Source organism: Lathyrus oleraceus, chromosome 1, assembly GCF_024323335.1.
Source record: "Lathyrus oleraceus cultivar Zhongwan6 chromosome 1, CAAS_Psat_ZW6_1.0, whole genome shotgun sequence".
NCBI classification, from domain to species: domain Eukaryota; kingdom Viridiplantae; phylum Streptophyta; class Magnoliopsida; order Fabales; family Fabaceae; genus Lathyrus; species Lathyrus oleraceus.
This window is the reverse complement of record NC_066579.1, coordinates 425,715,214-425,787,302: the sequence shown is the minus strand read 5'-3', so window position 1 is coordinate 425,787,302 and position 72,089 is coordinate 425,715,214. Positions and strand designations below refer to the sequence as shown.

Below are 72,089 nucleotides of genomic sequence, written 5' to 3'. Positions count from 1 at the left end.
GCAACCTTGCAAGGTGTGGAGAAGAGAAGAGATCTTCAAGATCAGAAGAAATTGAAGATCAACTTTCATCAACAACAACTTGTAATGTCTTTAATTTGTAATATTTTGTCTTTGAATATTATGAGAGGCTAAACCCCCCAATGCTAGAGGGTGTCCCTGAATTGCTACTGTATGAATATTTTATCCATGTTCTTATAATCATTGATGTTTTCGTAATTCAAATTATTATACAACGTGCTTAATGCTTAATTTTATCAGACAAATGAAATTCTGATCTCTGGTTAAGGTTTAGGTCGGACAAACCGCCTTATCACTTGTTGTATAATAAAACCCGCGTTTAATCACTTAGGAATGAGGATCAAACTATGGTTATTGTAAATTCTTGATAAAATAAGTAATTCTTAACAGTAGTTTGAACGACTAAGAAATTAGGAGTGAAATTGCCTGTTAAATGGTTTTGGCTAGGGAATTAGAGAAAACTACTCTGGAGAAACTGTTTTGAATTATAATAACATCGATGTTATATGATATGGAAAAAGTGGAATACACAACAATTCATACACCGAGCCCTAGCATTATCTCTCATATCGGTTAAACTATTTTTACACGCTTTATATTTTTATTTCTTATCATTTGTGAAAACAATCATCAAACCCCATATGAACGTTTGTTCAATTGAATTATTCTAAAAATTGATACTTTATACGCAGTCCTCGAGATCGATACTCGGGATAACTCCCTTTTTATTACTACATTGGTGCAAATAGTACACTTGTTATTTTACCGATCACTCATCAAGGGGCACTAACCTCATCTCACATGCACATAACAGACCGTTAGAGCACGACCATATGGTGAAATAAAGATAAAAAGAATTTCCCCTTACTTAGGTACTCCCCTACTTCATGGTCGTCTTCACGGTCTTGAGCGATGAGGATGTTAAACTCCATGTGGTGTAAGTACTCTAGTACTTGAATCATTTCACGATCCAAAGGAGAAAGAATCTGCGAATCTACCCTCACGGTAAACTTAGGATTCGAGGTCCAAGATAGGGGGAACAAAGGCTTTCCTCTCACCCCTGTGATAATAGAAACATATTATTGCGCCCTCTTACATGAACGAATTTGTCTTTCCAATCCTTGTAAGGATTGGATAAGGGCTTCAAGAAACCCACCCCAAAGAAAGGGTGCAGCATTACCCAACCAGTGTTGGGAAGAAAATTTGTTATGTAGAAGTATAAAAGCACTCTGATGGAAGGATACACCCCTAGTTTGCAACATATCACTTGGAAGGTTCTAAGTATACTCAAAACATTTGGAGTAACCTGGGAAAAAGCCACATTGACGGTGGTCAAGAACTCTATTTCAAAAGAATAAAAAGGAACCAGAACCCCCAAATCATAGATAATAGAGAGGTGAATGTATAAGCAAATAACATATGGATAACCAGAAGTGCATGTGTCTACCCTCTCATTCTTAGAAAGCCCAAAGAAGTGGGCTCACACGTTACCTAATAGGTTGACGCCAGAAGCGGGAAAGTTTCCATGCCTGGATGCCACGTGTGAATATGGGAAATAGATTTATCTTCTCGAGAAATATCATTATGGGGTGTAATAAATGCTACCCATGCTTCTTCCTCCCAAACACTCAATCTAGCTGAAATGACTGACATTTGAGTATCTTGATACCTCACCTTAAAACATACATGTTTCCCCCACGAGCTTGGATGCCTTTTGGCTGAGGGACTATTCTATCATTTTACTCTCCCTTCCACTGAGGTACTAGCCTATACATGGAGATCCATCTAGACAAACCATTAAGGGAATCACCGATAAGGCTAGGACACATTTTGAAAAGGAAAGTGGTTTTAAACACTTTGCCCTTTAGAAGAAAAGTCCTTGTGTTTGAGGTACTATGTAGTGTTATATTTGGTAAAGCTCTAGACTAGGACACCCTTACCTAAACAATGGAATCACCTATACGAAATAAAAGAGAGTCGCCCAAAAGGTCTCAACGTGGGAGTCAAGAGAGAAAAATTCTCTGCCAACTCTGAGAAGATAAGAAGTCAATAACTTCCCCTAATAAGAGGGGAGCGGTTAAGACCAAGTCTATGAGGTAAAAACCCTAGACGATGAGGACTCATATAAATATTATACCTCTCAAGAGGATAAGTAGATTATAAAATTGAACACATTTACTACTACTCAGAGAGCACCACGCTCCTAGTAGCCTTAACATACTATCGACTTAACCGTCCGCCTGCAATCCAGCAGCGCTGGTCGCAAACACGTCCTTTCGAATCATGTGAGATGGTCCCTTAAACGCCATAAAAAATTAACATACAATACTTCTCGCCACCATGAGCAATCCCTCACAACCCAAATTGTAATACACATACAAAGGCCTTTAGTCCCCATACCCTTGCATAACGAACAAGCATGCCCTATATTTTTTGACAGGTATAATATATTAGGTTTTAACACACACACACACACACGTTCACACACACACACGCACACACACACACACACACATGCCCTTATAATTCATGGTTTTAATAAGAAAGTTGTATTTGACTTAGTTGTGTTTGACGAAGTCGAAGTACCAGTATTCGGTAGAGCCAAAACATCATATAGTTATTGAAGTATGTAAGCATGTATTTGAGATAGTCGAATACTACAGTTAACAAATAATGTGTTTGGTTGCTTATATATACAAGTGACATTGTAAATCAGATACACAACAACTTCATGATAAAATCTACTTTTTCACAATATAGTTTCTGTCTCTCTCATTCTCTTATTTATTCTTCATTATTATTGAAACCCCTAATTATTCCAACAAATTGGTATCAATGAGCCCGATTGAGATTCTATCAATCGGTAATGGAAAACGACAACACAACATCAATGCAATTTTCTACAAATATAACAGTTTTCAAAGGTGAGAAATACAAGAGGTGGGTTGCAGAAATAAAAGTCATATTTAGATTTCAAGATGTGGCTAAAACCGTGAGTGATGGAGTTCATGCATTAGAAGCAAATGCAAATGATGCTTATAAGGTTGCACACAATGAACAAAGGAAGAAAGATGGAATATCTCTTTTCTTGATTCAACAATGTATGGATCATAATGTGTTTGAGAAGATTATTGAAGAAGAGACGTCTAAGGAGGTGTGAGACAAGTTATAAAACTTGTATGGTGGAGATGAAAAATTGAAGAGGGTGAAGTTGCAGACGCTGAGAAAGCAGTTGGAGATAACACAAATGAAAGCATATGAATCAGTTATTGATTTCTTCTCAAGATTAGTGTTATGCACCAACTAAATAAAGGTGGGTGATGAATCAATAGATGATTTGTAGAAGATCGATAAGGTGTTGAGATCTCTGACTGCAAGCTTTTATTACATTATAGTGTCTATCGAAGAGTCCAAGAACCTAGCTGAGATGAAGTTGGAAGAACTTCAAGCTTCGTTATAGGCTCATGAGATGAGATTGAAGTAGAGAAATTCATAAAGGGATGAAGTGGCGAAACAGGCACTGCAAGAAATATTCACAAAGAAGTCTATAAAAGAAAAGTCGGAGTAAAGAAAGAATCTTGCTAATAATGAGAATTCAAGCAAGAATTCAAAGAATCACTATAATTAGATCAACAAATACATGACCAATAAGTATTTGAGGAAGAAAGTTGATATGAAGTAGGTGTAGTGTTACAACTGTCAAGGATTTGGTCATTATGTTCGGTATTATCGGAGAAAGAAGGAATCAATGGAAAAAGATAATGAAGAAGTAAAATATGCACATGCTAGAGAAAACGACATTGATGATATACTACTCATGGCCAATACTTAGTCGAAGAGTGAACGAACCAATGTGTGGTATCTGGATTCGGGATACAACAACCACATGACTAGTAATAAAAATTGGTTCATCAAGTTAGATGAATCGATTAAGAAAATGATCATGTTATAAATGGAAGGCACATCACATCAAGTGGAAAAGGAAACATAGTTATGGTTATAAGAGATGGTCAAAGGGCCAGTGTTACTAATGTATTATATATGTACCTTCGAAGACAAGTAATTTGATAAGTATAGATTAATTATTTGTAAAAGGGTATAACATAAAGTTGGAAGAAAATCGTATGAAGTTGTATAATGGGGAAGGAAAGATGATCTTGAAATCACCATTGGCAGATAACAAAACCTTCAAGATTAAGATCAACATGGTTATTCATCAATGTATTGCTTTGACTGCTATAGAAGATAAGAACTGGTTATGGAATCACATGTATGGACATCTAAACTTCAAAGGTCTATGTATGATCAACCTGGAGAAGATGGTGTATGGCTTACCTTGAGTGAAAGAACCAAGTCAGGCCTGTGAGGAATGATGCAAAGCAAAGTAGGATATGAAAGAATTCAAATATGTTTTGTCTATGAAGTCGAAACAAAAGCTAGAGCTTATTCACTCTAATCAGTGTGAACCTTTTGAAGTAAGATCAAATGGAGGGAATTACTATTTCTAACCTTCATAGGTGAATTCACCAAATATATATGGATTTATCTTATTGAAAGAAAGAGCGAGGTATTCACACAGTTCAAGAATTTTAAATTGCATGTTGAGAAACAAAGTGAATGCAAGTTAAAGAGACTGAGAATTGATGGCGGAGGTGAACACATCTCTATGGAATTTGCATGATTTTGCAACGAGGAAGGTATATAGCATAAGGGAATTCCAACCTATACACCTTAGCATAATGGTATAACTGAGAGAAGAAATAAAAGTATACTAAACATGACTAGGAGAATGTTGAAAGCCAAAGAAATGCCAAAGAGATTTTGGGATGAAACAAATTTGACACCAATATACATTCTAAATAGATATCCAATCTAGAAGATAATCGACAAGACACCTTATGAGGCTTTGGCTTAACTAAAGCCAAATGTTAGTCATCTTAGAGTATTTGGATCAATGTGTTTCAGGCATGTACCTGAGAAATTGAGGAAGAAGCTAGATGATCAAAGTTAGGCCATGATACTCATAGGTCATCATTCGACTAGTGCATACAATTTATATTCACCGATGATGATAAACTAGTGATAAGTAAAGATGTTCTGGTGGACGAAAGCAAATGGTGGAATTGGACTTAAGGGTAAGTTCGACTTAATTAACATACATTCATGATTGTGCATAAAGAAGACCATCAAACTGATTCCACAACACTCGAAATGAATAACCACTTGATCAGAATGTTAAAGGATATGCTAGAACAAGAATTTAATTGACAAGGCTAGTTGGATATGAGAGATTCCCATATTAAGCAATAGATCAATGCAGATGGTGACTTCATAGGATAAGGGATGATGTTGGATGAATCATAACCAATTGATTATGATAAATCCATCAATGATTCAAATTGGTTGGCAACCATGCAAGAAGAACTCGGAACAATCAAGAAGATCAAAACATGAGAGCTTGTCGAAAATTCAATCAAGAAGCCAATTGATGTGAAGTGAGTCTACAAGTTAAAACTAATGCTAGATGGTGAAATTTCCAAGAATAAGGACATACTAGTGGCAAAAGGTTTTCTACAAAAACCTAATATTGACTTCGAAGAAGTTTATACACCTATTGTAATGCTGTAAACCATCAGAATTATTGTTTTGACTACAACATACAAAGGATGGAAGATACATCAATTAGATGTAAAGTCATCATTTATGAATAGACCATTGGAAGAAGAGGTATATGTCAATCAACCATAAAGATTTGAAATCAAAAGGTAGGAGCAGAAGGTGTACAGATTAAGGAAGACACTATATGGCTTAAAGCAAGCCCTGATGGCTTGGAATAAAAGGATAGATAACTTCCTAATCGAGGAAGGTTTCACAAAATGTGTATTGAAACATGGAGTGTATGTCAACAATGCAAGTAGGCCCAATCGAGTCATCTTATGCTTGTATGTGGATAACTTTTTGATTACCGGTGCAGATGAAGCATAAATAAAAGGAGTTAAAACTAAACTTATTCAGGAAAATGTATGGCCTAGGTAATTTGTCACATTGATTAGGGATGGAGTTTAAAGACACAAGTGAATGAGTGTTCTTGCACTAGAATAAGTATGCTTAAGACATCTTAAAAGGTTCAAGATGAGCAGTTGTAATGCAATTGTCATGCCATTGAAGACATGAGCAAAGTTGAAAAGATAAATAAATGATGAGTTTGTAAATGTCACATTGTACAAAGAAATCATTAGATCTCTAAGGTACTTATGCAATACCATACCTAACATTTGTCAAAATGTTGGATTATTGAGCAAATTGATGGAGAAGCCACAAGAATATCATCTCACTGCAGTAAAGAGAGTGTTGAGATACATAAAGGGAGCAATCGACCATGGTGTGTTAATGCTAGGACATAATAATACAAGCACATATGCAAAGATACATGGCTACACTAACTCAGATTTCAGTGGAAACCAAGATGAAAAGAAAAGTACAATAGGCTACATATTTGTGATTGGGGGAACGACAATCTCTTGGAGCTCAAGAAAGAAAATCATTGTGGCATTAGCCTCTTGTGAAGTTGAGTATGTAGATGCATCTTATGCAACATGGATAAAGATATTTCTCGAAGAGCTCATGATCTTGGAACCTAAGAAAATGAAGTTGTTCGTAGATAGTAAGTTAACTATCAACCTGGCAAATCATTTTGTGTGTCATTGTATAAGTAAGAACATATAGATGAGGTATCATTTCCTTAAGGAACAAGTAAATAAATGAAAGCTTGACCTTGAGCATTACAAGTCAGAATGGCAACTAGTTAATATACTCACCATGCCTTTGAAGAAAGTCAGGTTTGATGACTTAAAGAGAAGCATTGGAATAAGAAGCCTAAAAAATGAATTAGGAGGCTTGTTGGATGCTAGTAATTCATGGTTTTAATAGGAAAGTTGTATTCAACTTAGTTGTGTTCAACAGACTCAAAGTAGTTGTATTCGACAAAGTCGAATAAAACATATAGTTGTTGAAGTATGTAAGCATGTATTCGATAACATCAAATACTGCAGTTAGCAAATAATGTGTTTGGTTCTTTCTATATATAGTGACATTGTAAATCATATACACATCAACTTCATAATAAAGTTCCATTTTTCACAATATAGTTTCTCTTTATCATTCTCTTATTTATTCTCCATTCTTCTTAAAAACCCTAATTGTTCCAACAATATATATATATATATATATATATATATATATATGATCAATTTACTCAAAGAGTAAGTTTTTCTATCTTACTCCAAACCATAGCCTTTGAATTAAATCTAATCTAATGGTTAATTAAGTAAAAAAAGTTAATTTAATCATTAGATTATATTCAATTCAAAGGTTATGATTTGGAGTAAGTTAAAAAAACTTATTCTTGGAATAAGTTGATCCCCACTCGTGTGTGTGTGTGTGTGTGTGTGTGTGTGTATATATATATATATATATATATATATATATATATATATATATATATGTGTGTGTGTGTGTGTGTGTGTGTGTGTGTGTGTGTGTGACTCTTCTAGTGAGTCTAGTGATGAAGAGGTGTCAGTAGAAGATCTTGCTGAAGCTTATAAAGAGTTGCTCACTAAATGGAAGGAATCATGCTTGAGAGAAGAGAAACAAGATAAGACCATAAGTATTATGCTCCTAGAAAATGAGAAGATTGGTTCAACCATTGCAAGACTGGAAGAAGAAGTCACATTGTTAAAATCCAAACTTGACAACGTGACAAAATCTGTTTATATGTTGAACAGTGGTTTGTTAAATAAGATATTGTAGATTGGGGAAAAGAAGACTACATGGTTTGACTATAGTATTGTGAAAAACAGTTGAATTCCCCACTAAGTAGAAGATTGAGTTTCAGATGTTGGACCACATGTCTCAGCATCGTGCTCGACATATTTACCCTTAACACATGGATTTCGAGAACTCTGCAAAGAGATGTCACCATTGTGGTAGATGTAGTCATATAATACCCTTTTGCTATAAACTTTATGGATATCCTTGGTATTATAGTCAACCAAAGTCCAAAAGAAATAAAGGTAAGAAAACTCAAGCTAAGAAAGTAGGGAAACTCAAGGAAAATGTCAAATGTCTCTTAGCATATGTTCCTCTATAAAGGATTAGTATTTTGATAGTGGATGTTCACAATATATAACCGGTGAAAGGAGATATATGTAAGAACAAAAATTGTTCTACAACAGATTCCTTGATTTTGATGATAACAAAGGATGAAACCAAAAATGGCACCCTAACGAAAAGTTTCTAAGTGTGCAGGGTTCTAAAGAAAGAAGGAAGAAATCTGATGATGTCATCAGATACAGAACCAGATCGGATACAAATTATCAGAAGATAAGAAGCATCTGAAGTTGAAACACGTTCAAGAAAGTCTAACTCTGAGCAAAACAGCAAAGTATCAGAAGCATCTAAACAAGAAGTAAGCTCTAGAAGTTCTGACTCTGAACAACGGTATGTCTAACTCTAGAAACTCTCAGCGCTATCTGAAGAATCCATCAGAACTCAAAAGAGATCAACATCAGAAGCAAGATTCCAAGATCTCCAGAAACATGAAGACTCTGATCATGGAATTGCTAATTATGAAAGAGTAACGTTAAAGTCAAGTAAAGGTTTGCAAATGGATTTCCTAATACAAAAAGAGACGTTAATCTCCAATTTCAATAAAGAAGATACTATATGTGGTAAGTAGTCATTTCAAGGAGAGAAAGTTATCCTGCAGAAGCTATTTAAGTGATGGCGTAAATTCATTTTAATATCCACCAGTTTCAACCACTACCTCACTTATCTATATAAAGGACTGCAAATCAACATTCAGTATACAACACATACAAAGAAAAATTATACTGAAACATCAACGCTCAAGAAAACACTCTTGCTCTCTAAATCTTCACGAAGCTTTTGCTTATAACGTGAATCACTTTGTTCTTACTATTGTAATACTTGCTTATCTTAGAAGCACTCTAGATTACATAAATCTTTTATCTATTGTTTGTTTATTTCCTCAAGTGACTCTGTGTAGTCTGTATACTTGAGAGGACTAAGAGATCTTTCTCTTAGACGTTGTCTGTAATCAATCTTTCAAGATTAGTGGATTAAGTCCTTGTTGAAGGCGAAATCACCTTGGCCGGGTGGACTGGAGTAGCTTTGTGTTATAAGCGAACCAGTATAAAATCATTGTGTGATTTTCATTTTGAAAAAGCGCTTATTTTCCAAACAATTCAAACCCCCCCTTTCTTGTTTTTCTCACCTTCAATATATTGAAGAGTTAAAGCCTTATTCTAATAGGTATGTCACATTTAGTGATGGAACTATAGTAAGAATCAATGGGACAAGCAAGTTGATAAGTCAAAATTTACCATGTCTCGATGGTGTGCTGCTAGTAAAAGGATTGACTGCTAACTTGATCAACATAAGTCAATTATGTGATCAAGGTCTGAATATTAGTTACAACAAATCAGAATGTATTTTTTCTAGCAAGGATCAAGTTGTATTAATGAAGGGCTTAAGATCCAAAGACAATTGTTATATATGGATTTCGCAACCTTCATCCAAGGTTAAGAGCATGACAAATATCATATCTGAAGATGATGTCGAAGGGTTACCAAAACTCGAGATTTAAGAAGAATGACTACTTATAGGATTTATGAGACTCATGCAAGGAGTTTTCATTAAATGGAAGGTTGTAACTCCTTCCAACATTGAAGAACCAGTCGTGATTCAGAAGAAGGAGTTAGAAGAGAAGAGGAATTTTGGAATTCCTTCTCATATGATTGAAGTTCTAATTATCCAAAATCATGATAGTGAGTTTGGTCAAGTAGAAATTGGTGTTTCTCATAGTATCTTAGAGTCTAGTCTCAGGTTTTATATAAAGAATTATGTTTCAGATATTGCTCTCCATAACATTCCACTTGTTGAAAATATGATATAACTGCTGGTGGAATTATGATTAATGTCCCTCACATGTACGGGCCTGTGGAGAATCATCATCTTATTCAGATGTCTTTTGGTGAAGAAACCCATTAATCCAATATGGGGATTCAGAATAATGATAACGATGTGTCAGAGATCGTGTACGACATGTTGACATAGTCTCAAATACATAAGGAGAATGATGATCATGAAGCTGTTGAGGTTGATACTATTCTATCCAATGAAGATGTTGTTAATAATCATGGGCATGCAATAAAATATATGAATACATTAGGTGAAAAAGTGAGAAGTAATAATGAAAGTATACTCTTGGTTTATGATATTAACAATAAGGGGTATGTATTGTTTACCAGTGGCACTCAATTTGTAAATGATATGTCTCCCCATAACAGTGAAGATGTTGATCTAAGTGGTCTTGATATGAAGCAAGTTGTTACTGACAAATAAGGTAACCCAATTCTACCTGGTGGAAAAGATGGGAGTATATGTGATGTTAATACTTTTGGAGACATCAGTTTGAGACCCGGAATGTCATGTATCTTGAAGCTCAAACTTAACCAGGTGGATGATCAAAGTACCTTTCTTAATAGGAACTTAAATTTGAAAGTTGAAGACTTAACTTTTTTCATCATGGTGAAAGAGATCATGAAGATCTTATCCAAGTATTATGATGAGGCTACTCGTGAAAGGAATCATAAAGGGAATGGCCACATTGATGATGTTGTCAATATGAACAAGGAAGTTCATGATGGGTCTGAACATGTCAATGAAGGTGTTGATCTCTATAACTTGCCTTTCTTTTATGAGGATATTACGTTGAAGTGGAAGCATTGAGCCCTTTATAGAATGTTGCCAATAGAAGCTTTGAAATTTAAAAAGGAGGTTCAGCTACTGAAGGAAGTCATTATGGAAGACAATGAGAGTCTTGAGAGAGATCTCATGTTTGTTGATGTCTTATCAGACAACATGGTGGAACATGTGGTTCATCAGATGCATTCTGACCTTGAGTTGAGCTTGGAAGAAGATGTAAGTTGCTTTCTTGTTTCTAAAGTGAAGATTTACTCATATGGTTCTCAAGGTACATATGCTTAAAGAAGTTGTACTCCACTATTTCGGAGCAACCAAATGATCAATAATGAAAATGTCAACATGGATGGGCCAGGTAACTTGTATGACATGTTGTTAACTGAGGAGCAACGTGCACTCGTTAAGTCTAAAGTGGATAGTAAGTTTGTTTAAATAAAGGATTCTGAGGGAAATGTTGAAGCAAAGGTCCAAGAAATTGTTTCGACCTTAAGGATAAAGGTTGAAGAGAAGATATTTCATGTGGATTTCTACTTTTCTCACATGGATAATGTGTTGTTCCATCCTTAAATAATTTTTTAGAAGTGGAAATATGTTCTTCAAAGAAATACTGATGTTGAAGGGAAGTTGGGAGAAGAAGCTCTTGATTGGAAAGAAAGCATGAAAGTTATTGTACTAATGAATATTATTACTGATGATAGTCGTGTTAATGACAAGTTGATCAAGGAATTTAGAAACGTGCACGATAGAAGAAAGTTTGTGAAACTTTTATCTGTAACTCTTAATTGACTAGGAAGAATCAAGGTTCCATCTATTGATAAAGGAAATGAGAACCGAGAAAGAATAAGGATATGCAAATAAGAATGCAAGAGATTTCATTTGAAACACTGATGCATAATGAGCTTTTAGTAAGTTGTTGAAGATAATTATTCTTTCCATGCCTTTGCAAAATTATGGAAAAAAGGGGGAGTAATGGGTGTTTCTTAGGCAAGGAAGTTTTTGTTTAGTACTACCTATATGTGAAAGTGATAATGTTGTTCTCCATGCTGGAGCATCGGGCATGACATCTAGTCTTGGTCCTTGTATTTGTGAAAACAAATATATATGTGCTAGTAGTATTTATTGCATATTTTGATATCAACTACTAACTTATTTTGTGTGCATGACTAAGTATGTGGGTGATTTCATACTGATATATGTTAGTTAGTAGGATTGTATGCTACTAACTATGTGATACTAGATTCATGCATGACTAAGTTTGTGAATGATTGCATGATTGTCTGTTTGGTTTGGAGCAATTGAATGGATTATATATAAGCATTTGAACGTTGATGTTTCTGACTTCTATTACAATTGGTGCCTAACTCTGATAGATGGAAGTTGTTGCTACTTAAATGTTATGTGTAGTTGCATGTCCCAACTTCACTTAGGGGGATCATCTATATCTGATTACTTTGTTGCTTATCTTGTCACTTTTATCTTTGATTTAATTTCGATTTGTTGAGTCTCCTTCATGATTTCACTTCTCGGAATCAAATTACAAATGTTTTTAGCATGCATAAAACTTTGCTTCCATCGTGGCCCGGCCATCCGGTGCAGTTCGCCGCAACGACGCTGATCACTACTGGTCGCCATCTCTCGGATCGGCCTGATAACCGCCTTTTGGTGTGACCCGTTCGCTATGGAACCCACAACACGACTTCCTTGCGCCGATATTCCCCCCCGAAACTCGATTTTTTATTTTTCAAAAAAATCTCGATTTTTTTTCATGAAAAAGTTTCATTTTTGAAAAAATTAAGTTATATTGAATCTGGGAAATTGATGGGAAAACAGATTAAGGTTTTGGAAAAATAGTGAATACATATCATAAGGTTTCTGCATAAAATTTTGAGAAAAACACAACCAAATAGGGTCGCTCCAAACTACATACAAATCCCAAAACTCTAAAATATGAGTGCAACAATATACGTTCAATTCCATAGTCATGATATCACAATCAACAACAAGCAGTGTTAAACCAATAAACAATACCATTTTAGTGGTCGTAGGTAATTTATCCCAAATTCCTTTTGGTTTTTAGAGCAACTTAGACAAAACAAACAAAATTCATCGATCGTTCTCAATAAGATTTTGCCCAAAACTTATTTGGTCAAACTATTCATAGATCCTAAAAAATAAAGGAAAACACTACACTACCCATGACGTTGATGGGGGGGGGGGGGGGGGGGGGGTAAGGAGCCCTCACCATCCAGGTTGTCCAAATCCACCAATCAATAAGGAAATTTTCCTTTTACCTTAGAATTGCATAGCTTTACACTTTTTCTAAGGCTTCTCCTTCATACAACTATTTAGGTTTTCCGCCTCTTCTCACTCTTCTCCAATTTAACTTATCAATCAAAATTCCTCAAAACCCTTAATTTTTCTATTTAAATAACCTAAGGGATTTTCTGAAAATTCCCAACTTTCCCCCAATTCTCGGGCTTATACTTCTTGCCCCATAATTTTCACTAAAATTATAATTTCACCTCAAACTCTCAATTCTCATGTTTTTATTATTTTAATCAAATAAATAATTCATTTAAATAAATATTTCATACAAAATCTCTAAATTTATATTTTCTCAATTTATTAACAAATAACTAAAATTATCTAATTATTCATAATAAGTATAGTAAATTTCATTTTATTTTCCTGCTTTCAAATCCTATAATCTCGATAACTATTAAATGACCAAAATACCCTTAAGCACCAAATAAATAAATAAATAAATTCAAATATATCGAATAAAACACGCTAATAATTAAAAATCAGGGTGTTACGCGCGTCATTGAAACTAATCATTCTTGAAGATCTTGTTAAGTGTTTCAGGTTGTTAGCAAGATTGAGGTGATTGTCAATGGTGGTGACAAATTCCATTGAAAAGAAGTAGGTTCTTCTCTCGAGAATTGCCTTAGTAGTGACTGTGTGGGAAGCTGCGGACAAAGCAGAGTTCTTCTCAGATCTTCAAACAATTTCACCGCTTAAGGAATCAGTAGGATCAAGGAGTTGATGGCTACACACGATGGCTTGAAGCAGATTGGTAATATTGGAAAATTCAAGAAACATAACGAGTAAAGATTGTGTATAAGAGATTGTAAAATATGTTGTATACAAGTCAACATCCAAATAAGAGAATTATTTTCTCAATTGTATTATGGATTGATGATTGTATGAACTCTTGGAAATATTTGTCAAATGATAAGGAACTATGCAAGCTCCAATAGGAAACCATTGAAGAGTGCATGTAGGCAAAGCGAGTACGAACACTAAAGCACTATAAATCTCAGTGTCATCTCTCTCTCTCTCTCTCTCTCTCTCTCTCTCTCTCTCTCTGTGTGTGTGTCTGTGTGTGTGTGTGTGTGTGTGTGTGTCTTACTCTTGCATTTAATTTCATAGTAATTGCATGCTTAGGTTTTTTAATTTCGTCATATTATATCATTTGTTCTTTGATAGCGATTTATTATGTAAGCATTAGGTTTTATTGGAATTGGATAACTGGTTAAGCTAATTATATGATTAATATTATGAAAATAAATTGAACTTAGAACTCGATTGATTGAATCATTGGGTAGACATTTCTCGTGCATTACGCAATTGGATCAATCCATACCAAGCGTTTCATCATTATAAATTTTGATATATGTGAAATGATCCTTGTTGACTTGATCAATATTAAAACTGTATAATTTTCATTTTCGAATCAAACCTTCCGCTCGCGGCTCATTTTTGAAAACATTCTGATTTTAGAAAACGACAGTTGAATTTAATTTGGGTCGATTCACCCTCCTCTAGATTGTTTTTATACTTCCATATTCACACCTAACAATTGGAATAAAGAGTTGGTCTTTTAATTGTGTCTAATCAAAATCCAAAAGTTTATAAATATGTCGGGAGAATAAGATCCTAATGGAGCGTATAATAGAGCACCAGTTTTCAAAGGCGGAAATTATACTTATTGGAAATCGATCATGTATGTAAACTTGTTATCGATTGACAAAATTCTATGGTGTATCGTCACTGAGGGACCATATATTCCCAAGGGTGTTGACGACATTGTTAAACATCCAAAAGATTAAGATGATGCTGAAACCAAAAAGACTTCATATGATTTGAAAGTGATGAACATACTTATTTCCGAGCTTAGTGCTAAAGTGTTCTATTCAATTTCACACTACACAAGTGCTAAAGGTATATGGGATGCTCTCCAAACTCTTTATGAGGGGACGAAGGATGTCAAGAATTCTAAAATCAACATGTTTATAGAGGAGTTAGAACTATTTTGTATGGAATTCAGAGAATTAGTGGATTCCATGCAAACTAGATTCCTCCATTTAATCAACAGACTGCAAGACTTGGGTAAAACCTTTTCCAACAAATATTGCACTAACAAAATATTGAGATCCATGTGCATTGAGTGGCAACCAAAAGTCACGGCTATAAAATAAGTAAATGATCTTAGTACTTCTGATATTACAAAATTGTTTGGAAATTTATTTGAACATGAGAATGAGCCAAAACGACTCACCGATAGTGAAGTAAAGTCGAAAAATAAAGAGAAAGGTAAAGAAGAGAAACATGGTCTTTCTTTTAAAAATTCATCTTCTAAAGGGGTGAAGTCAAAGAAAGAAAGTGACAATTCCGACGAAGAAGTTTCTAAAAAGGAAGAAATGGGTTTATTCGTCAGACGTTGCAATATATATCTTAAGACAAATAAGCTCAAGCATACCGATAAAGATCTAGTAAATTTCAGAAATACTCATCCATCCAATAAGGATCACAATAAAAAATACTATGAGATCACATGTTACGAATGTGGTAAATTGGGACACTATAGGACCACCTATCCAAATCTCGTGAAACATCATTAAAGTAAAGACAAGGCTTTCTACAAGATGAAGGTAAAATCTTCCAAATATCATAGCCCCTACATCACGTGGGAAGAATAGGTTGAGAGCTCCTCCTCTGATTCCTGCTCGAGTTTAGATGATAAGTGTGCCAACTTTTTCTTGATGGCACATAATAAAAGTGGAACTTCAAAGGTATATAATTTGGATTCTGAAAAATGAGTTTACTTATAGTGAATTATCGAATGCGTTCAATGACATGTACATTGATTCCGTGAAAGCGTTTAAGAAAATTTCTCTCCAAAAATAAATGATTTCAACACTTAAAAAGGGTAAAAATCTCTTAGATTGTCTCAAGGAAGCTCATACATCTATTATGGATGAGCGTTATAATGTTTCAGATACTTTAGTTGAAAAGATAGAAGTTGTGGAATGTGTTGAGTGTCCAATTTTAAAACTTGAAATTGAAACTCTTAAGGGATAATTAACACATTCTACCTCATCATCTAACACTTGTTTTAGTTCTTCAAGTGAGAGAGGGAAGGTTTTTAAGAAGAAACCTCATGTCATTAGGAGAAATAGAAGAAACATTTCATCTAAAGCTATTGGTCATTATTGTGGAGATAAGAGTCATATTAGGTATCTTTGTCATGCTAGAAACATTCAAGTTCCCAATGGTAAAATGACATGGATTCCTAAATGTAACTCAACTAACCCTAAAGGTTTCGCTAGTTGGGAACCTAAATTACCTATTTGATTTGTCATAGGAAAGTCTTGTCTCCGCAAAAAGATTATGGTTTCTAGATAGCAGATGTTCAAGACACATGATGAGATATGCTTCCATGCTCATAAAGTTTAATGAGAAGGAAAGTGGTCATGTCACGTATGAAGACAATACGAAAGGTAAAATTCTTGGTGAAGGTGTTGTGGGAAACCCCTCCACAATTACCATTGAAAATATATTAAGCGTAAACACAACTTGTTAAGTATTAGCCAATTATGTGACAAAGGGTATTCAGTTGTTTTTTATACTCGTAGTTGTGTAATTGAGCATAAAACTAGTAAGGACCTTGTATTTAAGGGTTATAGGATTGAAAATATTTATATGCTTGATCTAGATGACGTGGCAATGCATGGGACTAGGTGTTTAGTAGCTAAGCATGAAGATTCTTGATTATGGCATAAACATTTAAGTCATGTGCATTTTGACTTGCTAAATAAAATAGTATCCAAAAATCTAGTAGTTGGTTTTCCTAAGATAAAGTTTTTAAAAGATAAATTATATGATGCTTGCCAAGAGTGTCATTTAAACCGAAAAAGGTTATTTCGACATCAAAACCTCTCGAGATTCTCCATTTAGACTTGTTTGGCCCTTTGCGAACAAGAAGTATAGGAGGCAACTATTATAGATCAAAAACAAAAGTTCTAAAGATGACCCTGATCCATCAATAAAGGATAAGAACATTACAGAAGATAAAGAGGAAAGCTTATATGATGGTGAAAAATAAGAGACCTCGAACCAGTTGCCTCGAGATTGGAAAATCGTAGAGGATCATCTGTTAGATCAAATCCCTATAGACATCAAAAGGGGAGTAAGCAATAGGTCACATGTTAATAATTTATGTAAGTACTCCGCTTTCATTTATCAAATTGAACCTAAATCCATGTTCGATGCTTTACTTGACGAGGGATGGTTACTTGCTATGCAAGAATAACTAATTCAATTTAAATGAAATAATGTTTGAGACCTTATTCCACGTCCGATTGACAAAATTGTTATAGGCACAAGATGGGTATTTAGGAAAATAATGTAGTTACGAGAAATAACGTTAGGTTGGTGGCAAAAGGATATAATTAAGCTGAAGGAATTGACTATGAGGAGACTTATGCTCATGTAGCTCGTCTTGAAGCTATTATATTCCTTTTTACATTCGCTTGCTTCCTAGACTTTAAGCTTTACCAAATGGACATTAAGTTTGATTTTGTAAATGGCCATATAAACAAAAAGGTGTATGTCTCATAACCTCCGGGGTTTGAGGAGCACAATAATCATAATCATGTTTTTAAGTTGAAAATAGCCCTTTATGGTCTCAAATAAACTCATAGAACTTAGTATGAGCGATTGAGTGGATTTTTGATCAAACAAGGATTCAATCGTGGGAAAGTCGACACCACTTTATTTATAATACATAGGGAAAAACATATTCTATTATTTTAAACTTATGTAGATGGTATCATTTTTGGGTCTATTAACGAATCTATTTGTCGAGAATTTGCTAGTTTGATGCAAGGGGAGTTTGAGATGTCACTTATGGAAGAGTTAACATAATTCTTAGGATTGTAAATCAAGCAAGGCAAAAAAGGCACTTTCATAAGTCAAACAAAGTATCGTTTAGATCTTCTAAACAAGTTCGAGATGAAATATTCAAAGACTATCTCAACACTAATGGCTTCAAGTGTGCTTATTGACAAAGATTGAAGAGAAATGGATTTCAACGTAACCATGTATAGAGGTATAATCTGATCCTTACTCTATTTAACGACAAGTAGGCCAAATATCATATTTAGTGTGTGTATATGTGTTAGATATGAAGCATCGCCTAAGGATTCCCACTTTAAGATAGTTAAATGTATTTTGGGGTATGTTAATGGAACCTCCAATCACGATCTTTGGTATCCTAAAAGAAGTTCTTGTAGCTTAGTAGGCTATTCTGATTCCGATTTCATGAGTTTCGAGTCGGATAGGAAGAGTACTAGTGGTACATGTCACTTATTTGGAAGTTGTTTAGTTTCTTGGCATAGTAAGAAGCAGCATAGTGTTGCTCTTCCGACCAATGAGGTTGAATATGTAACCGCTAGTAGTTGTTATGCAAAAGTCTTATGGCTTAGGAAATAACTACTCGACTATGATTTAAAACTTGGTTGCATTCCAATTAAGTGCGATAATAATAGTATTATAAGTCTTACTAAGAATCATGTACCGCGTTCACATACCAAACACATTGAGATTTGACACCATTTGCTAAGAGATCGTGTGGAAAAAAGGGATTTTTTTAATATGTTGACACTAAAAGTCAGTTTGCTAACATTTTTACAAAACCTATGTCATCGAAATCCTTCCACAAGATTTGTAGGGATTTGGGAGTCTTAGAATCTTCATGCCTTTAATAGAATGGGGATTTTGTTTTTGTTTTATTTGCTATATATTTTTGTTATCACTAACACTATTTTGCAATAAATCGTAACTTTTACCAAACTACAATGGTATGTCTCTATAACCGTATATCATTCTATGTATTTGTTATAGAGTTATGCATTGGTTTGCTTATTTCCTCCATATCTTACTCATTCATCTCTAGATTATGTCTTTGGTTGTTCTTATTTACATTTGAGTCTTTTAAATGCATGTTGCCAATTACGTGCATTTGAGATTTTGATTACTTGTTCGTGCATTATTTATGATTGTTAATGCATACCTTGATTTACAAGTTTGATCACATTATTATTAGTTGTTAAATGCCAGTGTTGCATGTCCATTTGCACTGTGTTGCTTGTGACATGTCCATCTTCATTGAATATGAGATCATTGTTGTTTTATATGCTTCTTAGCTGTTTAGATCATATGTTCATTAGAATTATATGCCAGCAGTTGTTCTCTTGGTTTTAGACGCATTTCGAACTATCTCTTTTTAATGTTGTCAAAGGGGAAGAAGTTGTAATGAGTCTAGAATTGTTTTATGTGTTTTTATATTGTGAGTATTTGTGTAATGTTTCAGGGAGAGCATACATGTTACAGTTAAACGTCAACTCAATTCCAAGTGAAAGCTTGCCAAGCATAAAAAAAGGAAGACTATATTTGCATGTCCCTACTTCACTTAGGGGGGCATCTATTTTGGTTATTTTATTGCTTGTCTTATTGCTTTCATCTTTGATTTGATTTTGATTTTTTTATTCTCCTTCATGATTGTCCTTCTCAAAATCAAATTTGAAAAGATTATTTTTTTAGCATGTACAAAACTTTGGTTAGATTCGATCTTGATCATGATGTTCTTTGATCAAATGCATGTGTGAGTGGAATGAAAACATTTTATGTTTTTGGTTTAAGTTTTATTCAAAGTAAAATCTCAAAGTGCCTTCAAAATTTTTAAAAATTGAGATTTTACATATTTGATTCAAATCATTGAGTTTACACACAATTTTGATCCTGATCAAATTGGACAGAAGCGAAACCTAGTCATTTAATTCAAATAATTTTTTTCACTTGATCCAAATCATTTTCATGGTGACCAACTTTGTTTAATTTGATTCAAATCAAACATTGTACATGATTTGAATCACTCTCGTTTACAATGTTTTCTCTGTCAGGGATGTGGTATTTGATTCGAATCAAAATTTTCACATGATTCAAATCATGTGGCTCGTGATTCGAATCATTATTTCCCTGATTCGACTCAACTAGAAGATTTTTCAAAATTCTGTTATTCTTTTATTCCATTACATTTTCCCCTTTGATCATCAATAAATTGCTCTTGATTCAAATCTAACTAAGTTTTTTCAACCATTTTATGTGCTTTATCTCAAGCACGTATAAAAGCTTTATGTTATCATTTTCAAAATACATGTATCATTATGATCATAAACTTCAATGTGATTTTAGTGAAAAATCAATTTCCCCTATTTTGAGTGTTGAAAAGTCTTGCAACGAAATTCTTGCATCTTCAACTTCAATTGAGTTCAAATATTGAAAACAAGAGTTCTTTAATTGATTTAAGGAGGCATTTCCTTGAAAGTAATCGTTATTGGAGATCTTGTTTAGTGTTTCAAGTTGTTAGCAAGATTGAGGTGATTGTCAATGATGGTGACAAATTTTGTTGAAAAGAAGTAGGTTATTCTCTCCATAATTTCCTTAGTAGTGACTGCGTGGAAGGTTAAGGATAAGGCAAAGTCCTTCTAAGATCTTCAGACAATTTTGTCGCTCAAGGAATCGGTAGGATCAAGGGGTTAATAGCTACACACAAAGGCTTAAAGCAAAATTTGCGATATTGGAAGATTCATGAAACGTAATTCGAGTAAAGATTACATATAAGAGTTTGGCAAGTGTGTTGTATACAAGTCAATATCCAAATAGAATATTTATTTTCTCAACTGTATTATAGATTGGTGATAATATGGTTTCTTGGAAATACTTTTCAAATAACAATGAACTATGCAGGTTCCAATGGGAAACCATTGAAGAGTGGACATAGGAAAAGTGAGGACGAACACTGAAGAAATGTAAATCTCTGTGTCATCTCTCTCTCTCTCTCTCTCTCCCCCCCTCTCTCTCTCCTCATCTCCCTCTCTCTCTCTCTCTCTCTCTATCTCTTGCATTTAATATTGTAGTAGTTGCATGCTTAGGTTTTTCAATTACGTTGTATTACATCGTTTTTTCATTGATAACGATTTATTACGTAAGCATTAGGTTATGTTAGAATTGGATAACTAGTTAAGCTAGTTTTGTGATTGATAATCTTAAATCAAATTGAACTTGGAACTCCATTGATTTTATTATGTAAACACTTCTTGTGCACTACACAATAGAAGCAAACCATATAAAGTGTTTTATCATTATAATCTTTGATATTTGTGAAATGATTCGTGTTGACTTGATCAATATTCAAATTGTATAATTTTCATTTTCACATCAAACTTTTCGCTCGTAATGCATTTTTGAAAACACTATGATTTAGGAAACTGGAGGTTGAATTTTAATTTGGGTATACTCACCCTCTCTAGACCATTTTTCTACTTCCATATTCACACCTAACACTCTGAAGATCTAGTACATCTTATGGTTGTCACTTGTTCTCATATAAGAAGTGTTGTTTATCTTGAAGAGTTGTTTTACCATAATTTCCCATAAGGGGAGATTGTTGTTCCCAGTGAACTGGTCCTTTAAATTGGTGGCATATAGAAAAACAACACCTTGGAGTAGTGTCCAAGTGTTCAAGATTAGTCTAGCTTGCTAAAATTGTATGGAACTGCAAAAGGGACACATGCTGGACGCGATTTTCCAGCAAGTGGTACAACATCTAGGCCTTGTGCAACAGGCGCCAAATTGTTGCATTTTAAAATAATACTTTAGAAGATTCAGTTATGTTTTATTGCTATTGGTTTGGCAATATGATTATATGATTTGTTGGACAACTGTGAAGATCAAATCATATTTAAAAGAGATTAAACTTTGAAATTATAATAAATAAAATCATATCTTTTTGTTGGAGATACTCGAGAGTAAAATCAAATATCCAACAAATTATGCAAAGATTTTAGACGTAAAATAATTGTTGATCCACAAGGAAACAACCCTGAGTTATTTTTCTATATAATGAGCTCAAACCTACATTAGAAGACAAGGATTTACACTGAAGATTTTAGAGTGATAGGGTTTAGAAGAGTCCTTGTTATTTTCATGTACACCTTTATGTTTCAGTAACTTGACATATAAGTTTTGTCTAGTTGAGTTGTAAATTCAACATTGTTATGTACACCTCCATGTTTCAGTAACTTGGCATATAAGGTTTGTCTAATTGAGTTGTAATATTCAACATCCTTTCATCTTATTAAGATTGAAGTTAATCAATAGGTTTTAATGGTTGTTTGCCTTTGTCACTGATTGTGTGATATAGAAGAAAGTGAGTAGGTTCTCATGTTTATGAGGAGACTCAAAACAGAAAGTCATCGGATAGTGTTAGGAATAGGAATTGGACAACATAGTGTTTGTTGTTGCTTGTAAGACTAGTTGTATTAAACTACTAATAAGTGATATTCCTTTCTTGGGTTGTGGATAAACCCCCAAGATATAAGTGTAGTTTCACCGAATTGGGTAAATAATTAACTGTGTTAATTATTGCTTTTCGGCTCCATCATCTAGGAATTGTTATTGTAATGGTTATGGTGTATCTTTTTGAACTTGTTGTCAGAGCACCGCGTTCGACATCTGTCCCATAAGGAATAAATTTGTAGAATTGAATTGGAAAACTCAAAATTGAACATCTGATTAACACATGACTCATTAAATAACCTTTAAATCAAAACCATAAATTTTAATCTAATAATCCATATTTATTCTTACCATTCTCACATAACATAATCATTCTCACTTGATAAGAAACACAGTAAAATATTTCTAATGAAAAACCACCATATTTTTACTAAAAATGCATTAAAATAAAAGATTTTTTTTTGAATTTTTTGCAACTTTTTTTCATCTCATAAGAAACACGGTAAAAACGTTTATACGTATATACTTAAAGCCCTTATGTTCTGTGTTTAAGTTGTTAAAAAATTTCGTTTTCCACCGATCACAAGCCATTATGACTAGAAATTAATTGAATTACACCAAATTTGACTCAACTAAAATCAACTTGATAAAAATTGATTTAGTTCATATTAACTTATAATAGTTTTTATCCTTTTAATTTTATTCGCCTCTCTACATCACTGATATAACTGTCACACATGTAATTGTATCAACTATTTTTCAGCTTGTGTCAGACTCTTTAATGACTCAACCTTCTCATGCGAAGACACAATTTCCGTTTATTTTGACTGAGACTTCAATGAATTTATTTTAATAAGTTTTCTTTTCCATATGTTAATATGGTATCAGGAGGATAAGATTAATATGATATTTTCCTACTTTCGTCATCATCACGCTTACATTTTCTGATTGGTTAATCAGATTTCATCGTTTTCTCATTGGTTTATCTGTTTCCAATCCTATCTCTTTGTTTATCTTTCTTCTTTTTTCCCTATCTTTTGTTATTTTTTATTTTCATTATCACTGCTTCTCTCTCTCTCTCTCTCTCTCCCAATTTTTTTTCACTGTCCCTCACTTTTGCATATTTTTTCGTCATCTCCAACCATGACTAACATCGAATTTCAAACCTCGCCACCATCCACACTGATCCCTAAATCACCCATCCACCGCCCACATCTAAAACCACCATCGAAAACACTAATCTATGCTACCAAACAAACACATTATATCCATTCTACATGCATCCCAGTGACAACCAAGGTATGTCCATTGTACCACCATCAATGGGCAACCAAAATCATCACTCATGGTCTCGTTCGCTCAAGGTTGTCATTCATTCCAAGAACAAATTAGGATTACTTGATGGAACTCTAATGTGACATGACTCCACCAATCATACCACTCTCGGGTGGGATCGCTATAACATGATTGTTATGGCTTGGCATATGAACTTTATTGAATAAAAAATTAATGAAAGCGAGTTGTGGATGGACACCGCACACAAAATCTATAAAGAATTACAAGACCACTACCATCAAGGCAACTTTTTTAGGGTTTCATACCTTCGAGAAGAAATCTTCATTCTCAAGCAAGGAGATTCCACAATCACCAATATTTCACGTCTTTGAAAAAGTTAAGGAATGAGGTGGGAATGTTTTGCTTTATCACAACGTGTGTTTGTGTTATTAAATGCTATTGTAACCTCCTTTAAACAATCAAAGAATACCAAGAGAATGGCTATGTAATTCGCTTCTTGAAAGGCCTTAACGAACAATATTCAATAGTTTACTCTATAATCATGCTTATACATCCTATCCCACCTATAAACAAGGTGTTTTCTCTCTTAATTCAGTAAGAACAACAATTTACCGCACCTATCAAAGAAGACAAGTTTGTAGCTCAAGTCTCAAAACCCTTTAATAAAGAAAAACCCTGGGATTCCAACAACAAATTTGCTTAAACTAGTTGTGGCGAGGTCTCAAGATTTGCACATACTATCAGAATCTCGGTCACACAATAGAAGTGTGCTTTAAAAAGCACGGTTTGCCAACATACCTCAACAATCACAATTTAGCTCACTATGCTAAATCCGAAGACTGTGGTATAAAGAACACTCAACATCAAACTGAAGCCTCTCATGAGGGGAATTCTATTGAGTTTAATGTTGAACAACAACAAACCTTTCTTGCTTTCCTTACTCAGTCATCCACTTTACAAAGTTCAAATATCCATCATCTAACATGTCTTATGCTTCACCATCAGGTACCACCAATTTGATTCCATCTCCTAGAATTATTGATAATAGTTAGATTCTAGATATAGTCTCCATGGACCACACGTGTCACTATAGAAATATGTTCACATATTTAATTTCCACCAAGCCTGTCCATGTTAGGCTCCGTAATGAGACTATTATTGAAACTCAATAGGTTGGGCTGTTATTTTTAACAATAATTTTTACTTAAATGACGTTCTTTATGTCCCCTGTTTCTGCACCAACCTGGTTTATGTTCCAAAAATGACCAAAACTTTTAATTTTCACATCATTTTTAACTCTCACAAATGCATCATATAAAGGACCTATACTCTAAAGAAGATTGGTGCAACTGAGCTTCTTCACAATTTATATGCACTCACTTGTCCCAATTTCCAACATAACTTTATTGATTTTCCCATATTCATTATGTTTATGCTAATAAGTGTAATTTGTGGCACCAAATTTTGGGCCACAATCTAATGACACTCTAATTCAAATAAATAAACTGTTTCCTATACCTCACATGTTGAAATCCCTCGCCCCCTGTGATGCCTGTCTATCTGCTAGGCACATGAGACTTCCCTTTCCCATTAACATTACATATTCTGATAAATGCTTTGGCCTCATTTATATGGATATACGAGATCCTTTTTGCACCCCATATATGTTAGACCACCATTATTCCCGCACTATTGTAGATGACCATATCCGTTTATGTTGGATTTTTTTTTCATGAAACAAAAGTTTGAAACTTCAAATTTGATAAAATCTTTTATTAACGGTGTGAAAATCCAATTTCAAACTTGTGTTAAAACACTGAAACCTGATAATGGACCCAAATTCACCCTTCAAAGGTTATTATTTAAATCAGGGTATCATTCATCAAACCACGTATACTCACACACCCTAGCTGGGTGGATTTGTGGAAAGAAAGCATCGACACCACTTAGGGGTCACTCGTGCTCTTCTTTTCCAATTTCATTTACCAAATTTCTTTGGCTCATGCCCTTTCTCATATCGTTTTTATAATCAACAAAATGTCGTCCACGTTATTACATTACAAAACTCAATTTACTTTACTTTTTAACACTATTCATGATTATAATGCCCTTAGAACTTTTGAATGTTTAGCTTATACCACTAGTTCTAAGAGACATAAAACCAAACTCGACACTAGATCCCTTGAATGCATTTACCTTGGAAAAAAACATGGTGTCAAATGCCATGTCCTCTTTGACATTAATAGTAAACAATTGTTCATATCTAGAGATACCATATTTTATGAACAAATATTCCGCTATCTGACCATCAAACAAGCTACAACCACCTTGCCTTATCCTATATTCCCTTTTAGCCATGACAATTTATGACTACACAGAAGATTAACCCTACACCTACCCACACACTAATTCCCCTAAACTTGCTTTACCTACTTCTAATTCCCCTGAACCACTGTACTGTACCTGCTTCTAACACTATCCCTCTTCCCACTAATTTTCCCGTTCCTACTGATCAATAATTTAAAATCGATTCAAAATTTCATACAATTATTTTTTAACCCAACCTCATGATTCATCCCATAGTAGAAAAAAAGAGAAGAAAAAAAACCATTCATCATTTCATAAATTTCTCTTAAACACTCTGATTAGAGATGCTTAAATATAAAAATCTAACCATCACACACCTTCAACATAAATTATTTACATGCGAATCAGTTATAAACATTTTACAAATAATTCAATATTTTAAGTATTAATTAAATCAACTCATAAATCAAATAAATCCAAATCGAACTATGTATAATCCAAATTCAATTCATTTAACTAAACTACTTAATTTTTAGGCTAAAGTTAAATAATTTTAATTGAAAAAACCAATTTCAACAAATTACTTATTGAGTGAAGTTTCGAAAGCGTTTCGAAAGCGTTAAAACTTAGTAGTAGTAGACAGTAAATACCAATTCACATAGGTAGAAAGTAATAATTCAATACTCAATACAGAAAATAGAAAAAAACAAAAATAATGGGGCATTCCGAGAATTGAACTCGGGACCTCTCGCACCCTAAGCGAGAATCATACCACTAGACCAAATGCCCATCTTGTGAAATGCTTCAACTAAAAAATACTTATTGTATACAATATTACAGTAATGTCGTTATCTCTGAAAAAACACTTTCTATCTCTGAAAAAAAACCCGCAATTTTTTCCCTCCAGAAAATGTCGTTATCTCTAACCCTTCATTTTCTTTCAATGCCCTAATTCGATTTTAGGGTTTTCTTTTTACCTTGACGAGTCCAATGGCGAAACACGAACAAAATCGCATTCTCAGAAACGATGTTAACACTGAACCATTCGATGATTCCTCTTCACACTCAAGTAAATCTTCTCTACGATTCATCGATCTATTTTATTATTATTAAAACCAATCTTTAATTTTCATCAATTTTTTTTATCAATTGTGTTTTACTGATTGATTCATAGATGAAGAGGACGATGACAAAGAAAATCGATACTTTGAAGATACGGTGCCGTTTGACGACGACGGAAGTGACGCTGCATTTGAAACTGAGGTGGTGAACTTTGATGAGGAAACTGAAGGGTCGGATATTGCTGGAGAGACTCAGATATTGGATGATTTTGATACACAGATATTGGATGAAGGGTATGAATCTGAGGGGACTCAAGTTTTGGAGAATTCAGATGATGAGGTGTCTGTTGATGATACTCAATTCATAGACAGTGATCTGGATAGCAAGGTGGTTGCGACTCAACCGACTAGCGAGAGCGGGTCTGACAAGAAGCAAACTGGTTCTGGTAATTGATTCCTTTACCAACTGTCAATTTGTTTGGTTGTATGTGAATTAAGTTTCTAAGGACCTTTAGTTAGTGTTAATTCAGTGATGTCATTAATCTGATTGATGAATATGAAGAGATGAACTAAAGTACTGTATTTTGTGTATGTCACTGTGATTTGTCATGTGATTTATTTGCAAATAGGGAAATGATTTGTAAAAGAAAATTACTTTAAGGACTAAATTTATCTGGAGTGTTGTAGTGGTGGCTGATAGGAAGGTAGTTATAGATTTTGTTAGCAATAGTACTTACCAACAATATATGCCGTAATGTATAAGTTTTGTCCTTATTTTAATTGGATATGCCATTTTTGCATCACTTTCTTTCTATGGTATTTTATTTCTCAGTGTTGTTTGATTATCTCCACTTTCACTGACTAAATGCAATGTAAAGTTAATTGTTATGTGGTTTCTTTTCATGTAAATATACTTAATTTCTTTTGATTTCACTAGCAAAATTTATATTTCTTTTAGGTTCAGTGCCACCACGGTTTACCTTTATCCGTGCAGAATCTTTGCGGCAAGCTGCTTTAGCTAAAAGCAATTTGAATTTGAAACATACCCATGATCAGTCCAATCCTATCACGGGTATGAATAAAAGAGAATCCTTTCTTGGACCTTCTGAGAAGGTTGGAGAAGTTGATGAGGAACTCAATCATGGGAAACACAATGTGGAAATTGAGGGATTTGAGAATGAAAGTATGTCTAACTTTGCTAGAACAACCGTAAGAAAACTTTTCAATGATGATTTACCTGTTGAAACAAATGGGCCTTCACTTAGCAACAATGATTTTGATGAAGAAGATAGCTTGGACAAGTTTCCTGACTACCATGGAGAGTTGGAAAGGTTAAGCTATGTTAACTCTCAGGAACCCGGAGAATTATCACAGAACAAGGCTCTTGATTGTGTAGATAGGTTTCTCAATAGTAATTTTATGGAGTTCAATGAGAAAACTAATTATTTTACGAATATGGAGAAAAAGTCAGAATCTCTTCCCTGCTTTAAAGGGTTACACAGTTTGTCCAAGAGAATTAATGATAGAAGCAAAGCTAAACAAACTGAGATTTTTGACTGGGACGATAGCTGCGAGGATGAAGGCGGAGGAGATATATACCTAAGAAGAAAGGATGATTTCTTTAAAGGTGAAACACATAGGCCAAGATCATTGCCAGGAAGCCGGAAGGTCAAATCATGCCGACCAAAAGGTGTTAAGGAAGATGAACAATCAAGTTTAGCTATTAGAAGGAAAGCTGCAGCTCACTCTGAATCAAAACTGGGGATGCATAATCTAAAAATAAGGGGTGACAATAAGCAACAAGTCACAAGAAAGTTGGAAAGGAATATTGCTAATGAGTTGGATGAACAATTTAATGCCAATTGCTCTAGAGGAGAGATGGGACCTAATGGTAATGAAGATGGACAAGAAATGTTGGATGTAGGTTTAGATACTCAAATAGCTGCTGAAGCTATGGAAGCCTTAATCAACACCGTGGAGGTTGCTGATCGTGTTGCTAATGATGCCACTCGTGTTACTAGAAGTAGGTCGACTTATCAACTCAACAACTCTTCCACTGGAAAAATGGGGCCAGTTACACCAATGGAACGTACAGGAAAGTATGACAGGAAAAGGAAATTTGATGGAAAATCAGATTTGCAAACTTCAGGTTTATCCAAGAAATCCACTAAAAAGACTGGACAATGTGAAAAGGGCAATGTGACAAGGAGATCAAAGAATATTGCTAATGAATTGGATGAACAATTGAACACTAATTGCACCAAAGGAGAGATGGGACCTAATGGTAATGGAGATGGACAGGAAATGTTGAATGTAGGTTTAGATACTCAAATAGCTGCTGAAGCTATGGAAGCCTTATTCAACCCTGTGGAAGTTGCTAATCACGTTGCTAATGATGCCACTTGTGTTACTAGAAGTAGGTCAACTTATCAACTCAATAACTTTTCTACTGGAAAAATGGGGCCAGTTACACCAAAGGAACATACAGGTTTATCAAAGAAACGTACTAAAAAGTCTGAACAGCATGAAAAGGGCAATGTGATGAGCAGATCAAAGAAGAGTAAGCTAAATGCAGAAGGCAACCAAACCTCAGGGGCTGATAAAATTGGTAGGATAGTATCACCTCCAATAGGTGAGCAAAGAAAGTCAGCTGAAGCTTTAAAAAGACATCACCTTGATGAGTTAAAGAATCTTGAAAGTAATGATGGAGGGAGTACTGTTGATAGAAACCGAGTTCAGGATGAAGTTTTTCATTGCACACCAATTGCTCGTAGAACTAGACGGTCCTTAGCAGCAAGAGAAGGGCCAACAGGGATTGACCCCCATGAGAAAAGTACTGGAGTTCGTCTACCACAGCCTGAAGGGTTAGGTCCTAAATCTACTCCGGGGTCTTCTGATCACTTTGCAGTAGATGATACTACTGAATTGTGTCAGCAGGAGAAATTTGCTTCAAAGGAAAATGTTGTTAGTGTTAGTAATGGCGTTTCTGTTGATACATTAGATTACCCTAGAAGAAGGAGATCTCTTAGGATTACAAGGTTTTCTAATCATGGCGAAGGATCTGAGAGTTTAGTTGGTTCGTCTAAGTCATTCAAGCAAAGTGGAGATATTGGGAAAGGGTCATCTAAGTCATCTGAGCCAACTGAAGATATTGGGAAATCTACTGCTCAGAAGAGAAAAGCGAGGACACATTCTGGTGTCAAATCGCATGTGAATAACTACAGTCCTTCATCTTCACGTGGTGGTTTGGTAGCACCTTCTGATGACCAAATGCAAAGAAAAACTTTGGAGTCAAATTTGAACTCAAATGTTAAGAATAATGCAGATGTCTTGTTGTCCACCAAAAATTTGGAGGTTACCATTTCGGATGAATCACTAAGAGATGGGTACAAGTCACCTGACATGGCTACCACATCTCCAGCTAACTGTAAGACACCGGTGAACGATGCATCACCTGTTTGTATGGGTGATGATTATTACAAACAATCATGCAAAAGAAAATATTCAAGAGCATGTGATCTCAAAGTATATCGCGTGGATCTTCGTAAAGAACTTAGTAGCTTAAATGCCATTAGACCTGAATTAATTACTCCCTCTAAGGATTCAAGAAAGAGGAAGGATATGGCTGATGTTCGAATTCTTTACAGCCACCATTTGGATGGAGATATTATTAAGCATCAGAAAAAGGTAAGATCTGTTTTTTTATAAACTCTGTTTGTCTAATACATACATCTAGCTGTGTTAAAGTTAAATTGTTTCTCATGTTTATTACAGATACTAGCACGACTTGGAGTTTTTGTGGCGTCCTCAATTGCAGATGCAACTCATTTCATAACCGATCAATTTGTGCGTACACGGAATATGTTAGAAGCTATTGCCTTTGGAAAGCCGGTTGTCACACACTTATGGATTGAGAGCTGCGGACAAGCCAACTGTTTTATTGATGAGAGAAATTACATATTGAGGGATGATAAAAAGGAAAAGGAGTTTGGTTTCAGCATGCCAGTCTCACTAGCACGGGCAACCCAGCATCCTCTTTTAGAGGTAAATGTAGAACTCATGAAATGAAAGGATCATATATTGACCAATGGATCATGCTTGTATTGTCACTAGTCAGGGTTAGATGAACCTTATTTGACCTTTTTAAAAGGTCATACTCACACAGCTTAAGTAATTTCCGTTTTTGATCATCTATGCAAATATTGCTTGGTCATATTACGCATCTGACCTCACTTAATTTGAACCATATATCTGTATATATGCTTGCAAACCCTACCTGATGAGCTAAAAACTTGGTTGTTTTATATGTCTCACAAAGACTTAATCCTCTTAACAACTTTTCTTTGATGTCTCTCTAGCATCAATTGTAACAGTGTCGTCACTTTATTTTTCAACTTTGTGCAATTAAATAACCTGTTCTTTTAGTGTTGATCTTATACCTTTTGCTGATGTGAAATTGTGCTGCGTCATTTACTTGTATCCTTTGTTAACAATCAAGGTGTTGTAAAATTTACTCGTGTCACATCAGCAAAAGGTAGTCTGTCTCATCAATTGCTTGAAGGGGTTAAATTATTACACCAAAGCTAAGTGAATCAAAGTTGATGTCAAACTAGGAAAGGACAAAAGCCTAATTAAGCCTATTTCAAATACAAACATATGCATTTCTTTGTTGCTCATGATAAATCATCATAATTTTCTGCAGGGTCGAAGAGTATTTGTCACCTCAAATATTAAACCTAGTAAAGAGATCATTTCAAGTTTAGTAACAGCAGTTCATGGTCAGGTATGCATCTTTCTCCTTAATTAATCTTCAGTTATGTTCATGTGATTGGAGAAAACATCTGTTTGGATATTGCCTCGTTTCCAGGTTTTTCTGTGAAAGATTCCTAGATTAAACGAGTTTTCTTTGTCAAATTTGTTGTAACTTATATTTTATTATTAATCAGTATTGTGGTTCATTAATGATTTTTAGTCATGAAACTGTCTATTGTTGTCTCCTGGGCTCAGAAATACAGATCTATGTTCATATAATTGAACTATTTTCTCTCCCTTAATATATCTTTGCCTGTGACTGCGTCTCCTAGGCCGTGGAGAGAGTTGGCAGATCTGCTATGAAGGACCATAAAATTCCAGATGATCTTCTGATTCTATCTTGCGAAGAAGATTATGCCTCTTGTGTGCCTTTTCTTGAAAAAGGTTAGAAACTGGTTCCTCTGACTTAGAAAACATATCCTCTGCACTAAATTAAAATGCTATGTTTTGCAATTGCAGGGGCAATGGTGTACAGTTCAGAATTATTGTTGAATGGCATAGTTACTCAGAAGCTGGAGTATGAAAGGTCTGTTAGTTTTTGTGCTCGTGTTATTAGTGAACTTGAATCGTTCTGTTGGGAACAGTGTTTTCATTGGACACGGGTCTTTGTCCCCTGGGGTAGGAGGATTTTAGAACTTTTTTGTAGATCCAATTCCTTATGCAGGAATTTCTGCTCTTAACATATTTTAATTTGTAATGTGCTTCTACACATTTGCATTTTCTAGATTGAAGATTTAATGATTAAGGTTATGCATGCTAATATTTATTATGGTAGCTCATTCCTGATACACGTTTTGGTTGCAGGCATCGTCTTTTTGCAGAACACGTGAAGAAAACCCGTTCCACCATATGGTTGAAAAGAGATGATAGAAAATTTACTCCTGTGACTAAATGCAATTAGAGTTGTTTGTTTCTTCGCCCAATTTTCCTCATGGTTATTTATACTTTTGGTCATATGTAGATGTTTCTTGGCTCGTATCCAGACAGTTTCTTTAGTGTATATTTGTCATGGAGAATAATGTGAAATATGCTTTTGCCTTCTTTCCTTTCAGCTGTGTTGCTATTATATGATAAGAGCAGGAAATACAATCCCATCATTCTGTGATTCATGGTACCCTCAGTTTGAAATGAATCCAACATGACAAATAATTAGGTGAGATAATTAGAAGCTTAACTTGACTCCACATTTGGTTTAAAGTCTGGTGAAATGAGTACTGGTTTTAACCCTTTTTATTTTGCGGGACAAGATTACACAGCCAGTCTGTGATCACCTCTTATTAATGCAGTAAGATGAAACTGTAAAATGATATTCATGTAATGTCAATTAAATATACACCAAATGGTAATGGATTAAAGTGAGTGCACACTGAGAACCAAAAGTGCTTCATAGCAATTGTCTATTACCTACCAATTTTGATTTCTACTTAACAAGAGTGACTTAGACTAATGATGATGATGCAACTCATGAAAAAACACTTTGTAGCTGCGCTGAGGAACCTTCCGAAACATAGCCAAAGCCAAATCAAAGTACAGAGGGAGTTGAACCAAAGCAAAAAATGAGACAGGCAAACATGTAGCAGCATATATGGGATAAACTGCAAATCTCAGCTGGCTCTCAACAATAAAGAAATGCCCTGCACAGAATGAGACCAACACGGATGCTATAGATGTAAAGAGTGTAGTCAGTCCTAGAAGAAGCTTTCTCGGTAAGTCCACCACAAAATCCTTTTCTTGAAATCGAGATGTCAGTATCGAAAGAAACAGAATAAGGGCCGTAACAGAGGAACAAAGTGCAACAAGTGATGCTACAGCATAGAGCTTGAATGCAGGCTTTTTTAGCAACAGTGGTATACCAGATTCTTGATTAGGACCACCTGGGATAGCTGTTGAGGTTGTGAATGCAACTGATGCAACAAGTGCTGCTACCACTGAACATGATTCTGAGGTTTTTGTGAGCCATTTACTACCTTCTTTTGCAAGTTGTCCATGTGTATCAATAAAAACTTGCTTTGCTGTTTTCCCATCCTTATTATAACGTTCATAGAAATTAGGTGGCATGGAGTCCTTAACAACCTGAAAAACACAAACATCATTAGCAACTAGACAGGATCAATTACTAGTTTCTGAATATCTCTAAATCATTAGAGTAACTATGAAAACTTAATATTATTTACCTTATACCATTTGTATTCCCACTGCATTTGCATTGCAGCACCAGGTACTCGCCAAGGTCTAAACCTCCTATAAGTAGCAGCAAGGTGCAATGCACTGTTACCATTGCTATCGACTTGACGAAACGCAGTTTCTTTGATTACACTTCTCTTATTTAACAAACTATACACATGAGGTTGCCTATTCTCTATGGCCAACAGAACAACATTCTTGTTCTGAAAATCCACATCATGAATAGCCACAGGATACATATCTAGAATCTTCTCAATCATTTCTGTCACTCCCATTTTTGCTGCAATTAAAATAGGTGACATCACTCTTCTATTCTCAGCAGCTTCTTTTTCTGCTTTGCTCTTCATTTTACCTGTGCCATCATCATCATCGTCATCATACTCTTCAATATGAGGACTTGGTCCTGTAAAATCATACTTGTACAAAGAAGCGCGCTGAATCAGTTCATTCATCACTTGCTTTGCTCGAATGTGTTTTTCCTTCTTTCTTTGAATTTTCTCTATCCATGTCGATCCTACAAAAATGCCACCTCGGTTAAACAAACAAAACACACAAGTCTTTTCTAATTAGGAGACTAATGCATTGCTATTTTATGTACTTACCAACACCAAAAAGGATTAGGAAGGACTTCAATGTAAGGATTAACAATCTGATCATGGATTCCCAATTTGGAGGGAACCTATAATTTTTCTTTTCTTTCTTTGCTTGCCCTTGCTCTTGATAATTAAAAATAGATGTCATTATCATAAAACTAGTCTTTGAAATGACTTTACAGATATTGAAATGAAACACATTGTGCACCAATTACTTGCACTACAAGCATCATGGTTTACAAGAGGAAATTATAATACCGTTTTTTCGCCAGAAACTATTCTCTTCATCAGTAGTTTCTGCAGGATCTGTATCTTTTCCTGTTGCTGTAATATAAATAGAAAATGATAGATGAGTTAGAGTTTGATATAGTAACTATGCTATAAGTAAAAAAGAGAGTAATAAATGAAACGAAATTGACATACTTGTTACTTTGAAACAACTATTCAACGAAGATAAGAAGGTCATGCATGTTCCATAGTTTAAGGGATAGTTCTTTGATGTCTGTGTGTGTGCTGAAATATTATAACTTTGGTCGTATCTTTCTTCCTTGTCCTCATCAACAATCGAACCTGACATTCACACAAACACATGTTATTACACAAGAATCTTTCTTCCTTGAGAAAGACACATTTAGTGTTAAACAAGACTCAAATATGATTACTTTCTAAAGAAGAAATCATATAAATTAGCACAGAAAAGTGATTTTACTTACAAGCGTAGATGATATTATCGATTAACTCCATCCTCGTGCAGCTTCTGAAACAATTAGGCTTTTTAGCAAGAATATGCAGAGGTGATAATCCTTCATGGTTTACACCATTCACAAGCTTTGGATACATTCCAATTATTTTAAGCGCCAAATCTATTATACACTAGTATCAAATTAATATACAGAAGGGTGTAATTTATATATGTTCAATATATGGCAATGAAACTAACCAAAGTATTCAGATGATATGGTAGAATGAAGAATGGTATCTCCATTGTCTTTCCTTGAGATTGAGTCATCATCTTTGTTCTGATGTCGACCGTGAAGACAAAGGAAAGCATCTCTTTTTCCATGAACAGCAGCCAAGAAAAGAGGAGTTTCGCCTTCGAAATTCCGGTACGAAATGAGGGTAGGATCTCTTTTGGCGATGTTGTTGCAAATGTCTACATTCCCAAGCTCAGCTGCAACATGAAGGGGAGTGTTTCCCTTTGAGTTTTGCATTCTCAGGATGTTCCTACACATGTTTTGGCTTATGTTGTCTAACAAGGTTGTTACAAAGAAGGTTTGGCTTACATATACAGCAATGTGCAACACTGTGTCTTCTGCTTTTGTGATCTTTGCTTCTAGTACTTCAGGGTTTTTCTCATATAATTCTAGAACTTCTCTCCATTGTCCCCTCATGGCATGATTGAATAGACTTTCAAACTCAATCTCAGCCATTTTATGAGCTAGCTAAACAAGCTTTGTAGTGTTGGAAAATGTGTGTTTGTGAGTGAGAATGAAGTGCTTGATTAGTTATCTTAGTTCATCATTAGTACTTATATATATATATAGAGAGAAAACTAGCCACTTTGAATATTACTTTATTGTTTCCAAACTATGTGTTGGAGAAAGCTTGGAGGAAGTAAAAAGAATATGCAAGGATTAAATTCATTCCAATCTAACAATTTAGTCGTCGATGTTATTTTCATCCGAAAACACGGTCTTATGTCCTAATTGTTGATGTTATTTTCATCTGAAAACTCGATGTTATTTTCATCCGAAAACACGGTCTTATGTCCTAATTGTTGATGTTATTTTCATCTGAAAATTCGAGTTTATATCCTAGTTTAAAGTCAGTGTTGTCATAATCTCCTAATTACCGACTCTGAATGATCACATACATTTGTGTTTTTAGACGAGAACATACACATGCAAGATAAATCATCGCATTAAAATGGTATCACTTAAGTTAACTATCCATAATTACATTATCATTTTTTTCATAGGGACTGCACAATTTAGAAAAGTTAAATTCAAATTTACATGTATCAAGAGACAAGAGTACGATGAAAATCAAATCAGAATATAGAATGAAGTGGAAAGCATGACATGCAATAGCTATAGTGTTGTTAAAGATACACTTTTATAGTCTTTATACATGTGCTGCAAAGACAAAATTCAAAACATTTCACTAAATTAACTTGGTTTTCCTTTGTGTGTAAGATAAGCATTTCTCTTGATGAAAGGGACTTGGATTCCAACATACAAAATTAAGGTTATCACATTACTTTTTAAGTTGCAGATACTTTGCTTTTTGGATTTGTGTTGTAAAAAAACAAATGGAATATATAGATTTGTCTGCATAATTCTTTCTTCCGGCAAATTGTTGCCTTGTGATAACCTCCTTAGCTGCACATGAACTACTGAAAAAGCCAATTTGGAATAAAGTTTGAAAACTTAAGTTTAAACCAACTTTATTTTTGCAAAAAAGTAACTATCTCTAACTTTGCTTTTTGATAACATGTTGATTCTGTCTTGGTGCTATTTATGCACAAATACTCTAACTTTACATTCATTTTGACACTTTATGTTGCACTAAGTTCATAACAGTCGAACATCACTGTGCATTGCGCGAGTCTAAAACCGGTTCGTACGAGACACTTCGATAGTAGGTACAAAGATAATCCGCGAAGATGTTTTCTTTCCGAGGAGATTTACACGGGAACATCATTAGTAGAGACCTGAAGTCTCCACGTCACATACTGGATATACATAAAGTTGATTCCCATAGCAACTCCAAAACCCAAAATCGATGAAAGTAGTATCGAATAAATGGCCGCCAAATGCAACTGCAACAAAGTAACGAGGTTATGGTTTACTGAATCAATTGTTATTGAGCCAAAGAAGTCTTTATAAAGAAATCTCAACATTCTAACTTACATATGTATAAAACAGATGCACAATTAAAGCCACAAGTGCAAACTCAAGAGCGGCGTATGTCCATATATACTCTTTGATCGCTGCAAACAATGTAAGTAAGCACTCAAAGAAAGAACAATATTGTTACAATGAAGAGAAAAAAAATTCAGGTTTGGTTTAGAGTTTATACCAAGGACGATTGCGAAAACAGATGCTAAGAGGCCCAATGTAAAGGAAAACGGTGCCGATAAAATGATAGCTTGAGTCTTCAAATCAGGAAGCTGAACAGTGGGACAAAACTAAGATCAGAGTTCGGAGAAATTATTTTTCTCTACTATGAATTATATGCTTAAAAGGAACCGAAACGAGTTAAAAGATCAAGTAGATGCCGTAGTATTATATCAAAGGAAATAGGCATACCAGTAGTTGTTCAAGGAAGAAAAAATAGCATATTGTGCTTATCAGGACAAGTACCACGAAGTCTTGCCAAGCACTATAAAAAGAAGCAAAATTAATACTAAAAAAGTTTAAATAAAACGATATCTATAATCAGTTATGCAAAAAGTATCTGTGCTAAAAGCGCAGAAAATAACAGTGAAAACTTAATTTGAAAACATGGATTTCAAAATCACCTTAGTGTTTCTGAATTGAAGTTTTGGCGATCCTGCAACTGTCTGTTTCTTTGTTGAACAGAGCTGGACATGCGGAGCAAGGTTACAGGTAAATTCTGAACCTCTTCCAAGCATACATCACATTTCTTGTTTCCTTTTGTGCTGAACCATTTGATTAAACATTCCTCATGCACCAAAGCTAGACCACCTTTGCAACTGCATTCCATTTTAAAGGTGTTTCCTTCATCGCACGTGTCAAGACATATCCTGCACACTGCTTCCTCTTCGGGAATTTCTTCATCGGCAGTAACTTCTACTGGCGCAGGAGTTATTTGATCTGATAATTGGCCAAGAAATTTTGTTTTAGTATGACTCGAAGCCGATAACAAACAAAGAGGTAAAAAAAAATAGGGTTGTTTGAAACTGTAGTAGCATAAGTAAATGAAATCATATACCGTCACTTGTATCTTGTTGTTCTTGTTCATTGCGGGTGACAAAAGAGACAGATCTAACAATCACAACATTTCGTGCAGGTATTGTAAGGGACCTTGAAACCTTAGATTTAACATCTTTCTGCATAGTTAACAACAATCATTTCTTTCCCAAAAAACTCCAATATCATAAGGCAAAACATAATTTGATGCACATATGAGAAGTTTCATTTTTCATTTTTTGGTAGAGTAGAGACATAACTTCGATAACCGATAAGATACAATTTTCTGATTCGTGAGTGTAAAGCCAGCATATTTGAAAATCTACAAACGAGGAAACTGAATGAAATAGAAAAGGACTTACATGTGGCTTAATCCGTTGTTCATTATATGTCCTCGCAGACACAGGCGTAGCAACTATAGGGGACAGATTAGGCGCATGTGTAACAGGAAGAGAAGTACATCTTGACCATGAAATTTCCGATATGGAGGCCATTCTAGTACTGTCTGCAGCTGTCTTAGGGTCTGAATTAAGGAGACTGCTTGATTCACCATCTACTACATTTTCTTTTTTTTTGAAGCTCAAAGCTCGCAAAAAATCTTTCGGTGATGATATCACTTTAGAGAAACTTTGAGAATGGTCCAGAACCCGCCCACGCGTGCTACTGCTACCAAACCCTAAAGGTCTAGGTGGAACTTGAAGTGAAATATCTGGACGCTTCCCGCCGGCTCCACTATATGCAACTTCTTTGTTTAGCCCGGTTTCGGTCTGCGTATACTAGCAAAGGCAGTTTAATATATCAAGAAGTAAACGCGCTGAAAGTGAAAAATACAATGCAAAACTTCAAATGATCTCATCCCAACACGATCCTGTGATGAATACTAATCATCCTCAACAAGGCAATCACTATCAGAAACCTATGAAACAAGGACACCAGAAACACGACCCTGACAAGTAATAACTTGAAAAAATGAATAAATTAAACGTAGTCACAAGTGTCAATGTCGGCTTCAAACATCAACACTGACACAGACACACCTTTTTGCAGAGGTGTTACATAGTCAGAAACACATACAATTGTAAAAGCAATAAACTAAACTAAAAATTTCCTCACCACAAATTCCTGGTTAAGATTCTCCCTGCATAATAAAACAACCCCATGCATGGCTTTTACCCTAAAATTATAGTTGAAACATTCACAGCCACTGCCAACAGATCTACAAAACAATGTTGTAATTTGCAGCACATGCATTTACCTTAGAATACTCTCAACTAAGTTAGAAATTCAAGCATTGAAATCGAAAAATCACGCGTGTTTGAATTCAATCTCACTCTCACACCTCACAATTGAAACACCAATTCTAAATATAGAAACAGAATCAAAATTCAGAAAAAAAAAAGAGGCTTCTTTAGTTAGTAGACACTTAATAACAAGCTAAAATTGGAAAACCCTTTATATAAATTAGATCAAACATATAAAAAAAACTGAAAATCTGATAGTACCAATTACTACAAACCCACAAAAATGAAAAGCAAAGAACTTTATAGTGTTTAAGATGTTAATCGTGAGAGGAGAACCTGATGGGAAATCATGGGAGGTTCATGAGTTGGTAATGGTTGTTGATCTTGCATTATCTGCAAATTTTGGGAGTGAAAAGGGAAAAAGTTGGAGAAGAAAGAATAGAAAGGAAAGAGAATGAAGTGATGGGTAGAGAATCCAACAAAGATACTTAAAACCAAGAAAAAATAATTAGGAAATTGTTGAGGATGTTTCTTAAATTAATTAACGTGTGAATTAATAATTAGTGTTACAGAAGACACATAACATCAATCATATTTTGATGTCTATAATGAGGAAACTGCTTAAATTATTTACATGTGAATAGTAATTATTTTTTATTTTTTTTGCAAATTATAAGAAATTATTTTTGATTTTTTTCAAAAATAAATAACTTATGTTTTTTTATAATAATAAAAAAGAATAAATAATGCAAGAAGAAAAACAAATTAATACTTGATCCTATTTATTAAATAAATATTTTTTAAAATATAATGAATATTCTATATATTGTTTAAATACATTAGTTATTAAACGTGTCTAAAAAAATTAAAAAAGGAATCATTCTAGAAAAAACTAAATTTCAAATTTTGTTTTTAAAAAATTATTGTAAACTATTTTTCTAAATATTGAAGAAGAGATAAGAAGATTGAATATCATGAATATTATAAAGTTTTAGTATTTTTTTTTAAATTGATTTGTTAATTATGTTTGAAGCGTGTAAACCATCCAATATAGTTATATCTCTCGATAAAAAATTGGATAGTGTAGTGATCACACGTCATATGAAAACTAAAAAATATTCATTTGTATCGTCTGAGTTTCAAAATTCGGATTTATTATACACCAAATCACTTCGGCAATACTTTCATTTCTGCAAAAAAAAAAAGTTCGAATTTTAATCTCCAGATAAACCCTACACATTGTATGTGTATGTATTTGTGTTTTCTTACCGTTGGGTGAGTCGGGATATCAAAACTCGAATAAACATCTAGACAATTTTTCAACACCTAGACAATAAGTTAGAAGAAATTTTACATTATTTTGATGAATCTTACATTATAAGTCATTTATAAACTAATCCCATAATAAACCATACACATTTTTCATTCAATAATAAGATCAAATATTCAAATAAAATATTGGTAAGCCAACGACTGCATTTATCCAGCACCCTTGTTCCTCCCCTGCCTCCTGTACTACAACGCATGTCGTGCCTTTGCTAAGATGACATATAATGTGACCATTTGAGGAGTGTCCTCCTCAAAATCTCCTCTAGTTATGACTTTTCTCCATATAGCCATAATGCAATGACATATCGATAACACATTCATGTCATGGTTTTCCCTTGCCTACTTCTTTTATAGTATTTCCTGATGAGCTAGCCTCAAGGATCTCCTTCTTCATCTAATGTCATGTAAGGATGTGACACTTTATGAAACCATTAGATGTAACTGTATACTGTAATCCATGGAGGAGGAGTTCACACACGATGTACATCCTCTAGGATCAAATACTCATAGTACTCCACAAATATTCCATCAATAACTTTGCGGAGGACAATGGCAGGAACAACAATTGTGGGGTCTCTGGGTATACCATGTAGATACCCAAACAATAGTAATATTCGCTCAACTAGACATGGGTACATGAGCCGAGACCCACAAACCAATCATTTATAGTACAAGGATATCACCTTCAAAGGCTGTGTTGATGATGCTCACCGTACGACATGAAACAAATATCATCCGCCAGGATACGGTCAAGAGAAATTCGGAATGGCTCGATCGTTGAATTCCCCATGTGCTGGATGATCGAGCACAAACGTGGAAAATCCTCAGAGTATTATTGAACATATTACCAACTGAAGAGACATGGAAAATGTCGGTGGATCCATGCTTGAAAATAGTTCAGATGAAATATTAGTAACAATGTAACACAAGTATATTAAAATTTATATCTGTAAAGGTGGAAAAAATCGTAAATAGACAATTGTTTAATGTTACCTGCCTTGTCTTTCATATTGCTTCAACTAACTTGGAGTAGAGGTAAACCAAATAAGTTGCCCCCAAGTTGTACTCATGAATACTCTCAAAGTCAATAAAGTATTTAATGTAGACAACATCGACATGGGTCATACTTTTGTCCATAAATATTCACGTGTCAACCAAAACCATGAGATGTGACCTCAATGCACATTCTCTTTAATATGACATCCGTGCATAGAGACGGAGCCATAGACTTTAAATTGTGGGAGCCGTATATTAATTTATAAATTTTTATTGTAATATATTTACTATTTATTTCTTTTAAAGTAAAAATATATATTATATTTATTTTTTCAAAAAATTATTTTTGTAATTTTCTCAATTTTATTATCAACATAAATATTTATCTATCTATATTTTTATATATAAATTAATTAACCATGGCATGAATAGTTGTATGCAAATTTTGTATTATGATATCTTAGTGTTAAAATAATAACTTATAAAACAAATTTTATTTTTTAAATATTTTAGTGAAAAATTATTTTAAAAATTAAACACAAAATCAATTTAATTACTTTTTCAAACATATTTTAATTTTAAAATTTGCTTCCAGAATAAATAAAAGATTCACAATTATGTCAAATGAGACTCTAAACAATTATTCATATATAACGCGAGTTTATGTGTAATCTCTAATAATTATATCCTGTTTTATATAAATATTTATTTATTAGTTGTTATATAAATATATAATGCCATTTAAATATATTTTTTGAAAACTTAGTGGGGGCACATGCCACCATACTCACATATATGGCTTTGTCCATGTCCGTGCATAATCATCCACAACATCCATAGTTGGACCCAAATGGTCTTCATACAGTTTCATCATGAATAAATATCTAACATGACATCCTCTAGTGTCATCTATCTCATGTTGGGCTTTACGCGGGTCAGCTCCTAAATATGTCACAACCAAGTTTAGTACCTCAGGTCTACTGGTTATAGAGTAATCTAATAATCTTCTGATAATTGGAAGATGTAAGAGACATGATACATTATCAAGTTTGATGGTCATTTCACTGATTGAAAGAAGAAATGACAAGGTCTCTGTGTGCCATTGCTACACAAGCGCAGACAATAAACCATGGTTAATATAATCATATCCAATTATGTGTAAATATTTCAGCCCAGATAGCTGTAAGACATTCTAAAACCATGGTTCATTAGATTGTGGAAACATTATAACCTTTCTACCATAGTTAATACATTTCAACGTATTACGGTACTACAAAAAATAAATACATCATCGTCAGACAGATCAATCATTATAATACATGTGTTTAAAAGAGTAATTAAAAATTATGCTACCTCTCCATCCCACACGTACCTAGCGACAACTTTATAACCTTCATATGGTTAATACATTTCATTGTATTACGCTACTGCAAAAAATAAATACAACATTGTCAGACAAGTCAATTATTATAACACATGTGTTTAAAAGAGTAATTAAAAATTCATGCTACCTCTCCATCCCACATGTGCCTAGCAGCATGATGTGCATACAAAGGTAGTAGAAAAGTATGCGGAGCCTTCTAGAAAATTATTGAGTACGATAACATCATGTATAATATGGGCTTCTGGGGAAGTAGTGGCTTCATAGTAGGCATGTCAACATAACCCATACCCGCTAGTACCCACCCGACTCCGCCTCAAATTTGACGGGGAAAACCTGCTTTGATTGGGTTTGGGTTTTCCCTGATTATAAAATATGGGGACGAATCGGGTAATGGGGATACTAGTACCTACCCTGAACCCACCCCGTCTACTTTATTATGTATTTTATTATTTTAGTTTTGATAATTTAGAATATTAAATATGTGGTTAATGTTTTTATATTTTGATTTTTATATATTATTTAAAATATTTGAAATGTATGCATGGAATTTTTTGAGATTTTTTTTAATTTTATTATTTGTAATGTAATTTTATTTTGAAAAAATATTTTTATTAAAAAAAATGATTTTATTAAATAGATAGTGGCGGGGGCGGGGATACCCGAATCCAACCCAAACCCGTTTGGGATGAGTTTGAGTTTTAATTCTTCATCCCCGATAGGGATTGGGATGGAGAACAAAGATTATTTTGGGATTCAGGTTTGGGTTTGGGGGATGTAAAAACCGTCTCCGACCCGCCCCGTTGCCATGCCTACTTCATAGTAATCCAGAGACACGTGAATTCGAGAAGTCGATGGCAAAGACAGATGAACCCGGGAAGACAATGCTTCAACATCAAATGAAGTTTCTCAAACTATAAGTCACGATGGTCTAACTTTCTCCATCCAAATAGAAGCATGTTGGGATACTCTACCACACCTTATTCTTTGTTGGTTATCCACTATTTTTCATACAATCAAACATGAAAAACCATATCATAATCAAACTAAGTATTGGCAAACCAAACCAAAAAATAGAATGCATAATAGGTAAATCCAGATTTTGGTATCTTGACTAAGCCTCCAAATTTAAAAATATGGACGGGACAAAATAAGAACAAAAGAAGTAGAAATAGAGCTTATGAACCCTAAGGTCAAAAGTTTAAAATTTCAAACCAAAGCTAGTTAGGAAAAAACAAATACGACATGGGAATTGCATGTAACCTAATGTAGCATAACTACAACCTTTATTTATGTAATGAATACATCACAAATAAAAAATTAAGGAAATGAGAAACTTACCAAATGTGAGAGATGAATGATTTTAGATTGAATATAGTGAAGTAGAACTTGAGAGATGTGCCAAGCTTGAATGTAGTGGGGTATAAGTTGTGAGAGAGCTTGAAAAATGTTGGAACATGTGTGCTCACGAGCTCTCTTTTGTTAACTTTGTTGAAATGAGAAAGGGAAAGGATAAGGAAGGATTTTGGCACGAATACTTTAACGTAAACATCCAGATTTCAATCTCCATAGGAAATCTAGACATTAACGTTTGTTTTTTTAAATGTGTTTTTGCATAGTTTTAAGATTGAGCATAAGTATGATGTATTGAGGCACGTTCAAATTTCAATCACCGTAATATATTAATGCGGAATTTGGAATCCCAACTAAATTTTAACATTTGCTTTGGCTTGTTTGAGGGAGTTTGTTGCATGTTTGGTGTGTCTGAATTTAAAAATTCAAATTCTAGGGGTATTTTGGAATTTCATGGGGAAGTGTGAGTAAGGTATGAGTGTAATGAACAATCCCCTAAAAATTTGGGTCTTATTTGATTGTATTATGGAAGTCTAGTCTCACTAAATAATCTTCATTGATTATATTCTATTCGTTCTAAAATGAATTATTTAATAAACTATTTTAAACAAATTAAACAAATTGTATAATTGAAAGAGAAATAAAAATATTTGTACAAAAATATTTTTACAATGTATTAGTGTATTTACTTGAATAATAAATATAGAGTGAAAAATATTAATGGAGATTGGTGCAAATATTATTAATTAAATGATTCAATTGAAAAAATAATAATTAATTTGTATTTGTTCAAGAGGAGGAATGAGAGTTTGGTGAGACGAAGGGAGAAAGTCTTTTCAGTATAATGGAAAGAATCTTCGGTGTAATGAAGGGGGATGGACCACCAAGTTTAGCACTTCAACTCTTAAGTCAATGAGGCCAGAGAGGTGTAACTTGCAAGAATGAGAATGAGATCGTACATGTTATGGTGTATGACATGGCTTAAATATGGCGAACGACTAAAATTGTCCTTGTCTGATCTGACGTGTGTCGCGGGAAACCTCCATATCAAATCTGATGGTGGTTGATGCATTGATATCTTGGATAAAGTGTTCGGCTCCCGACGAGGCTCCACCTGTTTGCTTACCTTTTGTGATGATGTTTTGTTTTGGACTCTTGTAATTGGGCCTGCTTTACAATTCCTTTGGCTGACCCGTAACAGTTGTCCCCTAAGTCCATGTTATCACATATGAGCGAGGATTACATTAGAGGATTCAGGCCGCTATTCTTGACCATCTCGGGTTTCCTCGGTAGGTTTTTGGCTTGGATAAGGGAAACAGAAAAGTATTTTGAGTAGGAGTAGGTAACCTCGAGAACATACACATAAAGTACTTGTTTTATAACTAAATTTTTTTGCAACCTAGGACCCCACACAACCTTAGGTCTGAAGATAGAAATGGTTCTTTATATTACTCGAGTATCATGGGGAATTAAGGTTTCATCAGGAACATTGATGGTGATGGTGCATTCCCCTAAATCTTTAATCATCGATCATGTGGTCGTATGAAATTATTATATGAAGGTCAAATGGTGAATCTTATCTTCTTTTCACTTTCCTCGCCTAAGAGACTTAGGCTTCTTATGTTGTTTTCTTATGCTTTAAACCTCATATTCCACTACATGTTTTATTTTGTTGATTCCTCTTCTTCCCGACCGTATTATTCATTTCCAACATCTTTCACAGTACTCATGCGACTAGATCCTTACACATATCGAGAATTTCTTCTCTTAAAGGTAACATATTTGCCTTCTTCCTACCATGGTTGCTTATCGTTCGCTAGGGTTCTATAGAGATTATTAAGGAGGGCTAAAAAAGGGTATTATTGTCAATGAAAAAAGGGTAGATGTTGGTCTTGATTCTAGATAAATTGTAAGGGGCTTTGCTTTCCCAACTTTTCCATTGATGAATCCAATTAACGTTGGCAACTGATCGGGAAAATAGCAAGTGTACTATTTTGCCTTTTATAGTAATAATGGAGAAATTCCCCGAATGTCGATCTCAAGGACTGCAAGTCAATATCGAGTTTAAATTATCATTCAATTAAATAAAAAGTATTAATTTGTTTTTTAGGTGTAAAAATATACGAATAAAGGTAAAGGCAAACAAGAATGAAAATAAGGGTTTATAGAGAAAAAGGAACAATGCCAGGGAAGGTGTATGATTTATCCTTGTAACAACTCTGAGTCACTGTTGCATCAACAAATATCAATTACTACCAGTTCTTAAGGGTATTTTCTCCCAAGTCCTTGGTGAGAAAACCTTTAATCAATCTACCCTAATTTCCATGTCCATAGCCAATTAAGGTAAAATCAAGCTTTATAATATCAAGAATACTCTGGTTCATACAGGGTATCCCTAGTCCTAGGTGATATCTACTGTAAAGTAACCTTATGAAAACCTTATCAATGGCGGTCCATCCTAATTGATAACCACAAATCAATCTCGATTGGTCCGAAAGAGAAAGCAATAAACACATCAAAAGGTTACCGCAAAAATAATATTATAAATGCAAATGTAAACTCAAATTCGTTACAACTCTAAATCAGGGACACCCTTATCATCGGGGGGTTTAGCTACTCATATTGTTTAAAACAAATGCAAGATAAAAATTACACATTACAAGTAATTGGATGACTTTGATCTTCAATCGCTCCTGCTCATGAAAACCTTCAGCTCTTCGAATGCTTTGCTCTCTGTAATACTTGATTGCTTCATAATACTGTATTTTGTCGTATTCCAAGATGATCTTTCCTTAGGCAGAAGGTCCTCTTTTATAGTGAAAATTCCAAGCAGCAGTTGGACATGTCCAAAATATCTCTGAAAAAGCCCGATGAACAAAAGCCCGAGAAAACTGAATTTTTGGGCTTGGGCTGACACGGCCCGTGTCAGCCTACTGTCCTGGCTGACACGCCCCTGACATGGGTAACACTGCTGGATATGGTGCCTGACACAACCCGTGTCAGGCCACTGTATTTTTCAACACGCCCTCCTCTGCCTGACACGGCCCGTGTCAGGTGACACGGGCGGCCGTGTCAGGCCTCCTGTACCGGGGTTTTCTGCTCCTCTGCTTGCCGGAATCTCGCATTGTCTCGTTTTGAGTTCCCTGGTTCTTCTACCTGGACCTGTCGGACAAAAACACAGCTATCCCACGCATAAAATCACGAAAATATAATTAAAATATAACAAGGACTGCAAATGCTTAAATATAATACTGGAAGTAAAACTGACTCGAAAAGTATCAAAAATGCTTGCATAGTGTTTCAAAAGCCTCGGTTTCTTATCGGATGAGTAACGAAAACTTAATGCAAAGGGTGAATTATCACAACCCCGAACTTAGCTCATTGCTTGTCCGCAAGTAATGTTTCAAACAACACTGTGTGTCACTCCCCCGAATTCTTTATGTTTCCCAACACTGCTGAGATCATTCGCTAACGTCTTCCCCTTTTCCTTCCATAAGTCCTGCTTTTTCCTTGTAAGTTTTCAAACACACTTCCACTTCAAAGCACCGTTTCACCTGTTAGCTTATATCACATTCTCACCAATTCTCTCGGGGTTAAGTGTTTTCACTCATAATTCAGAGTATGCAATATCAACTCGCAAGTTTGAATAGTCTCTCTTTTCATATCACATACACACAACACACACACTTTTGAGGTCTTTCGGGTTGTAACTTGGCTTGGGTTAGGGTATGGATTATTCAAACAAAAACGGGAAACAAGTGGGTTTTTGGTTCAGAGTCGACGTTACATACTGTGTTTGTTTCTTTTGTTTGCTCAGTTTTCTTTTTTCTATTTTCCACCGAATGCCCTTTTTCGTGCTTCTTTTTGAATCTTCGAGTTATAAATTTTTCTCTTTTTTTTCTTTCTCTCGATGATTTTCTATTTCATTCATTTTTTTTCTTTTTGTTCTCGCACTTTCTTGGGCTTTGGGAGCTTTTCGGGTTTTTACCCCAAACTTAGTTTTTCAACACAGTTTAAATGCATTAACATGACTCTGAACAGGGTAAGGAAGTGTTTTAGCCAAGGGGTACATTTAAACAAACAAATGGATACAAGCTCAAATGGGGTTAACAAGCGATATACTTATTTAGGATGGCTAGAAAGGCTCGGGGTTAACTTCAAACAACGTGCCTCAGTGTGTGTATCATACAGTGATAGTCCCAGAGAATCTACGCAAATTTAGAGTGACAAAGACAAACCTGAATGTCGCTCATGATGATCAATGTGTTTGGCTTTTTGTGACTCACCCTGTTTGGTTCAACTTTGACAGGATCCACAATACTCTTTAGCCTGGTGTGATTTCTTCCTTACTTCGGAATGTACAGGATACTCACGTCGGTTAAGTTGTATACGTTGCGTCCGATCTTACTTTTAGTAGTGTCAACTTCCTGGGGAGATCCTTTACAATAAGCAATGCTAAATGGCGTAATCCTTTCATCCACTCCCAATCGTGATCATTACTATTTCCAACCTATCAATACAGACTTGAAACACTCGCAACATAATGTACCTTCAAACAAAAAAAACAAATCTAGAATGCACAAAAGTAAAATAATAAAATAATGAGATAAAATAACAAAATACTGAAAATAGAATAACAATAAAAGACATAAAATCTCCCCCACACTTGAACTCAACATTGTCCACAATGTTTGCGAACAAGAGCGAAGGAGGATACTCACAGTACCCTACTGAGAAGGTGGTTGTGAGAAATGCAGCATCAACTGTGGCATCATGCTGCTCATCTCATCCAACATCTCCCCCTGACGGGATTGCTCAATGCCTTGTCGTTGTTGTTCCGTCCTCAAGTCACCTATTTCGGTTTGTACCCAGGTTCATTGGTTAGTGGACCAGGAAGATGAACCTGCCTTCTGCTGGGTAGGTTCTTGATGTGGTGGTACAAACTGCTCCTAAGGTGCTTGAGGTTCTTCTTCTTCTGCCTCCGTGCCCTCCACTTGGTCATCTATAAACTGATCACCTGCAGTAAAATGGTCAATGTCGTGGCCTTCCTCCGTGTCGGGGTCAACGCTCACATACAACCAATTGGCACCGTCAGTAATAACAACTCTGTCCGGATCCGGCAGAGCGATAATAAACCTCTTATGGATAAGCACAGAATAGTAAGTAGGGGCAACAACAATCATACCTTGTTAAATTAGAGCAGACATGTCAATTTTGGTCTTACCTGCAATTAGCGTGTCTTCGAGTAAAATAGCTTGATACCTGAAATGCTCAGCGATTTGGGTGATCATTTCACCTACGAATATGCCTCCAGAGTCGGCTCAGCCAACTCTGCCCAGATAGTCCGCTGCAAAGGCAACTACATTGATGGACTTGTTTTGTGCCATCGAGTACATAAAGAATATCTCTCTTTGAGTAGCTACCCCTGTGATATCGCCTCTTCCAAACAGGGTGTAGGCCAAACCCTTATGAGCATACCTGAAACATGGATTCTGGATGCCCGAGGCCTTAGCACCTTTGGAGGTGTAATTCGTCCTCCCGGTGATGGCAATCTAGAAATCCTTAGGTGAGAACCCATCTGGGACCGCTCCTGGTCCGTACAGAGGGAGTCAGAGTATCGCTGCTAACTCCTTAATAGACAGTTCATGATAATTGTTAAACAACCGGAAACGCAAAGTGCCGAAATAGTACCTGGTCGTGTCTATCCACCACTTCTCAAGCTGGAATTCTAACGTGCTGAGAAATTCGAGAGTGATGCGCTCGTATGTCGGCGCTTCCAAACTCATAAACTCTAGCATTCCTAAAACGTGGAACATCCGGTATACCTCTATTTTGAGCCCCAGTGCGTTCAGAGTATGCTCACACATGTACCTTGTCGGCGTGAGTTTGCGCTTCCGGTGAATTTGATATCTCTTTTCTTGTTCCGGATTGTCAAACACGATGTTGTATGGATTTGGATTCCGTCTCGGGCGCTTCTGTGACTTCTCCATCTCCGTGAGCTGCTGCTTTCCGGTGAGAATTCTCCTCGGGGGCATTTTGGACCTGCAAAAATAGAAATTATTTGAACTATGGAGTTAGGAAATTTCGAAACCGTGGTTAGAACGAGGACGATGAGTGGAGTAATATTTGTGAAGGGTGTTGTTGCGATAGGTGAGTGGAAGTGTGAGTCATGGAAGGTTTTAGGTAGTGGGGTTTGTGAATTTTAATGGAGGTTGGAAGGTTTTGAGAGAAAGAGAGTAAGAATGATGAAAGAGAATGAAGAGATGGTAAGAGAAAATCTGATAATGATAAGGTGAATGGGGAAAAATTATGGTTAATGGTGGATTAAATGTGAGGGTCCCACTTAAAATTCGGAATTTAAAAAAAAAATCAAAATTTCCGCCTGCCTGACCCGGCCGTGTCAGGCTACTGTCCTTCCCCACGGTTTGGGCATTATTTTCAGTGCTCCTGATACGGCCGTCTGTGTCAGCTGACACGGCCGTCCGTGTCAGGCTACCGTTGATAAATAAAATTTCCTTTCACCTTCAGTGTTCCTGACACGGTCAATGTCAGCTGACACGGGTGGCCGTGTCAGGCCACTATTTTTTCATTTTTTGGCCTGATTTTGCACCCTCCTGACACGGCCTGTGTCAGTTGACACGGGTGGCAGTGTCAGGCTGCTCTTTTGGCAGTTTTTTTTTGGCTTTTTCTCCTGTTCAAACGCCGGTACCTCTGGCCACGTTGATTATCCTTTTGCATGAATTAGACATTTGTTGACGTGATGTTCCCTCCTTGTAGAGCTCTTGTGTAAACCTACAAACACACATAAATGATTAAATTTAAAATGCGTGGGTTGCCTCCCACGAAGTGCTTCATTTAACGTCGCATGGCTCGACGGTTCTCCGTCTGTTTAGTTGAGACGAATTTTTTCTATTAGACCACCCTCCTGGTCTTGTAGGTACGGTTTGACTCTCTGCCCATTCACCTTGAATGTGTCTCCATTTGCGGGATTTCTTAGTTCAACGGCTCCATGCGGAAATATTTTTTGTATCACAAAGGATCCCAACCATCTTGACCTTAGTTTCCCTGGGAATATCTTCAACCTTGAATTTAATAATAGGACCAGTTGTCCTTCCTGAAGTTCTTTCTTCTGAATGCGCCTGTTATGCCATGTTTTGGTTTACTCTTTGTATATCTTGGCATTCTCATATGCTCGATTTCTAAATTCTTCCAGCTCTTGTAATTGGAGGATCCGAGATTTACCAGCCTTGGAAAGGTCATAATTAAGAAATTTGGTAGCCCAGAATGCCCTGTGCTCAAGTTCGAGTGGTAGATGACAAACTTTACCATAGACCAGTTGATACGGGGACATACCTATTGGTGTTTTGAATGTTGTTCGGTACGCCCGAGTGCATCATCTAGCTTGGTTGACCAATCTTTAGGCGTTAACAGTCTTTTCTAGGATTTGCTTGATCTGCCGATTTGATAGCTCAACCTGTCCGCTAGTCTGGGGGTGGTATGGTGTGGCGATTCTATGCTTGACATTGTATTTCCTCAGCAGGTTCTCCATCAGTTGTTGAGGAAGTGGGTACCTTCGACACTAATCAGTGCTCTTGGTACCCCAAACCGTGCAAAGATACAATTCTTGAAGAAATCTATTACCACTTTCGCGTCATTCGTGGGCAGTGCTACTACTTCCACCCATTTCGACAGATAGTCAACCGCGATCAGAATGTATTACTTTCCAAAGGACGGTAGGAAGGGTCCCATAAAATCTATTCCCCATACATAGAATAATTCTACCTCTAACATGGCATTCTGAGGCATCTGATTTCTCTTGGATATGTTTCCTGTCCTCTGACATCTGTCGCACTCTTTTACCATTTCTTGTGCATCTTTGAACAATGTAGTCTAGTACAATCCAGACTGGAGGACTTTTGTTGCGGTTCTATCTCCGTTAAAATGTCCTCCATATTCTGAGTTATGACAGGCTTTTAGGATGTCCCTTTGCTCTTACTCTGGAACACATCTCCTGACCAGGCCATCTAATCCCTTTTTGTAAAGGAATGGATCGTCCCACACATAAAACCTACAATCATGCAATTTTTTTTTCTTTTGTTAGAGTCAAAGTCATCAGGTATTAGTCCACCTACCACAAAATTCGAGTAATCGGCGAACCATGGGATATGCGTAACGGCTATGATACGTTCGTCGGTGAACTCATCTCTGATGGGGTGTGTTTCTTTTGTTTCTTGAATCAGAGTCATCTGAGACAAGTGATCAGCAACAATGTTTTCACTACCTTTTTTGTCTCTGATTTCCAGGTTGAATTCTTGTAGTAGTAGGATCCATTGCAGCAACCTTGGCTTTGATTCCTGTTTGGAAAAAAGATATTTTAAAGCAGCATGGTCAGTATACACAATTACCTTTGATCCCAATAGATAGGATCTGAACTTGTCAAACGCGTACACCACCGCCAGGAGTTCTTTTTCAGTGGTTGCATACTTCATTTGAGCAGGGTTCAATACATGGCTTGCATAATAGATCACATGCAAGAGCTTCTCTTTGCGTTGCCATAGTACTGCCCCTACTGCATTATCACTAGCATCGCACATTACCTCAAAAGGAAGAGACCAATCAGGAGCAATAACTATGGGGGCTGACACAACTTCCTTCTTCAAGGTCTCGAAGGCTTGCCTGCACTCCTTGTCAAATAAGAACGATGCATCCTTCACCAGTAGACTAGTTAGTGGTTTTGCGATCTTGGAGAAATCTCTTATGAACCTGCGGTAGAACCCCGCATGTCCCAAGAAGCTTCAGATGCCTTTTTCGTTAATCGGAGGTGGTAAATTTGCTATTACCTCCACTTTTGCTATGTCTACTTCGATACCTTGGTTGGAGATCTTGTGTCCCAAGACTATTCCTTCACGTACCATGAAGTGACACTTTTCCCAATTCAGGATCAAATTTGTTTGCTGGCATCTTTCTAACACAAGTGACAAGTTAGTCAAACAATTATCAAATGAAGAACTGAATACTGAAAAGTCATCCATAAATACTTTCATATGCTTTTCGAGCATGTCAACAAAGATTGATGTCATACACCTTTGAAAAGTGGTCGGTGCGTTGCACAACCCAAATGGCATTCTTCTATAAGCAAAAATACCATAGGGGCATATGAATGCAGTCTTCTCTTGATCTTCAGGGGCAACAACAATCTGGTTGTACCCCGAGTAACCATCTAGGAAACAATAGTAATCGTGTCCGACTAACCTTTCCAGCATTTGATCAATGAATGGTAACGGGAAGTGATCCTTCCGTGTTGCCATGTTTAGTCTTTTGTAATCTATGCACACTCTCCAACCTGTAACAGTTCGGGTTTGAATCAACTCATTCTTCTCATTTTTTATCACCGTAGTGCCCCCTTTTTTTGGTACCACATGGATTGGAATTACCCAAGAACTATCGGAAATAGGATAAATTAGGCCCGCATCCAAGAGTTTTACAACTTCTTTGCGTACCACTTCTTTCATGGCTAGGTTAAGTCTTCGTTGTGGTTGCACCACCGGTTTGTGATCATCTTCCATTAAGTTCTTGTGCATGCAAACAGTCGGGCTTATACCTTTCAAGTCCTCAATTGCCCATCCGATTGCACCTTTGTATTTTTTTAGCACTTGAATGAGTTCTGCTTCTTGGACACTTTATAGACTGGCATTGATAATAGCTGGACATTTTTTCTCAATGTCCAGAAATACATACTTCAGATTTGTTGGTAACTGCTTCATATTTACCCCTGTTTTTGGTTCTTCAGTGACATCTGATGATGGTGATCTTAAATCTTCCCGCCGGTGTGGTCTAGATCTAATCCATTCAGGTTATTTTTCAATCATAGCGATCACCTTAGACTCTCTTTCATCTTCATCACTTTCAAAAATTGATAGACTTAAGACCCGTTCTAGTGGTGACTGAGGTCTATGCCTTTCATTTTCTTGAGCAATTACTTGATCTATTATCTCTATAATGTTACTTGTGCCAATATCATCTTTGTATTGCATTGTGTTCCTCACATCTATTTTTAACTCTTCATCATAGACCTTGAGGGTCATAGTTCCTTCCTCGATGTCTATCATACACGTCCTGTTTCTAAGAAAGGTCCGCCCAATATGAGAGGAATCTCCTCATCTTCAGAAGTTTCCAGAATGACGAAGTCAACTGGGAAAACAAACTTGTCAATTTTTTCAAGAACATCTTCCACAATCCCATAGGGTCGTCTCACAGAGCGATCTGCAAACTGAAGTGTCATTCGAGTATCTTGAACAGTGCTGATGCCTAATTTTTTATAGATGGACAGTGGCATCAAGCTTACACTCGCTCCTAAGTCAATCAGAGCCTTCTTGAATTTTCTATCACCAATAGTGCATGGAATAGTAATCGATCCCCTATCTTTCTTTTTCATTGGAATTTTCATGCCTTGGAGAATGACACTGCATGTTTCAGTTAGGATGATCGGGTCTCTATCAGTGGAACGCTTCTTGGAGATGATGTCTTTCATGAACTTGGAATATATTGGCATTTGTTCTAATGCCTCAGAAAAAGGGATGTTTGTTTCCAGTTTTTTGAACATTTCCAGGAACCTCTCAAATTTTTTCTCATGTTGATCTTTCTTTTTCTGTCTTGGAAGGTAAGGGAGTTTGATGACTTGTTTTGAAACCTTCTCTTTCTCCTTGACAGGTGGTAGTATCACTTCTTCATCTTGGTCCTTGGTTTCCTTGATTTCTAAGTCCACTTCTAACAATCCATCTTTTTCAGCACTGTTTTCCTCTGTTGACTTTCCACTTCGGGTTACGATAGCGTTAACAGTGTTATGTTCCCGCGGATTTGTTACCGTACCACTAGGTAGGTTGCCCGGGGCTTGAGAATTTGAAGCTAACTATTGTGCTATCTGACCCATTTGGATTTCGAGATTTTTAATGGAGGCCGTGGTGTTTTTCTGATTAGTCCTGGTTTCTTCTTGAAACCGTATGTTGTTGGCTGCTAATTTTTCAATAGCGATTTCCCATTCAGTCTTTTTAGGTGCCTGTTGTTGCCGCTGTTGCTGTTATTGAGTCTGATATTACCATGTACCTTGTTGCGGAACATTCCCTCTCTGATCTTTCTAGGAGAAATTTGGATGATTCTTCCAACCTGGGTTGTAAGTGTTAGAGTATGGATTATTCTACTTCAAGAATTTGATCTCTTCAATTTTTTGTGGAGTAGCAAAGCAATAAACCATGTGATGAGGTCCATTACATATTTCACAAGTGCTAGCCTGAGCTGGATGGACCTGCGCTATCTGTGAGTACCTATATTCATAGCTTTTAACTTCTTGTTTACTTCGACAGCAACTATGTCTTCCAGACAAATTTTATTTGTTTCTAATTTTAGATCAATCATCCCCTCTGGATGACTAATACACCTGTCGTATAATTCTAGATGCTCATTGGAAGCTATTGCTTCAATAATCCTCTTAATACCAGTGGCTGTTGAGAAATTTGTTGAGCCACCGATTGCTGTATCAATCAACTGCTTTGTTTTTATTTTCAGGCCATTAACGAACATCTACATTTGTTCGGTTTGATCCATATTGTGAGTTGGACATGCTACTAAGACCCTTTTGAATCTTTTGTAGGCGTCTCCCAATGATTCACCATCCTTCTGTTTAAAATTAAGAATTTCATACCTTTTTCTCAGGAATACTGATGCTGGAAAGTACTCATTTAAGAATGCAGTTTCCGTCTCTTCCCATGATGTGATACTGCCGGCAGGAAGAGGATATAACCATTCTTCCGCATCTTCAACTAAAGTGAACGGGAACATTCTCAATTTTTTTTGCTTCATCAGTATGACCATCAATTTTCAGCGTGGTGCTCATGGTCAGAAATCTTTGCAGGTGTTTGTTGGCATCTTCGTTAACCTTTCCGGTGAAAGGTTTTCTTTCCAATTGATTGATTGTGCTAGGATGTAGATAAAAATTCATCATATTCACCGGTTGGTTGACAATGGTCAATCGACCACCCGGTGTGTTTGCACCACCATAGTCACCTAAGAGTCTTTCCGGAGGTGGAGGAGGTGGAATTGGAGGAACTTCAACCATTGGTTCTTTGACTTCAGAGTGATCAGAGGTACTTTCTTCTTTGGAATCCACTCTTTGATTTCTGCGTCTTCGATGAAGGGTTCTCTCGATCTCTGCGTCAAAAAGAAATTCAGCTGAGGGTTCTCCTCGCATACAAATTAGTAAATTATAAATGACAGAAAAATAATTTTATTGCAGAGCAACAAAAATTTAATTGAATTTAAAATTAAACTCTATATTTTGGCAGTCCCCAGCAACGGCGCAGAAAAATTGATCAGGAAAATAACAAGTGTACTATTTTGCCTTTTATAGTAATAATGGGGAAATTTCTCGAATGTCGATCTCAAGAACTGCAAGTCAATATCGAGTTTAAATTATCATTCAATTAAACAAAAAGTATTAATTTGGTTTTTAGGTGTAAAAATATACGAATAAAGGTAAAGGAAAACAAGAATGAAAATAAGGGTTTATAGAGAAAAAGGAACAATGCTAGGGAAGGTGTATGATTTATCCCTGTAACAATTCTGAGTCACTGTTGCATCAACAAATATCAATTACTACCAATTCTTAAGAGTATTTTCTCCTAAGTCCTTGGTGAGAAAACCTTTAATCAATCTACCCTAATTTCTATGTCCATAGCCAATTAAGGTGAAGTTAAGATTTATAATATCAAGAATACTCTGGTTCATACAGGGTATCCCTAGTCCTAGATGATATTTACTGTAGAGTAACCTTATGAAAACCTTATCAATGGCGGTCCAGCCTAATTGATAACCACAAATCAATCTCGATTGGTCCGAAAGAGAAAGCAATAAACACATCAAAAGGTTACCGTAAAAATAATATTATAAATGCAAATGTAAACTCAAATTTGTTACAACTCTAAATCAGGGACACCCCCTAGCATTGGGGGGTTTAGCTACTCATATTGTTTAAAGTAAATGCAAGATAAAAATTACACATTACAAGTAATTGGATGACTTTGATCTTCAATCACTCCTGCTCATGAAAACCTTCAGCTCTCCGAATGTCTTGTTATCTGTAATACTTGATTGCTTCATAATACTTTATTTTGCCGTATTCCAAGATGATATTTCCTTAGACAGAAGGTCTTATTTTATAGTGAAAATTTCAAGCAGTAGTTGGACATGTCCAAAAATATCTCTGAAAAAACCCGATGAACAAAAGCCCTAGAAAATTGAACTTTAGGGCTTGGGATGACACGGCTCGTGTCAGCTGACACGGGTGGCCGTGTCAGCTGACACGGGTGGCCGTGTCAGCCTACTGTCCTGGCTGACACGCCCCTGGCATGGGTGATACGGCTGGATATGGTGCCTGACACGGCCCGTGTCAGCTAACACGGGTGGCCGTGTCAGGCCACTGTATTTTTTAACACACCCTCCTCTGCATGACACTGCCCGTGTCAGGTAACACAGGTGGCTGTGTCAGGCCTCCTGTACCAGGGTTTGTAGATGTTTGGTTGGCTGCATGTTATGCTAAAACACTAACTGTACTCTGATGTCTTGACTAATGTCATGACATACTTGAGTAGTATGTTGCAGGTTTAGCTAATACAGGATTTACTGAATGTCAACCTGGATAGTATGACATTCATCCCTGACAGCAGATACTGAGGTATAGAATAGCTGGTTGGCTGTTATAACTCAGTATGTAGTTCAGGCTGTTTATCAAGGGAATAACAGACCTGGCATAAGGCCTACTGTCTGAATGTCAAACTGGATGTTGTGACATTCATCAGTGACAGCATATACTGAATAATAGGCAGGTTGATTTTTCTGCTTCAGTTCAGTATTTAATTCAGTCTGTTCTTCAGGAGGATAACAGACCTGGCATAAGGCTCATTGTGAAAATGTCAAACTGGATGTCTTGACATTTATTAATGTAAGCTGATACTGAAGTATAGACTGGTTGGTCTTTTACAGTACAACATTTAACACAGTCTGTTTTCAGGAAAATAACAGACTTAGCATATGGTCTATGTTCTGGACGTCAAACTGAATGTTGTGACATTCATTCCTGATAGCATATGCTAAATTGTAGGATGATTAGTTTTTCTGTTTCAGGATTTTTCTCAGGCTATTCTTCAGAAATACAACAGCTCATCTAAAATCCAGGAAACTAACAGAAGAGCTAAATTCAAGAGCCCTAACAAATAGCCTATTTGTTAGAACCCTAATATGTGGAAATTAGGTTAACTTGCCTAACCTTAATTTTAGGAAATACAAGTACAGGGCCCAAATCCAGTTGGGTGTTTAGGTTATAAATAGCAGATTGTAACCTAGGTTTTGTAAGCCTCATAGAATGAAAATTTAGGGGTGTGTGTGAGGTAAACCTCCCAACCTGTGGGAAGGTTACCATGTATTTCTCAGTGTTCAAAGCTGAGAGTTTTTGTAACTCAAAGCCTGTAGGCAAGAGTGATTATGTGCTTGAACGAAGCTGTGAAGCAAGTTCAAGTTGTTTAGCATTACATTGTATTTGTAGTGATAGGAATGGAAACTGGAGGTTTCTATCTAGGAGTTCCTAGGTATAGATTGCATTGGGTAGGGATTAAGTGAAGAGTTGTAAACGGGGGAGTTTAACTCTGAATTAATACTGCTGATAGTGGATCTTCTTCCTGGCTTGGTATGCCCCCAGAGTAGGTGATGTTGCACCGAACTGGGTTAACAATTACCTGTGTTTTTACCTTCTGCACGTTATAGTTTTGTCTGGTATAAAATAAGGTAAACTTGTAATGCTGTAACAGGTGATGTTCAAATCAATGTTGAGACATCATGCTGATAAATGTGCAGGCTCAATAGAAGTAAGTGTTGTGGTTGATCTCTGCTGTGTCTTTGTACCAGATGGACAGAACTGGGTGTTCTTCCATACTATGGTGATATAGTAGCAGATGTCGTGACATCTGTGAATGTGTGCATATCAGTACTGGAATTTAATTTGTATAAATACCTTGCTGTATTAGTAATATTGTTGGATCAGATGTCATGACTTCGTGTAGAACATCTGAACTTTGACTACGCCAGAATTTCAATTGGTATCAGAGCAGGCATCCTGTTCTATTTCTGGATGAGATCCATGGGTGATACTTTCTGGTATTTTGCAAGGAGTTGTTAGTACTGATGTTGGAACCTGTGGAAGGTTCTGTGATGTCCCTGAATGGTCCCTTGAAGTAGGTGGATGGACTATTCATGACAGGAAATGTGTGAACCTGTCTCTGGAGGTTGGCAATTGGCCCTTGCGTGGGACAGCTGTGCCAGTATTGAATCATATTCAAACTTGGTATGGTCTTGGAGGCTGATCTGTGAAGTGTGTGTTCATAGGTTGAGTTGTATTATGATTTCCGCTGCATAATACCTGGCAAAACTCAAACTCTGATGTAGTTTCCCCTCATGTGGATAAAAGGCTACTGTATTCAAGATTTCATCATAATCTACTGAAGATGTCAAAGATACTTGAGTCTCCTCAAGTCCACTCATCATGACGTTCTCACTTCAGGATGGTAAGAATCACCTGATCACTGATTCTGTTATTCTCTTGGGTAGTGTATATGAAGACCTTGAAGACTTTCAAGTAGGGTTTGCTCCAAGGAGGTGGAACTAATGTTCTATGTGATGTTAGAACATGTTGTTCAACAAGTATACAACTACTAGTTGAAGAGCAGATGTTTTTAGGTGTCAAACAAAGGGATACTTTTGTTTGGAACCTACTCCTGACCTGGAAGAGGAGACATCTGTGTGTGCTAAGTTGACAAGGGTAGGGTCAACTGTGTGTGTGCTCAAGAAGGTCACTTTTAGAAGTCTGATCTCTAGAAGTGGAGTTGGTTGAGATGTGACATTTTGCAATTTCCCGCTGTTTGTCTTATTCCTATAGATTGATCAGGGTTGAAGAGTTGTTCCCTGAAGCACTATGTTGTGTTGAAAGACAAGTCCCCTGGATGTTAGAAGTCAATAATGGGGTAACCTGATTGCTATTTCATCTAAGAGGTTTAGGACCATGAATCTTGTTATTCAAACACCATGCTCTGAAGTGGCAGTTCTTTCAAGGAGTGAGAATATGAAGATTCAGAGGTTGGTTGAGGTAGTATGCTCTGGCAATGCATATCTACTATTGACTGGTGCTGTTTTCTTCACTAGTACTTATGGTCAGCTGGAGTCTGATTGGTGTGATTGGAGTATGTATAGGTATAACTCATAGAGTTAGTTGCCACTGGTAGGGATGGTGTATGTCATGTTGAGACATTTGTGTGCAATGCATGGATATTGGTATGGAGTCTCCATGATTGTTAATTTGAGGGGGAGTTTTAGTTAACCTCCTCACGTTTGGTCAGCCTAGGGTCTGGTTGGCTATTGACCTGTGTCACATAGGTTCTGGTTGTTGTGTGACACATTTGCAAGGAAGGATTCATCTCTCTCTTTCCTAAGGGTGAATCTAATCTGGAAAGATTCTCAAATCTATTGAGGTGCTTGCAAGCAAAATATGTTGACACAAGAAGAGTATTTTCAAAGTATTCTTGTGGTGGAAGTATCTGAAAGGATAATTGGGAAGGGATTTAAGATCAATGTCTACTTGTGCCAAGTTCAAGTATTTGATTGATTATCCTTGGATCTCAAGACAATTGATGTTCCTAATGATGTTGGAACATCTCTTCTTCAAGACCCTGTGCAGAATCACAGGAAGGATAGTACATTGGTTTATGATCTATCTCTTTGGTGGCAGAAAAAGTATATGATCTCTGAAAAGGTTTCCTGGCGAGAAACATGTTCAGCCTTGGTGTGTACAAGAAGAAGAAGACATCATAGTCTTGATGGTGGTTACTTGGATCAGTTTATCTCTGATCTAAGTAAGGAATTGCATTGGCTAATGCATACTATGGAGTTAAGAACAAGTGGCAGCATTCTTAACATCATGGAAACAACTTTGCTTTAGGAAGTGGAATCCTTGGTATAGCTGAAGGGTTAGTCTCTAACTGGTCCTTCTGAAGACTCATGCATCAGAGTTTCTGATGTCTTTGGAGAAGAAGCAGGGATTCATCAAGGTGTGAGCTTGGATGACTTAACTGCAAAACTGCAGGATGGAGGTTGTTTACTCAAACTTGGTTCCACAATCAAGTCTATGAGAGCATTGAACTCTTGTTCTGTGTAGGGAGGAAGTTCTTTCAAGTGGCAGAAGAAGGAGCTGAATTCAACAGCTAAATGTTAAAACACAATGTTGTGACATTTGGTTCAACATCAGAATCTTAGTTAGTGAAGTGACACATCAACTTAAGATAGAAGGGTCTACAGAGTTGTAGATTGGGTACTTCAAAAAGATCGTTCTCATTGCAGTTCTTTGGAGTTGCTGGATGGAGAAGATGTTACATGTTCATGTCTTAGAGAATCTAAGTTTTGTTTAACATGTAACTTGAAGTTCAAGTCTCACTTGGAAGGTCAGAATATCTTTGGGAGAAGTCTGATAAACTTGGAGAGGTCAAAAAGTGGCATTTGGTCTATCTCAGAAGTGAGTTTGAAGAATCAAGATAATCAACATATGGCAGCTGATTATTCTTGAGGAAAGTCTGAGACAAATTACTTTTGAGCAGAAAAGTAGTAAGTTGAAGATAAAAGGAGGTGTTTTCTATTCATCTCTTGGAGCTTGTGGTAGGAGTTCTAAGCTATCTAGGGAATATTATCTCTTGTAATGGGATGAGAATGTATATGTCCCAATTTGTGTCTGGTTTCTTTTGGATCAAGCTGGTGACTCAGTGATATCTGAAGATTATCAGATGGTGTTCTTTGTTATGTTGTGAGGATGTCCTAACTAATGTTAGAACATTTTGTGAAGTGGTTGTCTGTTCTGGTTAGAAGAGAGATTGATACAGAGTGTGGATGTGTTCAGCCAAGAGGGTTGAACAGAGGGTGTGCTCTTGAAGACATGAAGATGCGTCTTATGTTTTCCATTCATCAAGTGGTCTGGGTTCTCTTTGAATCAGGAAGTATGTGCAGGTCCAACTTTGGGGTGTTGGATATGTTCATGTGTGATCTCCAAGTTTCAAGAGGAGAGTTGGTTGTTCATGACAGGGGGAGTTCTGTCTTTGTGCTGCAAGTAATCATCAAGCTTGTGGTCTATGAGTTCTCAGATAACAAGGTATGGCACCTTGTTAGTTATTGGGATGATGTGGTGTGTGTCAAGGCTGAGTGAGCAGAAGAATGTCTGACCGGATGTCATGACATTGCCTTGGACAATATTGTTATTTCCTTCTGAAACTTATAGTCATAAGGAAATATGGATGTGGTGTGTCTCATTATGATATATTAGAATGAGCCTGTGTGTTACAGTTGTGTGGTACAGGTGCTGGGGTTACTGTTATTTGATGTATGCACAGATTTAGGGGGAAGAAAAGTACCCTTGTGCATGTGTGTATTACTAGTAACCAGAAAGCTAGTAATTGTGTTGCTTCTGTTGCTGTTTAAACTACTGTTATGTTGTTTAACTGCTGATAGTTTACCTTGTGAACAAAAAGGAAAGATATATGTTTCATCCAAAATTTGCCAAAAAGGGAGCAATTTTGGTAAAACAAAGACTGTTCACAAGATGTTATGTGTGATGTCTTAACATGAGACAGCCTATCTGCCTGATGGACTTCAAGAAAGTGTTCATGCAGGAGTATGTCAAGATGTCAGACTCAACGTCATGGCATCTGATATGGGTGTACCTGCTGTGAAGCAAGAGTGTGTGACTACTTGATCAAAGCTGTGAAGCAAGATCAAGTGGGTGGTGTCTTGATCAAAGCTGTAAAGCAAGATCAAGAGGGGGTAGTCTTGATTGAAACTATGAAGTAAAATCAAGATTGTGTTTCTGTCAGTTGTGTAATTCTGTTTATGTTGGTCTGTAATTTAAAGTGTTTCTTTGGCAACATTTTTGACAAAAAGGGGGAGTAACACCTGTGATGCCCCAGGACAACAGATTGTTTTGCTAAACAGATATTCAAGATCCTCTAATCCAGAGGTTGTGCTGCAGCTAATGTTCCACCTCCATGAGTGTGAGTGTGTTTTTGTGTGCTGCTATTAGAAGTTTTTATTTAACTTCTATGTGTGTGAGTGTGCTGCTACTCTGAGTGTATTAGCTAGGTCAATTTCCCTGCTAGATGTGTGTTTTCCGCTGCTGTGTACTCTGTTGTGAGGCCAAAGTTGTTTTAGCCAAAAATTTGCCAAAGGGGGAGTTTGTAGATGTTTGATTGGCTGCATGTTGTGCTAAAACACTAACTGTACTCTGATGTCTTGACTGATGTCATGACATACTTGAGTAGTATGCTGCAGGTTTAGCTAATACAAGATTTACTGAATGTCAACCTGGATAGTATGACATTCATCCCTGACAGCAAATACTGAGGTATAGAATAACTGGTTGGCTGTTATAACTCAGTATGTAGTTCAGGCTGTTTATCAAGGGAATAACAGACCTGGCATAAGGCCTACTGTCTGAATGTCAAACTGGATGTTGTGACATTCATCAGTGACAGCATATACTGAATAATAGGCAGGTTGGTTTTTCTGCTTCAGTTCAGTATTTAATTCAGTCTGTTCTTCAGGAGGATAACAGACCTGGCATAAGGCTCATTGTGAAAATGTCAAACTGGATGTCTTGACATTTATTAATGTAAGCTGATACTGAAGTATAGACTGGTTGGTCTTTTACAGTACAACGTTTAGCACAGTCTGTTTTCAGGAAAATAACAGACTTAGCATATGGTCTATGTTTTGGACGTCAAACTGAATGTTGTGACATTCATTCCTGACAGCATATGCTAAATTGTAGGATGGTTAGTTTTTCTGTTTCAGGATTTTTCTCAGGCTATTCTTCAGAAATACAACAGTTGATCTAAAATCCAGGAAACTAACAGAAGAGTTAAATTCAAGATCCCTAACAAATAGCCTATTTGTTAGAACCCTAATATGTGGAAATTATGTTAACTTGCCTAACCTTAATTTTAGGAAATACAAGTACAAGGCCCAAATCCAGTTGGGTGTTTAGGTTATAAATAACAGATTGTAACCTAGGTTTTGTAAGCCTCATAGAATGAAAATTTAGGGGTGTGTGTGAGGTAAACCTCCCAACCCAGGGGAAGGTTACCATGTATTTCTCAGTGTTCAAAGCTTAGAGTTTTTGTAACTCAAAGCCTGTAGGCAAGAGTGATTATGTGCTTGAACGAAGCTGTGAAGCAAGTTCAAGTTGTTTAGCATTACATTGTATTTGTAGTGATAGGAATGGAAACTGGAGGTTTCTATCTAGGAGTTCCTAGGTATAAATTGCATTGGGTAGGGATTAAGTGAAGAGTTGTAAACGGGGGAGTTTAACTCTGAATTAATACTGCTGATAGTGGATCTTCTTCCTGGCTTGGTATGCCCCCAGAGTAGGTGATGTTGCACCAAACTGGGTTAACAATTACCTGTGTTTTTACCTTCTGCACGTTATAATTCTGTCTGGTATAAAATAAGGTAAACCTGTAATGCTGTAACAGGTGATGTTCAAATCAATGTTGAGACACCATGCTGATAACTGTGCAGGCTCAACAGAAGTAAGTGCTGTGGTTGATCTCTGCCGTGTCTTTGTACCAGATGGACAGAACTGGGTGTTCTTCCATACTATGGTGATATAGTAGTAGATGTCGTGACATCTGTGAATGTGTGCATATCAGTACTAGAATTTAATTTGTATAAATACCTTGCTGTATTAGTAATATTGTTGGATCAGATGTCATGACTTCGTGTAGAACATCTGAACTCTGACTACGCCAGAATTTCAGGGTTTTCTACTCCTCTGCTTGCCGGAATCTCGCATTGTCTCGTTCTGAGTTCCCTGGTTCTTCTACCTGGACCTGTTGGACAAAAACACAGTTATCCCACGCATAAAATCACGAAAATATAATTAAAAAATAACAATGACTGAAAATGCTTAAATATAATACCAGAAGTAAATCTGACTCAAAAAGTATCAAAAATGCTTGCGCAGTGTTTCAAAAGCCTCGGTTTCTTGTCGGATCAGTAACGAAAACTTAATGCAAATGGTGACTGATCAGCAACTTCAAGCAAGAATGAAAATCTCAAACATATATTAAGATACATCATCGTGATTTTAGTTATGACCATACTAATAATGAAGTGATGTGGTGGAAAGAATCTTCGTCTTGTGCTTATACTCACAACAGTTCTTTTTTATGTGTTGGCATTGAAACTGGGATGGACCAAAGTAATTATCATATCACCCAAGACTCTAGAGATAAATACCCAATTCCATGGGTATATCAGGAGATGCTTGATACTATTTTTATTTTGCAGGTAAAAAAGATGTGAACCATACTTTTACCGAGGCGGGTTCCTTCTCGAAGCCGGGGTGCTCTCCCCAGAAGAGGAAAAAAGATTATTCACCACATATGACTGATTATCAGTCATATATGGTACACATCACTGATGTGTATTTTAGCTTTATGAATCTTTTTATTCTCTTATATAGGTTTCCGACTTCCTTTCAATGATTTTGAGGTGAGGCATTTTTAACTACCCCAGGGTTGCTCCTTCGCAACTGCATCTAGTGAGCTGGGCCTAGTCAAGGTATTACAATACTTGTGCAAATATAAGAGGAATGTAGAAACATTGCCACTCTGTTTCTATCTTTTCAATATTGAAAGTAGTTTGACCGACTTAGAACCGGGCCAAGGGTTATTTTCCCTTAGGCACGGTAGGAAGATATTCGAGGTGTATACCGAAAATATATAGAAATTAAAGGGATGCTATTACATGGTCACACCCCTCACCATGGTCACTCATGCAAGTATCTGCGATGCTCAAGTTGATACTCCTCTAAGATGTTTTTAAAAATTCCCTAAGTTTTGGCGTCAAAATAATTTCTTAGTCGTATCAGGAACTTATATTTACCTTCTTGAAGACATGTCCCAAGAGGAGACCTATTTAAACAATAATTTGGAAGCCTTTTAGGAAAGTTTGGGCCTTGTTGATAATATCGGGCCCTCTATAGCTGTGTTTAAGAAGCATAATAGACAATACATGGAGACTCGTCTGCTTGTGGAGGCTACCACAAAAGAGGACATGAATAATATCTTTGGTAAAGGAGTGAAAAAGTTCTCTTTCCTTGTTTTGCCATTTTGAATTGTGTGTTATCACGATTTCATTTGTCTTTTTCTTGCAGACAATATGGGTTGTCATAAGACGATGCTTTAGATGAAGTGGTTTCCACCATGCCAATTTTAGAAGAAGTTTGTTCCTTTGGCGATTATGCTGCTCTATCCTCTTAATAACTAAACTAGCAAGTGTACCAGTCTTGTCGGAGTAATAAAATAATCATTCTCCACGGGGATTGCAAATTAAAACAAGGTAATAACAATGAAATTTAAAATAAATAACGGGTTTTTTTTTATTATTATGATTTGGTATGAAATCAAAGAAGAAAAAAACTTTCGGAGTCAAGTTCGATAAGAAAAAGCGATTAGATCTTTTTATCAAATTCCCTAATTATATCTATTAATGAATGTGTATCAGATGGATAACAATATTGTGATAATTATACGATGAATTAATACGACCAATGCACCAAATTCCTTGGTGTACACCTTATTAATTTAAACAATAATTCCCTAATTCCTTAGGCCAATTCAAAGTTAAACTAGGTTATCTAGGTTCGTTAACTCTACAACCACAACTTATAATTACCTATTCCTATTAATGACTAGGTTGAACAATTGTCCTAGTTCACACTGGTAGACATATGGTCAATAATCCCTGCTCATATAAAATAATTCCACATGCTCGTCAATACACAAAGAACAATGAAAACATGAACAATTGAATAATAATTACAACAAAAAAAATATTCATAAAATATCAAACATTCATATGATCCAACAAAGTACAATTAGGTTCATCTCTAAAGACCTAATCTAAAATAACTTACCTACTCATAGTGAAATTAACAATTATCATGAGTTGATAAGAATTATTCATCAAAATCAATAGAAAATAAGTCCTCAAATGGCTCCAATTCTCTCCAAATTTGCTCATAAAAGTTCATGGCCATCACTTTCTCTCTAAAATTAAGAACCCTAAAAAAAGTATCCACTTTTTCTATTTAAAGCTGCAAAATGCGTGTTAGAGATTTACGTCATCACGATTGCGTTGGGTTGCATCTTAATCATGATATTGCTTCATCGCCCCCACAATTAAAACATCGCGACCGCAAGAAAACTAGTGGTAAAACTTGCTTTTTGCTTCCTTTTTCTTCTAGTTTTCACCAAGTCCTATCTTTCTTCATCTTTGGAGATTTTTCTCAATTCTTTAACATTTCGGCCATGTTTTTTTCTCATAATTCCACCGATTTGTCTGAAATTGCTTGCAACTATTACGTAATGACCAAGTGTCATCATAACCCCAAACTTACTATGTTGCTTGTCTTCAAGTTACCTTCATACATACTTAAAATTTCGTCAAAAATAAAATGCTTATCCTTACTAATGAATGCCACCTTTCTTTTTCTGATCAACCCATATGTTCCCTGTTTCACTCCAATTAACTCAGAAAAGTTGTTCCAACAAAACAGATGCTCAACCTGTCTCTCATCTCACCTTTATTCACTCAAGTTGACAAGGTAATCACACAATCAACATACATAAGCATTTAATAATGAGTTGGTAAAGTTTCTAACAAAGTCATAATTAAAAACACACTTTTAAGGGTTTTTCAAGGTTGTAACGTGGTCTATGTTAGGGTAGAATATTTTGGTATAACAAGCTTAAACCTTTGGAGTTAGATATCTAGTTTTCCTTATATTACCTGATTCCTTGTATATCACTCTTTGCTTCATCACTCTTTACTAGAGAATGCATTTTGTTGGTCATATTCATCTGTCTTTTCTTTTTCATAATATTTTTTGAAGAAGTTATTTTTAACTTATTATTTTTCTTTTTCTTTCTTTTGACCGAATTTATCTAGTATCCCAACCCCAAACTTAAACGTTATTAACTTTCAAGAGCAACCCTAAACTTATACATTTTCACCGGACAAGGAGAATAAACTATTCTTCCTAAATCCAAAGAAGGTAAAAAGGTTTAGATTTCCAAGTCAAATGGCTATATAACAGGCTATGCCACCGAAAGAATGACTGTGATTCAAAGTGGTTAGCAAAAGATATAATCATTTCAATACAAGTTAGCTTAAGAGGCTTAGATTTTTCACAAGCAACTGTCTCATTGTGTATTTATCAGATCAATAAACTAAGTAAAAACAATGCAAATTATAAAAAATAACTAATGTACGGAGGGAAGAAAAAAATGTCTAGAAACATGTTTTCTTAACCATCAAATGGTGAGATGGAGTAAAAAAAATGTCAAGGAAAGACACTTGAAGAGCCACATTTCAATACGACAAAAGAGGCGGCGCCACCACCATGTCACTTTGAGAATTCCATCACTCTTGCAACAATATTTGAAGATAGAAAAAGAAGAAAAAGTTATTGGGTGTGAAAAAAAGTGGGATATGCAATATGTATAATTAATAATTATTTAGTAATTATTTAATTATTAAATAGTAATAATTTAAAATTACTATTTAATTATTAATTATTTATAATAAAGTGTAATTAATAATTAAAATATTTAACTAAATAAATATACTCAATTAAAAATGAAATATATATTAATTAACTAAATAAATATATTTAATTAACTAAATAAATATATTCAATTTAATATATTCAATTATATATATTTATTAGAATAAAAAATATTCAATTAAATATTTAAGTGGGATATGTATATTTATTAGATATATTTATTCTAATTAAACAAACTAAGTATTTGATATGTATAATTTTTAATAATTTCATAATTATTTAATTATTTAATTCTTAAATAGTAATTATTTAAAATTAATATTTAATTATTAATTACTATTCAATAAACTGTAATTAATAATTAAAATATTTAACTAAATAAATATATTCAATCAAAAATGCAATATGTATACTAATTAACTGGGATAAAAATATATATTTAAATGAGATAATTATTAATTGAGATAATTATTTAAGTGAAATAATTATCAATTATAGATATTGCATACTAAGTTTAAAATATATTTACCCTAATCAAATAAACTAAGTATACAATATGTATATTTAAGTGAGATAAAAATGAAAATCAAACAATATGACCCATTGGTAAGGCACTAAGCATGGGAGGGAGGGGACCTTTAACCTCTCCTTGTTGAATTTTTCTTATTTTTTGGTATTAAAATTTCCAATCTTAAAAAATTGAAAAATGACAATTTGACAATCCAAGTCATTAAAAGAAGTTAAAAAATAAAAAAGACTGTTACATCATTATTTTTTATGACACGATTTTTTAAGGGGTTAAAATTGAGGAATCTTCATAATACAGAGAGGGAATTCAAACTTTTCTTTTCAAAGGAGATTTTTCAAAAATTATCCATATGACACAGGACAAAATATGTATTAATTCTAAAATATCAATACAATTATTTAATCTAATGATAACTAGTAATAGTAAATGGATGATATATTTAGTTGGACCCTCACGCTAAAGTTATCATTTTACCAATTTTATTATTTTATTATCACTATGAAGTGACACTAACTACTGGAAAATTGCAGACATTAAATATATATATAATGGGGATCGACTTACTACAAGAGTAAGTTTTTTTTAGCTTACTTCAAATCATAACCTTTAAATTTAATCTAATCTAATGATTCCTTAATTAACTATTAGATTAGATTCAATTTAAAGGCTATGATTTGGAGTAAACATGAGAATGCAGAATGCTATTTTTATGTGAAAACATGAGAATGAATCAGAACTATTAGATTTAAAATAAATGAATGAGATTACGTGTCATTTTTATTCTCAATCAATTTTCTCTCTCCTCCATTATTAAATTACATGACTTAAATTAAAACATTATATTTTTTACTATTAAAATTCTCTCTCCTCTCACCCATTTATTTAAATCTAATAATTCAGATTCATTCTCACATAAATATATATATATATATATATATATATATATATATATATATATATATATATATATATATATATATATATATATATATATATATATATATATATATATATATACTCTTTTCCTTTTAGATTATAAATTAATTTTAACTACAAGAACCATGTGTTTAAGCGTCGGCTAAAAATTCTCGCTACAAGACAAAAGTCGACGCTAATGGACATTAGCGTCAATTTTGGGGTGGACACTAGAGAGAAGCTAATATATAGTGGGCTAGTCCACACTATTGTAGAGACTTACGTTGGTTTCTTGCAATGCTAGCGTGTTAGCAATGCTAATATATGGTTAGTTAGCCCAAAAAAAAAAGTTTTACGCATCCTCATGTAGCGTCGACCTCTAGAAACGCTAGTGTGTTACACGTCATCATGTAGCATCGGTCCATGACAACGCTAGTCTATTACATGCCATCATGTAACATCAATCCTTAACAAAGCTAACTTATTACATGTTATCAAATAATGCCTGTCTCAAGCAACACTAATTTGTTACATGTAATTATGTAGTGTCGGTCTCTGACAACACTAGCTTGTTACATGTAATCATGTAGCGTCGATTTTATGCGATGCTAACTTTTTTATACATGTTATTTAACGTTTTCATATGCGATTCTAACCGTCTTATAGGTGTAAGGTAGTTGTGGCTTTAACCAACACTATGTTTATTTTTTTATTTCCATTTTTAGGATGCACCAGAACCCGTTTAGAATGAAACCTACTTTTAATTTCTCTTTTTAGGACGTACCAGAATCTGATTAGAATGAAACTTACTTTTAGTTTTCTATTTAATGAATAATCATTATGCAGCGATGTTACATATGAACATCCAACTAATGTTACATTTGTAAATGCATACAATATATATATATATATATATATATATATATATATATATATATATATATATATATATATATATATATATATATATATATATAAAACTACATGTGTAACAATTAAAACCAT

The 72,089-nt window shown here is 35.5% G+C and overlaps 3 protein-coding genes and 1 non-coding gene across 6 annotated transcripts; 1 reads left to right on the top strand and 3 right to left on the bottom strand.

Annotated features, from left to right (window-relative positions):
• Window positions 1-26,766: 26,766 nt before the first annotated feature.
• Window positions 26,767-26,838, bottom strand: TRNAP-AGG (transfer RNA proline (anticodon AGG)). The gene has a single exon. It is a non-coding gene; the product is annotated as a tRNA-Pro (tRNA).
• A 99-nt stretch (window positions 26,839-26,937) lies between these two features.
• On the top strand, window positions 26,938-32,967 carry LOC127079075 (uncharacterized). The gene is made up of 8 exons (XM_051019487.1): window positions 26,938-27,118; window positions 27,224-27,556; window positions 28,069-30,797; window positions 30,885-31,154; window positions 31,813-31,893; window positions 32,195-32,306; window positions 32,382-32,448; window positions 32,727-32,967. The coding sequence occupies exons 1-8, from the start codon at window positions 27,040-27,042 to the stop codon at window positions 32,821-32,823; spliced, it is 3,768 nt and encodes a 1,255-aa protein (XP_050875444.1). The 5' UTR covers window positions 26,938-27,039; the 3' UTR covers window positions 32,824-32,967.
• Window positions 32,968-33,213: 246 nt separating this feature from the next.
• LOC127079082 (uncharacterized) lies at window positions 33,214-36,226 on the bottom strand. 2 transcript variants are annotated; one of them, XM_051019492.1, is made up of 7 exons: window positions 35,640-36,226; window positions 35,413-35,562; window positions 35,123-35,269; window positions 34,958-35,023; window positions 34,709-34,822; window positions 34,097-34,620; window positions 33,214-33,995 (listed from the first exon to the last, which is right to left on the bottom strand). In XM_051019492.1, exons 1-7 carry the CDS (start codon window positions 36,127-36,129, stop codon window positions 33,366-33,368), a joined length of 2,121 nt encoding a protein of 706 aa, XP_050875449.1. In that variant the 5' UTR covers window positions 36,130-36,226; the 3' UTR covers window positions 33,214-33,365. The 2 variants fall into 2 exon arrangements, with proteins under 2 accessions (XP_050875449.1, XP_050875454.1); XM_051019497.1 differs by having other exon boundaries at window positions 35,413-35,456; window positions 35,640-35,719.
• An 893-nt stretch (window positions 36,227-37,119) lies between these two features.
• Window positions 37,120-40,397, bottom strand: LOC127079094 (uncharacterized). 2 transcript variants are annotated; one of them, XM_051019517.1, is made up of 8 exons: window positions 40,212-40,397; window positions 38,997-39,401; window positions 38,657-38,774; window positions 38,223-38,538; window positions 38,011-38,083; window positions 37,781-37,871; window positions 37,612-37,691; window positions 37,120-37,520 (listed from the first exon to the last, which is right to left on the bottom strand). In XM_051019517.1, the coding sequence occupies exons 1-8, from the start codon at window positions 40,263-40,265 to the stop codon at window positions 37,386-37,388; spliced, it is 1,272 nt and encodes a 423-aa protein (XP_050875474.1). In that variant the 5' UTR covers window positions 40,266-40,397; the 3' UTR covers window positions 37,120-37,385. The 2 variants fall into 2 exon arrangements, with proteins under 2 accessions (XP_050875474.1, XP_050875465.1); XM_051019508.1 differs by having other exon boundaries at window positions 38,997-39,410; window positions 40,212-40,383.
• Window positions 40,398-72,089: the final 31,692 nt, after the last annotated feature.

What these genes read in the sequence shown, in the direction of transcription:
- LOC127079075 (XM_051019487.1), top strand. Translation starts at nt 27,040, where the DNA reads ATGGCGAAACACGAACAAAATCGCATTCTCAGAAACGATGTTAACACT. An exon ending in CCCAGCATCCTCTTTTAGAG is followed by an intron (nt 31,155 to 31,812) that starts GTAAATGTAGAA and finishes AATTTTCTGCAG; the next exon opens with GGTCGAAGAGTATTTGTCAC. An exon ending in CAGAAGCTGGAGTATGAAAG is followed by an intron (nt 32,449 to 32,726) that starts GTCTGTTAGTTT and finishes TTTTGGTTGCAG; the next exon opens with GCATCGTCTTTTTGCAGAAC.
- LOC127079082 (XM_051019492.1), bottom strand. Translation starts at nt 36,129, where the DNA reads ATGGCTGAGATTGAGTTTGAAAGTCTATTCAATCATGCCATGAGGGGA. An exon ending in CATATCATCTGAATACTTTG is followed by an intron (nt 35,563 to 35,639) that starts GTTAGTTTCATT and finishes AGTGTATAATAG; the next exon opens with ATTTGGCGCTTAAAATAATT. An exon ending in CCTAATCCTTTTTGGTGTTG is followed by an intron (nt 34,621 to 34,708) that starts GTAAGTACATAA and finishes GCATTTTTGTAG; the next exon opens with GATCGACATGGATAGAGAAA.
- LOC127079094 (XM_051019508.1), bottom strand. Translation starts at nt 40,265, where the DNA reads ATGCAAGATCAACAACCATTACCAACTCATGAACCTCCCATGATTTCC. An exon ending in ACAACAAGATACAAGTGACG is followed by an intron (nt 38,539 to 38,656) that starts GTATATGATTTC and finishes GCCAATTATCAG; the next exon opens with ATCAAATAACTCCTGCGCCA. An exon ending in TTCAATTCAGAAACACTAAG is followed by an intron (nt 38,084 to 38,222) that starts GTGATTTTGAAA and finishes TTCTTTTTATAG; the next exon opens with TGCTTGGCAAGACTTCGTGG.